Consider the following 72,089-nt stretch of genomic DNA (forward strand, 5'->3'; position numbering starts at 1 on the left):
GGGCTCAGTCGGCCTGTTCCAGTGTTGAGAGGAATTAGGCAAGGATGCCCGCTATCAGGGATGTTGTATTCATTGGCCATTGAACCCCTACTTTGTAAATTAAGGAAATCATTACAAGGGATTTCAGTTGAAAGGCCTATTAAGTTTGTTGCATATGCTGATGATGTTTCAATTTTTATTAAGAATGAGAGAGATGTGTCTGGGGTAATAGAAACACTGACAATGTATGAAAAAGCATCAACAGCTAGAGTGAACTGGGAAAAGTGTGAAGGGTTTTATTGTGGACAAAACAAAAATCCACCAGTGCTCCCAGGTGGTGTTAAGTGGAGTAAAGAAGGGTTTAAATGTTTAGGGGTTTATTTTGGAACTGAAACATTTAAGATGAAAAATTGGGAAGGATTGGTGGTGAAGATGTGTAGCCGGTTGTCTAAGTGGTCATGGGTGCTACCACAGCTATCATATAGGGGAAGAGTTTTGGTGATCAATAATCTAGCAGCTTCGGCACTGTGGCATAAAATGAATGTCTTGGACCCGCCAGATGACATCATTCATGAATTGCAAAGAAGATTAGTGGATTTTTTTTGGACCGGACAACATTGGACTAAAGCTGCCATTCTTTTCTTACCAGTAAATGAAGGTGGACAAGGATTAATAGACATTAAAAGTAGAATTAAAACTTTCAGGCTGCAAGCAGCGCAGAAGTTGCTGTATTCAAACAGGTGTTGGACTGATACCGCTAAAGCCCTGTTACACAAAGTTGATGCTTTTAAATATGATTCACATTTGTTTTTAAGTAACCTAACAGAAATGGACTTAAAAGACACTTCTGCTTTTTATAAAACAGTGCTGAAAACATGGGCTTCAAATTTTCGAGTGAAAAGTAGCTGGTCTGATTCTGAATTCTGGATAAACGAGGAACCTCTTTTTTGTAATCCCTTACTTCAAGCAAAAGTGCTTAATTCAAAAAGTCTTCAGAAAACAATGGCAAGAGCTGGATGCACGAGGATAAAGGACTTAAAACATCACGACGAGTGGAAAAGTCCAGCGGAAATGAGTAATCTGACAGGAATCAAGTCCGTCAGATTTATGAAACACGTAATGGATGGGATTTTATCATCTTTACCTTCGGCTCATCCTCAGAAGTCAAGAGAAGATAATTTGAATGAAGAGGAGGAAGAGAACAAGGAGAATTTTCCTGATCTTATTGTTTCAGCTTTTGTGGAAGAAGAACCACAAGAGGAATCAATCCTCACTTTTAAGACTCCAGAGATGCATGGTTTTAAAGAGGCTTCAAAGAAAAATCTATATTTGACTTGTGTAAAAGTGGCTCACCAATCAGTTCTGAAGGACTGTAGAGAAACAAAGTGGACAGATGTGCTGGGGCCGAACTCTTCCCCTAGAAGATGTTGGAGGTCATTGTATAAATCTCCCATTGAAAAACGAACTGCAGATCTACAATGGAGAATTATACATTGGGCAGTAGCTACGAACAGACACGTGGCACATATTGACCCCACTGTAGAAAAGAAATGTCCCTTTTGTGATTTAGAAGAATCAATTGATCATCTGTTCTTACATTGTTTTAGACTGAGAGGTGTTTTCCAGACTTTAGAAAACTGGATTGAAAAACTAGATGAAGAGTTTAATGATCATGTTTTTATTTATGGACCAAATTATAAGGCTTCTGAAAAGAAAAGAATTGGCATAATTAATTTTTTAATAGCGGAAACCAAAATGGCAATATGGGTAACAAGGAAAAAAATGATAAAAGAAGAAGCTTTAGTGGATCCAGAGAGAATGTTGAGAGCTTTTGTGGCTTCAAGGATCAGAGCAGAGTTTGTTTATTTTAAATTGACAAATAATCTGGTAAGGTTTAAGGAATCATGGGGTTTAAGTGAGGTTTTGTGTTCTGTGGATCATGAGGAAAACCTAATTCTAAATTTTTAAAAAGTGGTAGGTAATTTTTTAAATATGTTGTGTAGAAATATATGCATGCAATTTTATTATTTTGTTCTTTTTGACTGTCTTGATAATTGATGTGAGATGTTTTTTTGTTCAAATGTAAAAAAAAAAAAAAAAAACTTCCTTTTTTTGAAGGAATAAAGAGATTTAAACGTCAACGTCTCTCTCTCTCTCTCTCTCTCTCTCTCTCTCTCTCTCTCTCTCTCTCTCTCTCTCTCTCTCTCACACACATACACTCACAAACATACTGCACACACAATGTTAGAAACAGATTATAAATTATGAATTATTATTACAGATTATGAAAACGATTATACTTTAAAGATTTCTTATCCTACGTTAGTATTACAGCCTTCGAAATGGCTGATAGTTCATAATTTACTCTTAGCCCTCTCTGAGCATCAGAAATTCATGAAAATAATATGTCCCTCATAACCAGTATAACATTGAGTTTTTTTTTTCATATACCATGGGAAGCCTAGTTGCCAGTGCCACCCCTCATTCTCCTCTTGCCCCCCCTTTGCCACCCCAAATATAAAATCCTAGACACGCCACTGGTCCGTGGCGCAAAAAAGGTTGGGGACCGCTGATATAAATAACCTTAAAGCTACAAACAAACCTTTCTGGCTTTGTGTTTGTGTAGTGATTGTTAACTTTCATGTCAAAGACACGTCATAGTTCCAGTAAACCCATCTGTCTTTGCAGTGCAGTGTGTAGTCATGTTTCTTTGTATATGTTAATAAACTGTGATGTCATTGTGACATGACAATCCATTTGTCCTCATAATCCTATTTTTTGTCCTCTAGGACACATGTCCTTGTAAGTCAGCAAAAAATCAGGGTGTCATGTAACTTGTTTTATAAGGTGTAAATAAATAATAGAGTTTGAGTTTTGAAGCCATGATTTTTAAAAGCATTTCCATTTTTATTTGAAAGCTCTAGCATAAAAGGAAGTCATAGACCCCCTAAACCACCTTTTTTTCTGGTTCGAAGAAACTGTCCTTATAAGTCATGCTAACCTGTATGCGTGTGTGCATTAAGTCTCATCCCTTTTATCTTTGTTATGCATTTGTGGCTGATTTTATTTGGCTGTGGCAGTCATACCTGTTTGTGTGTGTGTGGTTGAGTGAGCATGTCTTTTCTACATTGCATTTTTTGCTTTAGTACCAGGCCTTCATTTCGGTGTGGAAATTTTCAGATTTATGCTGGAATTATTGATTTTATTTGTCAATTTCTAAAAAAAAAAATGCTTTCAATTGGAGTCACACCTGTGTGTGTGTTTGCGAGGATGTGTATGTGCAAGTGATCATGTTCGTTCCACATTGCATTTGTGCTCTAGTACCAGGAGTTCATTTTGGTATGGAAATTTTCAGATTTATTCTGGATTTATAGTTTTTTTTTTGACAAATGAAAAATAAAAAAACAATTTTTTTTCGATTTTCCCAGTCATTTCAATGTGGGGTCATATTGACCCCAAAGGTCATGAGTGTGACTTTTTTTTTTTTTTTTTACATACCTTTAGAACAACCGAATCAAGCCCAGTTTTTTGTGTGTGTGTATAGATAGATAATTTAGAAAAAGTCACAAGATTTTATTCCACTGAGATAAAGGGAACCATAATTTTTAACTAAAGAAAAGTCGATTGGGGTCATATAGACCCCAAAGCACAAATGAGGGTTAAAAATAGCTAACGAAATGGGGCAAACCATAGGGGAGTTATCATAATTCATAAATGGTGTTAATAAAAAAAATTGTGAACAACATTGTGTCTTTCTTTTAAATGGCCCTTGGAATTTTAGAAAAGGGATAAATTGTGTTTGTCTTCATAAAATGCTGTGTAGGACACTGTTTTGTAGCTGTATGACGACCAATAGAGAATAGTAGCTACATCATATATTTAGTCGAGGATCCATATGATTACATGCTACTGTCTAATTGGCTAAATTTGGTTAATATCTAAATGTAACTTTATATAAATTCATAACATATTTCACTCAGTCTCCCATAAAAACCTACGGTAAATAGGCCTATAACTGCAGAAGGTCATATACTTGTCATAACATAATTGATCCAACTATGTGTATTTTAAATTTTTCAATTCACAAAAACTCATAGTCTTTTGTAGGCTGAGTGAAGAGAGTGAAACCCAACTGAATATCTACAGACATTTTAATCACTCGTTTAATAACTCGTCCAAGTCTATGGACGAGTTATTAATGTGCACGCGTCGATTTAATTATGTTATTTCGCAGTATATCCCCCTACTGGACGCATCAGGAACAACAGGGGCGTAAAACTGTCAGGGGCGTAAAACTGCCAGGGGCGTATATCTGCCGGCTCCAGGTCTGCAGCCTCCCCATATAGCAAGACGGCGTTCACTTGCAGAACTCAAGCTTCTGTATGGCAAGTAAGTCTGAAGTAATGAGTTTAGGTAAAAGGTAGCAGAGCCAATGGTTGTTCTTCAGACAAGCATCAGTGCCTTGAATTTGATGCGAGTGACAATTGGCAACTAGTGCAATTCTGTGTGGAGAGGAGTGACATTTGTTCTCTTCGGCTCGTTAGATTGTTTATCTTGACTGTTGGCAGTTAGGTCAGGAACTGTTTTTTATGGTAACCCTTATTAGAAATGCTGTAGGTTAGCTATGAAACTATAAGCCTACAAAATGTCAATGCTGTCCTTCTTCCGTAAAGGAACTCCTTTCTCAAGCAAAACTGTGTCCATGGTTACTTCGTAATAACCTTTGCATTGCTCCCACACTACCATACTCGGTGCCCATGTCCGTGCGGATCCACTCGGGACACCCTCCTATGCTCGTAACTGTTTTTATGAAGTAACTGGCTATTGCTTTAGGATTGTAGCTGGTTGTGTACGCCTCCATCCATAGAATAAAACGACTGTAACCATCTATACCGATTAGTGGCAATGCCATTAGTTTATCATAGCTGAACATAAGCCAGAGTACATTTGGGTCAGCGCCAGGGATGATACTTTTTTTTAAATAATAATTATATATATATATATATTAGGGCTGTCAATTAACGGCGTTAACGCAAACCCATTTTAACGGCGTTAATCGTTAACGCGCGATTAACGGTATTTTTGGCCTAGCAAACTTTGTAGTTTTTTTCACATGCTTTTGCAACAGGATGCGGCATGCTATGAAACCCATTAATTTCAATGGCTTGGGCCGCGCAAGGACATTTTGTTGCATCATCGACCAAAGCGCAAGCGGATCTAGCTAGACCGGAAACAAAACAACAGGCACGCCACACACACTTGTTTAGGCTTGGGAGCCGGCCAAATAGTGGGTTAACGTTAAGCTTTGAGTGGATGACGAGCGCGAGACGCCGAAATGGATGCCAATAAGATTCTGAATGGAAAGTTTACTTTTAAAAAGTTGCCAAATGGTTCCATTGACAAGACCAAAGTGATCTGTGTGTTTTGTCGTTGTGAACTGAGCTATCATCATCGCAGCACGTCCAGTCTGAAATACCACTTGATGATGGCCAAACACACACACACAGCTGATGCGAATAACACTCAATATTAAAACTCAATTACAGTATATATTTTGCAATATCGCACCGTAAGTTAGTCTGATTACTTTAATTTGTGACTGATCAAGCCAGTAACATTAGATTAGTGTAGGGTATCTGGACTGTGTTAGTTGGGACTCATTTAAATTCTACAAGTGAAAAGCTTTTAACATTTGACTCGCGTCTAGTAATTCACCAGCAAGCGCCAGAAAGTCTGTTCCTAATGGCGTTCATTGACACCTTTATGGCAGGCAAATGTGTACACCACACACACATACACGGACTCTCTGTGAAACTTCCCCCATGAATGAGGTCAACACTGGCAGAGCTCGGTGTTCTGTTACAAGACTGATGAATTTTACGACCCCAAAAGAATGTGCAGGGAATTGTCTTCTAATTCTTGCTGAGAAGAAGAGATGAACCCTTTTTGATCCTATATATTCTATATATACACTCACCGGCCACTTTATTAGGTACACCTGTCCAACTGCTCGTTAACACTTAATTTCTAAGCAGCCAATCACATGGCGGCAACTCAGTGCATTTAGGCATGTAGACATGGTCAAGACAATCTCCTGCAGTTCAAACCGAGCATCAGTATGGGGAAGAAAGGTGATTTGAGTGACTTTGAACGTGGCATGATTGTTGGTGCCAGAAGGGCTGGTCTGAGTATTTCAGAAACTGCTAATCTACTGGGATTTTCACGCACAACCATCTCTAGGGTTTACAGAGAATGGTCCGAAAAAGAAAAAACATCCAGTGAGCGGCAGTTCTGTGGGCGGAAATGCCTTGTTGATGCCAGAGGTCAGAGGAGAATGGCCAGACTGGTTCGAGCTGATAGAAGGGCAACAGTGACTGAAATAACCACTCGTTACAACCGAGGTATGCAGCAAAGCATTTGTGAAGCCACAACACGCACAACCTTGAGGCGGATGGGCTACAACAGCAGAAGACTCCACCGGGTACCACTCATCTCCACTACAAATAGGAAAAAGAGGCTACAATTTGCAAGAGCTCACCAAAATTGAACAGTTGGAGACTGGAAAAATGTTGCCTGGTCTGATGAGTCTCGATTTCTGTTGAGACATTCAGATGTTAGAGTCAGAATTTGGCGTAAACAGAATGAGAACATGGAACCATCATGCCTTGTTACCACTGTGCAGGCTGGTGGTGGTGGTGTAATGGTGTGGGGGATGTTTTCCTGGCACACTTTAGGCCCCTTAGTGCCAATTGGGCATCGTTTAAATGCCACGGCCTACCTGAGCATTGTTTCTGACCATGTCCATCCCTTTATGGCCACCATGTACCCATCCTCTGATGGCTACTTCCACCATGTCACAAAGCTCTAATCATTTCAAATTGGTTTCTTGAACATGACAATGAGTTCACTGTACTAAAATGGCCTCCACAGTCACCAGATCTCAACCCAATAGAGCATCTTTGGGATGTGGTGGAACGGGAGATTCGCATCATGGATGTGCAGCCAACAAATCTGCGGCAACTGTGTGATGCCATCATGTCAATATGGACCAAACTCCCTGAGGAATGCTTCCAGCACCTTGTTGAATCTATGCCACGAAGAATTGAGGCAGTTCTGAAGGCAAAAGGGGGTCCAACCCGTTACTAGCATGGGGTACCTAATAAAGTGGCCGGTGAGTGTATATAACCATGTGATAAATGTATTGACATGTGTCTAATGTTCCATCTCATGATTTTCCTGTATGTTGTTTGGTCTATGTTTCTTGTAAACTCTAATGGGTTAATGTTCCAGACTTTGCATACTATGGTTAACCAGAATCGTATGTGTGGCATATTTGGTCTCCATAACCTGGTACTTTGAAGATCGGAATGACTGTGTACATGATATGTCGATAACAACAACATATTAGTTTTACAAGAATCTTTCATAGTTTCTTCATCGGCTAACACGATGAAGAGTAAATCCAGACGAGTAAATGAACTTAGCCTGAATTGTTTCTTTGGTAACTTTACGTTCGAGACCTTTAAACCTTCATTTGAAAGTGCGCACTCCGGACCCATCCGCAGACCAAGTGACACTCCCACGGAACCACACACACACGCTCTCGACTCAGCACCGCCAAGAACCATATGCAAGTATTCGTTTATCGAGCTTTCAGAGCATTAAGATTGTGTTTTTCCTTGTTGTCTCTCAAAATTTAACTGTCCAGGTGAATTTTGCCATTCTGTGATCCTTACGGATCTCCCTCTCTCTCTCTCTCTCTCTCTCTCTCTCTCTCTCTCTCTCTCTCACTCTCTCCCCGTTTCATTCACTTTCAGTGTCTTTTGTCGTTTTAGTCTGTTTGTATATACATCTATTCCATGTAACGTAGTTTTCATTTATTAAAATACATATTCATTTATTCATTTGATTGACGGTCTCTTGCTCATATACAAGTCCCTTTAATGTACGATCCAAAGCTATGAGCTTTAAAAGTATAAATTACTTTAACTAGCAGGCTATCTGTGTAAAACAGGAAGAGCATGGCTTCATGGCCAGAGCGATGCGAGTTTCCTTTCCTGCGAGTCTCTAAGATGATTTTTGTGTGAGAATTGATAAAGATCGCATGATCAGTTTAGAGTTCTCAACGGGTCGGGTCGGCCCGACAAACCCGACGGGACCCGCGGGTTCGGGTCGAAAATATTTGCAAATGACTCGGGTCGGGTCGGACCTCGGGCCTCGGGTCGGACCTCAATCTTTTGAATTGTACAGTGAAAAAAAAAAAATTTATTATTCATCGCTGCTGTTCACTGTAAAGAAAGTCTGGCTGCTGCGTGCAACGTGCATCGCGACGCGAGGGCAGACCTGACGCCGCTGCGTGCACGCCTTTAGCCCGGAGAAGAAGATGGAGTTGGTGAAAAGTAAACTTGCCGCAGGTGAAATCACCGGCGCTCAGGGGCGGCGCCAGATAATTTTTAACGCAGGTGCTGAGGGGGTGCTAGATCATTGACAGGGGGAGCTGCACAATTATATATATATATACACACACACTATTATTTAAATGAGCAAAATATATGATGAGATGTGCTCCAGTTCACGTGCAATGCAATCGCGCCCGCGCCTCCTATATCATGATCATTATTGTCTGCAATATTTGCTGCTTCTTTATTATATTCAGGCAATTGGTTGATGAAAAATTTATTAAAATTAAGATACAATTTATACAAAACGAAATTCACTTTAAAGAAAGGCTTTCTACAAAACAAAACTTAATTTAGTGGTCATAATCATGTCTGACCCATCATATCTTCCGATATAGGCTATTGCGCATCTTAGGCTACTCATGCTGTTCAATTTTCATAATCAGCATAGATGTAAAAGAAACAACAACATTATAATATTTTAACAAAAATGAAACTAAATGCGCTTATTTAATGGCAACAACACATATAGTGGGCCTATACAGACTATCTAAATATTGAAATTAACATTAACAATGCTGTAGAAGTGCAGTTTATTAATAGTAAATGTTAACTAATCTAATTAAGTGTTACCGATTTTTTTATACACCGATTCAGAGGTCTCGTGAGTTCAGTGTTGAGTTAAAGTGGTTAAAATGAGTCATTCATTTGAGTATCGGACGTCAAGCCACGGCACACGTTGTGTGATTATCTCGGCAGTTTAGGACATCGCACAAGATTTGCGTCAATACAGAAAACATTTAATCACTGGATAGGTTTTTTCATTTATTGAAATGTGGTTTATGTCAGCTGGATGGGCGGAACGTGGGAGACGTGAGAGTGCGTGCGCGGCCGGGGCTCTCTCTCTACGTCAAGCGCAGCAGTCATTCTATTCTACATCACTCACCGATCAAAAGGGTGGCGTCGGGCCGTGGGCCGGGTTCGGGCAGATAATTCATGTTGATGTGTCGGGTTACATCGGGTCCGGGCTTTAAAAGCCACGGGCCGGGTCGGGTCGGGTTGTAATTTTCAGGCCCGTTGAGAACTCTAGATCAGTTTGCTGGACAAATGGATTATCAGATCACAAATTAATTCCACGGGGCTATCCTTAGAGGTGATATATAAACATAATTGATATATTAATATTTAATTATAATCCATTTTGATTAAGTATTGATATACAATTGAGCTAATTTTAACCTGTCTGTAAAATATAGTCTACATATGCAATTAATTATAATCCTTTGTGGTTAATTGTATAGTTACATATATGAATGCAGATGCAAGGTGTCACGGGACGTGGTGGAGGCAACATGACATCATGGCTTTGCGTAAACATACACGCCACTTTCAATTCAAGTGGCGTGTTATCTATACGCATTTTGAGCTATCCGCGTGTATGTCCACGCCGAAATCTTTTGCGTGTATTTCTACGCCATTAAATGTCCGAGTGATTCCGCGTGTATGTGTACGCCGTTAAATGTCCGAGCGAAACGAAGCAAAATCTATATCTACATCTGTGGAGCGATATTTCTTTTCCTAGGATGGTAGGAGAAGACTCATAAATGGTATTAACCCCAGTGACGGGTAGGTTTAGGGACGGGGTTGGGGTAGGTCATATATTTATATATACATAATACAGTAATATAACGTTAAGTCAAAGGCGTTGATAAACACGCTGAAAAGCGATTATGCGTGTTGATAGCACGCCAAAAATGAAAATACGAATTGGCGTGTCATACATACGCCATTCATGAGATCAGTCTGGGTGGAGGAAACACGAGAAAGACGACGAGGAACAGGAGAACAGGAATTTATTTAAACAAAACTCAGGAGTTGCTACACACGTCAAAATATGAACGAGAACAGACAAGGAATAGGGAGAAACAGAGGGCTTAAATAACACAGGGAGACAAAGGAACATAATTGGGGCACAGGTGACACAGATGAAGATAATTAACTAGACACAGGTGAATTAACTGAGGGATGATGAGGAGTGGGAAAACTGAACAGGACTAAACCAAAATACTAAGAAAAGGGTGAAACAAAGAGTCAAACTTTGTGAGATTTAATAATGTAAAGTTTATCTTGTTCAAACCCGTATTAATAATAATTAATTATTGAATACATATTCCCCAAAACGACCAGAAAGACTCTATTCAGTCTGCCGAAGTTACGTTAGCTAATGTAGAGATGAATTGTCAGTGTTATTCCGCGGCAGCGCACACGACTATATGTAATATGACTATATGTAATATGTATCTATTTTAGATATGAAATAGATACATATTACTTTATATGTTTTAAAGACTAAAAGGCACTATAATCTTTTTCCAAACAAGTTGTGCCGTGGTAAACATTAAAATTTGAGAACATTAACACCATAGCTATGCAACTCTGTGTAATTTATACTTAATGGGTTGTTTATTTTTACACCGCAACAGGACATCCAAAGTTTCTTTAAGAAGAAACCATGTCAGAGACAGATTTCATGCAGAGAACGTTCTTAGAATTAGCTGCTTGTCTAATCAAATTATTGTACTATTGTATTATTGTAGATCTAATACAAATAACTACATTTTCTGTTGTTGGCACACTTTGTAGACAATTATAGTATATTACTGAAACTGCATATTAACGCACCAGTGGGGCTCGACAGCCTTGGTCAAACGGGTCGGTGCGTATGGTTGGGTTGCGGAGAGACTGTGAGATTGTGGTTAGGTCTCAGCAGCAGGAGGGATGTAGAGGTCAGTAAGCTGGACTGAGTTGAGTGGGGGACGGAGGGGGGTGACTCTGGGACGCCAGGGTCACTGTCGAGCCCTCTTGAGGTGTCGTGGGCTAGTTGACGAAACACTGAGGATGGAAGGTGCCCACTTGAAGACCCTAGAGACCCTAACCCTACTTGGCTCAATCCAGACGGTTGTCGGTCTGGTCCACTGGGGAGACCACACTGTAGTTGCAGCCGTCGTGTGTGCTGACGTGCCAAGTACACTGCAGCCGTTAACGCCGGACAGAAGGGGAGTCACACCACCATATGGAAAGAAGCGTAAATGGGTGAAGCATAGTTTACTGTAAAGCTACGTCTTAGGGTTGCTTATCTTGGCGAAAGCCGAGTACAAATCAGCATGAAGTTTTAACATCTACTCTCGTGTAATGGAAATCACAAAAACATAAATTGAATTAGCCTAAGCACTAAGCGTAACAATTGTATTTAAAATATGATTGTAACAGGTTTGTTATTCATTCTCTATATTAAGATAAAACTGCCTGAGAATCAAATCAACAGAGTAAAAGTGAAGGTCTTGGAACTGAGTACCAAATAAAAGTGTTGCTGTAAATGGAACGGGTAAATATACAAATGTAAAACAACAAATAGTTTCTGTTATTATCAGCAATGTGTAATTGTTCTATCAAAACATCTACAATAAAGTCTAAAATGTATTTGAGCGTGTGCTGTCTTCTCTTTTAATTGTATATTTTGTAATAAATGGATAATTTGTGTTAACAAGCAACCACCCCCTTAGTGCCCCTTTTTTTGGTTTAGGCCACTGCCCCTCAAAACGTATGTGCACGGCCCTGTTGTTATCAGGTGGCGTTGACGAAGGAGCTTATTCATCTGGGTTTTTTGGTCAGTAACTAGTCCGACATGGACCCCGGCGATGAAGCTGGTTCTTCATCTGCCAACTCTTCTTCTTCTGCTTTGTCCACCACACAGGATTGTTGACATCCCATCTCATAGTCAAAAGTGCGTGCAGTATAGTTTGCAAGCATTGTTTGCAGTGCGACTTCATCATCTCAGAATAAAAGTTTGAAATAACACTGTTATCATCCACATGCCCCTGTCTTGTCTCACATAAGGGTGGTGCCTTAAGGATCCTGTCTTTTTTGTCCCGTTTAATCCAAACAGATGGTCTATTGGGTCTGCTTCTGGCATTTAAAAATGTCAGACAATTGTGAAGGTGGCAAAGAAAGATGTTGATAGGATTCAAGGGGACCTCCAGGTGGGCCAAAAAAATTCCAATGTAGACAAGACCCTTTACCGATATTACTGTGAGGCGGTCTTTGTCTACATTCACATGCAGCTCCCAGGAGCTGTGGAAGACTTGACGGTAAGTTCATCTATTTAACAAGTTTATACTTGTGACATCTAATATTTGCTCACGTATGCATTGGTAAACTCACTCACTCACACTCACTAACTTCTTTTTAATGACACCTTTTCAATGTTTTCCAGGAGGCGGAGTGGGTGGGACGTGTTAACCACGGCAGCAGGGTGGTGGTCCGTAAACACAGAGGAAAACCTCTGCTGGTATGAAGATCGCCTTGAGCCAGGCTGAGGAAGCTGTACGTTTCAGTGCCACACAAACAGTAGATTGCTTACCACCAGTGTTTTACATTTAATAACTTGTTGGGACATTTTTTCATAGATATTGCAGCCGATAAAGGTGTTTTTTTGTGCCCTGTTCCGCTGATGCAGTCCACAGCGTGTCCCAAGACATGAACCACCTCCATTCAATGTACATACTACACGGATCAATGTGCACGTGTGTGAATGTATACACTCAGTTACATCTTGTCAGTCACAGTCATTTCACGATTAACATTTCCTTTAATATTTTATTTCTACAGGTATATACTAGGGTATATACACAAACTATTTGTACAGCAGATTAGCAACTTGTCCACAGTTATCGTAAACTTTGCATTCCTCACTTATACAGGACTTGTTCGGACGAGGGGACAGCTGTTACTAAAACCAGCATGCGGCGGTCTTTCTCCCAGTTTTCAGATATGTTTCCAGTTTCACTGGAGGGCCAGCCTCCATCAAAGAGGCAACGCATCGATTGTGGGTTCCCGGGAGACCGCTATTACTACAATAAGTGGCGTCTCTCCCAGTATGCCCAAAGAAAAGAATATCTTCACTGTAAGTCTCCAAATCCATCAATACAGCATTGTCACCCATTAACTCGACATTAATTCACAGTGACTTGCATGAGTAAAGTCTTGTCATTGTCTTTCAGGTTACAGTGGCACGGCTGATTGACCAGGAGGGGTGGACGACCAATTTCTGCAAACCTGAGGAGGAGATCGAACAATTATGGACACCATCCTCCAAGCACAGGGTCGAGACCGACCCTTACGTAATACGCTGCGTAACCTGGACAGGCCTTGCACTTAAGGATTTCGGTTCTCCAAAAGGTTTCGGTAAGAAAACCTTTCAGTTTTTTTAAGGCCAGAAAATACAATCATGTAAATTGTACCTTTTAACAGCCATTAACTGCACAAAGAACTAGAATTAAATCCCGAAACGTTTCCGCAAAGTTTATTCAGCAACTCAAAATGTAATGTTTCCTTAATTACAGGAGTGGTTGCAACCTGGAACTTTTGCAAAGGTGACATTGTCTGTGACTATCATGGAAAGGTCATCACAGCTTCAATCAGGACAAAGACAAATGTGTGTTGATGCACAGACATTCCCATGTCACCCTGAAGCAGACACGTTTGGCTGGCGAATGAACCATTCAGGCAAGTCTGCAAATCTCAAATCGTTTAGTTGTAATCAAGTTTAACGGAGTAGACAAGGACGTGGTCTTGTTAAAGGCTCTGGAGGACATCCCAGTGGACACTGAATTAAGGTTTGATTACTGGGTAAATCAGAAATCATTCCGTGGAGAGGCTTGGAGCTCGAAAGGCTGGACGATTAGTCAAACCCTCAGTTAAACTTTAAGTTTAACTAATTAATTTGGATGGAGAAACACTTGTAAATGCTGATGTAGTGGAATTACAGACGCAACAACGTAATGGATGACAAACTGAGTGAAAACTTATCGCTGAAAAATGTCCTGCTCGAGTCAACCTTTGCAATAAAGGTTCGGGTTGAATAACTAGTTCTGTTCTTTCAATGTTTTCTCATCAAGCACGCATTTAAATTGACATCGTTACTGTCATTACAATGTGTACAAGCTTTGCTGAGCTTTAGGAAGCCTCCAGAGCCGAGATTCAGATTAGGGGCGTTTTGTTTCGGACACGTTCTGGAATCGGTAGACCAACCATAACACTGCTGTTTCCAGGATGACCTCGCAAATGACGCTTCAGGTCTCTTCGATATGTGAAACTCATCTCACACTGAAAACATATGAACGGTTTCTCTCCGGTGTGAACTCTTAGGTGGATTTTAAGGGTCCCTTTTTCATTGAAACCTTTTCCACACTGAGGGCAGGTGAAAGGCTTCTCTCCAGTGTGAAGTCTCACGTGAACATCAAGGTTTGATTTGCTTGAGCAAGTCCTTCCACAGTGATCGCACATGAAAGGCTTCTCTCCAATGTGAGTCATTACATGGCTCTTCAGGTGATTGCTGTCTGTGAAACTCTCTTCGCATTGAAGACATTTAAAGCAGTTTTCTCTCGAGTGAGTCCTCATGTGGGAATTAAGGGTTATTTTACGTCTGAAACTCTTTCCACACCGATCACATGTGAAAGGCATTTCTCCAGTGTGAATTCGTTTGTGGTCATTAAGCGTTGCCTGGTGTGCAAAACTCCTTCCACACTGAGGGCAGATGAAAGGTTTCTCACCAGTGTGACTTCTCATGTGGACTTTGAGGCTTCCCTTTCCAGAGAAACCTTTTCCACACTCTTGGCAGGGGTAAGCGCTCTCTCCACTGTGAATCTTCATGTGAGCTTCAAGGTTTTCGTGTTGGCTGAAACTCTTTCCACACTGAAAGCAGATGAAATAACGTTTACTCCCCGTCTTTTCAGCGGTTTCTTGTGAGCGAGTCTTTTCAGTCTGCCAGCAGTCAAGAACGTTTTCCACAGTTATGACATCAAGTGTCTCTTCCTTTCCATCATCAAGTTCTTGAATCTCCTCTTTCAGCGGCATCAGGTCTAAGGTGAAAACAGACAAATACAAGTTTAAGCCCAGTTCAATGGCACAAATACATGCAAACTCAGAGCGAACCACAAGATATTTACGCATACTCCATAATGACCAGGTGAATGCACGTTTTAAACAGTTTATCATACAGATAAGTAGATCACTGTTCTAAACTAAGGTGCTGCTACATTGTATAACGCACACATTTACAGACAGTATCTCGTGGAGATTGCACACACAGAAACATTGTCAATTCTTTTCTAATTTATCAATAAAATTGCTTAAAAATTGAAAGTTCTAGCATATCTTTCTGGTTTTGAAAGAACTACAAGTCATAGTTTCTATAAGTAGAGAGACGCCGCTGACAGGTAGGAGTAATTCTCTCTCACACACACACACACACACACACACGCTCTTTTACTAATGGACTCAAATAAATGTCATTTTACTGTGCAACATTATCTGTATTTTATTTTGAACTAGCAGAGATCTGTTCGAAATATAACGACCCACACACAATAGAATAGATTTAAAAAAAGCTGTTATATAGGAGCAATACCTTTGTGGGCATCACTATGACATGCCGCACAACATGACATCATGACTTTGCGTAAACATACACGCCACTTTCAAGTCAAGTGGCGTGTTATCTACACGCATTTTGAGCTATCCGCGTGTATGTCTACGCCGAAATCTTTTGCGTGTATGTCTACGCCATTAAATGTCCGAGTGATTCCGCGTGTATGTGTACGCCGTTAAATGTCCGAGCGAAACGAAGCAAAATCTATATCTACATCTGTGGAGCGATATTTCTTTTCCTAGGATGGTAGGAGAAGACTCATAAATGGTATTAACCCCAGTGACGGGAAGGTTTAGGGACGGGGTTGGGGTAGGTCATATATTTATATATACATAATACAGTAATATAACGTTAAGTCAAAGGCGTTGATAAACACGCTGAAAAGCGATTATGCGTGTTGATAGCACGCCAAAAATGGAAATACAAATTGGCGTGTCATACATACGCCATTTCATGAGATCAGTCTGTGCCGCAGATGTGCACAAGATTTGACTAAATTTGTTAAAGTGAAAAATGACATTACGTGACATATTGGCAACATTGTCAGAATCTGCACAGTTTAAAAGATTGTAAAATGGCGGAAAGGCCATTTTTCCAATCTCGACAAAATTGTTATCAACGGTTTGATGTCTTGGTCCAAAGATCATCTGAGCCAATTTTCAGAAGCATTGGACAAAATTTAAAGTAGTAATAATGAATACTGTACTGTACAAAATGGCCACTACTATAATGGGAGTCTTATGGAGTCTAAATATAAGATGTTCGATATGATCGGCATGTTGAGAGAGGAATTCCAAAATTCTGAGCTAAAATTTGCACTGCAAAACGCAGCAATGATACTCATCTTTTTAATGCTGATTCATTTTAATTGCCGTAGTCTTTTGCATGTTGTGGGGTAAAAATGTTTAATGCATACTAGTGTTCCAATCAACCACGCTGAAACTATTCTCCTAGTATTGCTTATTTTTTCTATTAATATATGTTCTGAACAGAACTTTTGTGATATTACAAAGTATACTAAAATACTTTAGACGCAAATTTAATCAGGAAAGTGGAGCAGTGTTTCTGTTATCAGTGAGCAAGGAAATTGGAGCGGAGTGATAATTGAATGCTTAAGAGTGCGGAGGGAAAAAATAGTCTGGTTTGAAAGCAACATTCGTGTTTGTCTGGTCATGTGTTATCAACATGTCTGTCCACATGAGGGACCGCTCCATGTCAAATAATGACATTTTAATTAGGACACTTTAAAACTATTCCTCAAAAAAAAAATTTTATATCACTCATTTCTGTAGAGCCATCCATAGCAATCCATTTTAACATGGATTCAGTGGCGTAGACAGGGGAGGGGCCATCATGGGGGCACTGGCCCCTCCTGAAAACTGATTGGCCCCCTTATGTGCGCCCAGCCTTCTACTCGTCTATCACTCAAATATTCAAATGATATCTTTCGGCTTGCTTTTGAATAATTAACGGTTCCGCGATGCTTAACAACCGGACTAAGAATAGCGAGCTTCCGTTTCCCCAAAAAAAAAAAGCACATGGTAAGTTGAGCTCATTTTTTTTATTAGCGAGTTGTTGCAGTGCTAGATTTTGGTACCGTCTTCCAGTTTTAGGACAGACCAGATTCAATGTCATTACAATGCTCTGTGGCTGAATTAATGTAATACATAACACCATCAGGGTTTTCCTGTGTTGTGATTTTTTTCGGCCGATACGCAACTGATATTGCAAACCAGATGCTTAAGCAAATCGTATGATGTTTATCTCACGTTCCACACCTAAAAAGCTGTAAATATCAGAGGTGGAGGTCTTGAGTTCCGTGACTGCATGCGAATTTAAAGATTTCTAATAAATGAAGAAAATTACTTGACTTTGACTTAAGAACGAATACTCTAAATTAAATCAGTGTCGTGCCGAATGACTCGATAATGACTTCATAAGAATTGTAATTAAACTTTAAAAAATCAATAAAAAATTATTGCGACATTAGCTAATATACAAACTGCAAGCCACGGAAGCAGCGGCTCCGGCGCCTCTGATCAGAGTCTACGTGACGCTGTGCAAGCACAACACAATACAGGAGTGGAGGAGAATCTACAAATATTGTTTGTTTGGATTTAAACACTTCGAAATGGACCATATTCATAAAAATAATTTTGGTGTATGCACAATTTGCAACCCGGACATGGTATTTAATGGTCTCTCTTATGGATAATTTCTCATAATATCTAGAAATTATGAAGATATTTGATGTTGAGTTTTCTTGCTGTCTGAAACATAAAATAGATGGTGTCAAATATCTTGTAGTTTTGCAATGTTGTGTGGCACAATCTGGCTAATTTTTTTGAATTTTATGTCAAGCAAAGTGAACACTATGAGTCTCAGAACTAACAGAAGTTAGTGACAAAACGTCAGGACATCCAGAAACATTCTCAAATAAAAAACATGAATAGTAACGTAAATAAAATATTACTAGAATGTATAATAATAGCCTATAAATAAATAAGGTATTCTAAACAGTTTTTTATAAGATACTTATAATTTGCATGTAGTTAAACTAAAGGTACCCTTTTGAAAAAGTAGCTAACAGAAAGGACAAGCTATATGATATTATACAATCATATGCACAAGGCTAATTAGCCTTGGCATATTTAGATTTTGTCTATACATCAATGCAAATTTAATAGGATGTGGATACAATTTACTAATATTGTATTTCATTAATAAAGTTATATTAATTAATTGTGTATTTATTATATGAATAATATACTTCTGCATTTGTATAAATAAGGCTGTTCTATTTATTTATTTTTGCCCAAGCATGTATAAGGTTGTGAGGATTTGTGTAAAGTTTATTACCTAATGTTGAGTTTTATATTTTTTGTGAGTTGTACTCTAATAAATGAAATAATCCAATCTGTGAATAGTTTTTACTTCTGAAAAGTTAATACAAATTGAATTTGACTGTTCTTATTTACAGCATTGAATAAATGCCATTAAAAGAAAATAAGGTATAACTGTTTATTGCTGATTTTAAAGCTTACTGAGTTTTAAATGACTTGGATATCTATAGTTTTACATATAAAAAACATAAGATTGGCCTCTCTGTATTAATTGTGGCTCCCAGTTGAATAAATCCTAGAATCGGCTCTCATATGGATCAAATGACTGAGTTCAGCTTTGAGAATGAAACCAACCTGTTTGTTCCTGAGTTTCTTCTTCTTTCACTCTGAATGTTTCTTCAATCTCCATGTCCTCACTTTTCACTTTAATAAACGCCATCTTTATAATAGTGTCACTGGATCTCAGTCGCTTCACCAGGAGTTTTTTCTGTGTTTGGACAATATGTCATGTTTAAAATGAGTATAATTAACAGAAAGAAAAATAAATTAAAACTAAATCTCTGCATCTCAATCAGCTCTAGTTCAGTAACGGTAGTTCAGTCAGTGCACTGGCAAGAGAGTCAGAGTAAGAGTTAATAGACTTAAACTGTTAAACATTAGCCAAAAAGTAATTTTGAAAAAAAAACTTAAAAACTAGTACTATATGAATTAAAGAGCGCAAATTATATCGCCATAGACAAACATATAATTACAATGATTCTATTGCTTAGACTTTGTTTGTCTGGTATTTATAAAATGTAGATTATAGGCTGCACTTTCATTTAAACATTCGCTGTTGGTTTTTATTACACCTTTGTGTTCGTTAGACGCGGTGATTCGAATCACTGAATCATTTCGCGAGGCATTTAACGTTAATTCAATTGATTTGATTTTCCAAAGGCTGAGTTTCTCCGTCACTACTGCGCTTTGGTCAAACGCTTAACGGTTCGTTTCAAGCATAACAACCTAACATTCAGTGATATATAACTTATTTCATAGCTCTCATATAGCTATAAAACAGTCTGCATGGTTCGTATCGATTTAAACGCTGTAAAACACAAACCTTTTTTCAGCCGAACCACAGCAAATGCAGGAGCGTGGCGCAGCCTTATGACGTCACACCACCAAACCAAAATAAAAGTTTATTCTTAAAAGATCCAAATAGATATAAATGTGAAAAAAAAATGAAAAAAAAAATACAAATAACCAGAACAACACCCCACCCATCCCAGATATCATACAAAAACTAAGAAAAGAAAAGACAAACACTATATATTTTTATTTATTCATTTAATTCATTGTGGAATCAAATCTCAAATGAAGGGACAGTTCAAACAAATGAAAGGACAGGGTTCCACATTTTATAAAATGACTTAACAGAGTCTCTAATGGAGGGTTTAATTTTTTTCTAGGTGTAGAAAGAACATTAAGTCCTTCAACCAAGTAAAATTGGAGGGTGGCATGAGGATTTTCAATATTCGCCTTCTAGCTACCAATGACACAAAAGCAATAATATCTCAAACTGTAATAAAAATATATATAAATGACAATAAACAACAACAAAATCATTCAACTTTAAATAACAGGCTGAGATTTTTTAGACTAAGTGTATTGAAAGTGTTTATTTGTAAATAAATTTGTAAAATTTCCCATTTCTTTACCACATTTTTCAGGGACGTTTCATTTTTTGAACAGCTTGTCCTCATTATTCACATTGGTTCTAACCCTAACCCAGATATAAGAGTCAAGAGTATATTAAGAGATTAATAGATGAGAAATAGATAGGTAGATGTGGTGGTTACAAAAATAGATAAATAATAGTAAATAATTAAAATGTTATATGTGACGAGATAAGAGTATGTATTTCTCAAATGTATTTTACAGTGTGTTTATTTCTTTGACGATTGATGTCCCCATCTCAATTGATCGATTGTTTGATTGCTTTTCCCTTGGGGAGTGTTCGCCTGGTCGGTAGGGGTGGGCACACATTTCGATCGATATTTTTATGTGAGGATCGATCCTTTTCGATACGTCAGTATTTCGATCGATCCTCACATAAAAATATCTATCGAAATGTGTGTGTTTTTTACCAGTAATTTTTATTAAATTAGCACGCAATTCAGTGCGTAAAATAAGCTTCTAAGTGGAAAAATAAGCGAATGTTAGTGAATAATTGTGTAGGATAGAACTACTGGTATTTCTCCTAGTCATCTGGATACAAGACGAAACCACTCAATCACAGAGAGCGTTCACTGCTGGTGCTTCACTGAGTTCACTCACATTGCGTTTGGGAAACAAAGCCCTGAACAATGCTTAGATGACAGAGAAACAATCGGGAGTTATTCCACAATAAACAAACAAAAATTGTACATAAAAGTTCAAAATGTTTTTTTTTAATGAAATTAATATTTTTATTAAACAAGGATCGATGCATTAAATTGATCAAAAGTGACACTCAAGGGTTTAACACTGTTAAAAATATGTATTCTATATAAATGCTGTTCTTTCAATTTTGTTCATCAAATAATTCTGCATAAAATGTATCATAGTTTCCACAAAAATATGAAAAATATGTTTTTACCATTGATAATAAGAAATGTCCCTTGAGCAGCAAATCAGCATATTAAAATGATTTCTGAAGGATTATGAAGACTGGAGTAATGATGCTGAAAATTCAGCTTTGATCACAGGCATAAATTAGTTAAGTATGACATAGAAAACTGATAGCCCATGTTAAATTGTAAAAATATTACTGTTTTGACTGTATTTTTTATCAAATGAATGCAGAAGAGAATAAAAAAAATCTTACACACCCCAAACTTTTCAGTCCTATGTTCATAATAAAAAACCCATTGAATGTCCGCTGCGATATCTTTTCCATTTCCCCCGACACTGACAAAGCTAGTCAGCTTTAAGTGATTCAGTCTTAAAGACAGTTTTGCCCTCATTTAATGGCTTAATAAATGTTACTTCTGTTGCTGTTCACGGTCAGGGACTGTTTTTCCAGCAAAAGGAAGGCTTTTAGTGATTTTACTTCATGACAGTTGCATTGATACATATTTTTTTGGTTGTAAACAGTTGTATAAAAACAATAAGGTAAGTTACTGTAGGGCTGCACAATATATCGAAAAATGATCGCGATAATAGTATATGCGATATCTGCATCGCAGAGAGGTGCGATAAATTACATTTATTTTATGTGCCAAGCATTTGTGTGTTGCATGCATGCATAGGTTGTTTATCCAAATTCGACCAATCAAATGGGGCCTTACTATCTTTATACCCGCCTCCCCAGTAGATGCTATTATGCTATTGGCTAGATCGGGCCCAAAGGGGAACCTATTGGCTCAGAGCAGATAGTGGAAAATAAAAACTAATGGTGGGAGTAGAGACAAGTGAGGAAAAGGACAACAGCGAAAAACCTGTGGCTAAAAAGAATTGTACGTCTGAAATATGGCAATATTTTGGCTTCAATAGAGAAGAAGTGTCACAAGTGCAGGTACTGTGTAAGGGGCCGTTCACATATCGCGTCTAAAAACGCCTGGAAAGCGCCGCCCCGCTATCTCCTCCTTTCCACAAGCGCTTGTGTCTGTCGTTGCTATGCAACCATGAACTGCGCTGAGGGCTTTCCATGATGACGAATAAGTATCTGCAAAGGATTAAATTGATTTCTAGCCCTTGTATTAGCTTTACTTCTAGATATATTTATGGAGATGAGAAATAAAAACCCGCCATGTACAGCTATGATCAGCTGTTCGGGCTAAGCTTTCAAAGTTGTTAGGGAAAGGCCGAAGCTGATCGTTGTTTTTTGTCACATGACCTGCGGTGAGCTTGCGGCTTTCTGAAAAGTTGAGATGTTCTCATCTCGTTGCGGCATCATAGACAGTACAAGAAATGGACACAGCGACCCCATAGACTTCAACGGAGAAAAGTGAAGGCAATTAGAAGCACTCTCTTCCTGATGCTAAACTGAGCTTGACGACGGAGATGTGACGTGAGCAACCTGACTCACAGTTGTAAGTCTTCTAGTAGCGGTGCCAAGAGGAATCTGAATCATTCCCTTCCGAATCTTGCAGAGACTGAGAGCGTGAGTAGGAGCTGTCCATGAGCTCGCAGCAGGAGACACTTTATGACTCTCTATGGGCTTCTCCCTTGAGTTTATCGGACGCTATTCCTCCACGTCCCCCTGATTGCCCGCGGGCTTCTCCTCCTGTCTATACGGTAATTTCTCAGAGAGTTGCATGGTTATGACGCAATCATTAGCATATTTTTACAAAAACGGCTTCTACGGGGCCATAACGTAAGATACAAGGTAATGGAGCCTTTTATACATTGTCGTTTCTTTAGAAATAAACAATGGACAAATGGAGACTTTAAACGCCTCAGATGTAAAGTTATTCGCTGTCAAAGTGACGCCAAAATGAATGGGAGTCAATGGAATGCTAACAGCAGGTGAAGGCTTGCTAGCCAATGGCGGCCCCCGGGGAGGCTTCAGTTTCCGGCTGGTGGATTACCCCCTTCCAGGTCGCCTTACCCCCATAGGCGGACCTGGAAAAAATGTGCTTCTATTTTGAGCGTGCTTGCCGCAAGCCTGCATTTGAAATAACGAATTTGCACGCGCCAAAAACGCGATATGTGAACATAAGTGACGTGTCACTAAGTCGTGCGGAAAAACTGTGGCCACGTCGAGAGGAAACGAATCTCCACAGTCATCTGAAACGCAACCTCAGATATATGAAGACTTCAAAAAGTGTAAGCCCACATCTACCAAAACTGCAAACGAAATGCCAAGTAACTGTCTCACAGACAACCATTAATCAAAGTTTTGCAAGTGTAACTCCTTCTGAAAAAACTGAGATATTCTTCTGCAGATCAGAAGAATATGTTTTAGCCTACCTGTTTATTTTAGTAAAATCATTACATATATAAATGATTTTAAAAAAAAGCTTAATAAAAATAGCATTTCTCTATGTTATATCGCAAGAAATATGGCAATCGCAATACTCAACAACATCGCATATTTTTCCAGTATCGTGCAGCCCTAGTGGGTAGTGTTGTGAATTTGGCCCTTTTCTTTAATTTTTACCTTTTTTACCCCATATATTTGTACTACATATCCCACATTTCCAAGCAAACTACATTACAAAATTTAGTGCACTACATTACCCATACACCCCCTGGTCGAGGTCTATAAGTAGATCTCACTTCCTTCCTTTGTTTCTTTTGCATTGGTGAGGTGTGGGTGTTTGAATGGACACCCAACCATGTCCTTTGAGTCCTTTCCTTAGGATGCATTAATGACTTAAGATCATCTTGTTCATCCTGTCCATCCATTAACATCTGTCCATTGGCATCGTGTGAATCAGTTCCATGTGAATCAATGAACTTCATGTCATGTGAATTACCCAAGACTTAATCATCCTGAACTTAAAATAAAAGAGAGCAAAGGACTGGTATTTGCCCATGTGTTTTAATCAGACACGCCATCAAGTTTCTGCAACTCCAACGAACTTTTGGATATATTTAACATCTGATATCCAACAGGTAGTGCTGTATTGTGAATAAGTCGCGGCTGACTCGGCTTCGGGACATGCATGCCTAACAACGCCCTTCAGCCGTGACTTATTCACGATACAGCACTAGCCACAAGTTCCTTATTGCTTACGTAAAGTACCACTTGTCCTTTTTTTTCCTTTTCTGAAGATGGCAACATTACTCTTTATTTACAAATAATTCTGGCAATATTTAACCATTTCTGCTGGGGTATCCAAAACTGTAGGCCTATACATTTTAATATTAATATCTGTTATTTTTGTGTGTGTGTGTGTGTTATTGCTGATCTTATCCATGCTAGGCTGCATGGATGCGCAGGGAGTTCTCGCCCAGAACGGAACCATACCGCCAATCCAAACTATGCTAATTGTCAATCGTATTTGACGATAGTGGGCCTGACAGAAATGAAGACGTGAAATGAACGTTTGCAATCCAACAGTTATGGGGTACCATTGACTTCCTTAGTATTTTGTTTTCCTACTATGGAAGACAGCGGTGCCCCAAAACTGTTTGGTTACAAACATTAATCAAAATATCCTAAAATACATTTTTGGGTGAACTAACCGTTTAAGTTATGTTCAGTTATGTTTGGTAAAAACAAACCTTAATGGTAGTCCTGTGGTGTGAAAGCTCATCTGTACTTGTGTCATGTTCAGACGACTACAAGGAAAAGTCGAGACACAGAGGATACAAATTCAGCTGTTTGTCAAAAACATCTGAATATGTCTAATGAGAGGGGCAAATGCCAATCATACTAAAATACTAAAATCACATCCACACAAACCCATCTCAATTTAATGAGCTACATTCCAATATGAGGAGACTTAAATAACTTGTATCAACTTGTAAATTTACTCAAAATCAAATCAATGTAAAATTACCCTGTGATGCATTTTTCGAAAACACAGGACAAAGGCATACCTTAGTAGATGAGACCATTGGACACAGCCAATGTTGTTTTCGTCAACGATGACGATAACGAAATGATTTCGTTGACGCACTTTTTTTTTATGACGATAACGCGACGATGACTAGCTAAAAATGGCTCTAAGGTGACTAAAACATGACGAGACGTTTTCGAGTTTTCGTTGACAAGACGAGACGGAACGAAAATGACTATAAGTCTGACGTTCGCAATGCATGTCATTTCTGCCTATTTTGCGTGAAATCTGTCTGTTTTGAGCTAAAAAAAAGTATCAGCAATGCTGCCGCTTCCTATCATTGTTTTGGGTACCGATGCCGCGCGCACCAGATTCCACACAACAACACACCTGCGGCTGCGGCTAGTCACTCACCACACATCTTCAAAGGACCATGGCGGCGAAGCCAATAAATGGGCTTGGTGGTCGGAAACGACGAGGTGATTTATGGACATACTTTCAGTTTCAGTATAATCCAGCGGTTCTCAAAGTGTGGGGCGCGCCCCACTGGCGTGACAGGTCTCCTCCACAACGGGAGGAAATTTTCCGTTTTATGCCTTTTTATCTTTATTCGTTCATGGCGAGTCCGCATCCTCAAATTCATCTTTGCAGCGACACCGAAAACACCAGTTTATTAATAAACAATTAAATGTCTCCTTGCTATTTTTTTACACATTCATAATCGTTCTTTGTGGCAAGCTTTATGCGTGCGGTCGTGCGCTTGAGTGCGGCTATAACGCTCAATATCCCGTATAGCCTATTTAAGTAGGCTAATTAAATTAATATGAAGGGGCGATTTGTCCACTAATGGCTTAAATGAACAACTACTAGTCGACTAGAATAAAAACTTTAGTCAGAGGCAGTTCTTATTCCACATATTCTCGAACCAGCAGGCCATTCTGTGTTGAGCGCGCGAGCCTGAGCTGAATGAGCGAGCCGAGGGATATTCAGAAATGCACTCTCCGCTCACATGCTCTGATCGGAACAAAGGAATATTAAAGTAATTAATCATTAGTTTATATCTTATATACACTGCCCATACACTACCCATCATTTTAATCCCATATCAAACACAGTATGTTATGTCTATTTTATCTATTTTAAAAAATATATATATCACGTTTTTAAGTAGGCGAAAGGCAGATAGCTGTGTGTATTCTTCTTCCCTTTGCCACATCATATCTCTGTGAGATGGGCTTTTCAGCTGTTTCACTTTCACTGAAAACAAAGTACAGATCTCAGCTGAACATTGAGCTTGACTTTTGAGAAATTGTGCAATTCAAAACAGGCTCATTGCAGCCACTAATGCAGGGATAAATAGACCTGTCTTGCCAAATGGATTTCTATTCTTTTCTCTTTTTAACAGATTGCAAAGTGGCACTTTTATTTCTTTTCTATTTTTGAACTTGATACCAATTTTGACACAGCCGCATTTTATTTTCTCTATTTTTTAAAGACTTTTTTTTTTTTTTACTAAAATTGACTAAAACTTGACTAAAACCTTTTTTTGTTTTCGTCGACTAAAACTTGACTAAAACTATTACGTTTTTAAGTGACTAAAATGTGACTAAAACTAAAAAGCATTTTCGTCCAAAAGACTAAGACTAAAACTAAAAGGGCTGCCAAAAACAACACTGGACACAGCCTGGATCTGAAGTGAAATAATAAAGCGTACATTAATTGCAATGTGATTAAACATGCATTTAAAATATATTTGTAAAAATGAACAAATTTCAAGCATTATTGAAAACACAGCAGACAGAACCAAAAAAAAATAGGTTACGTGCATGCCAAATTAAATAAAGGTAGGTGTAACAATTATAAGAAAAAACCTACTATAAACCTCCTCAAACATATGTTAAAGATACACTGACTTTTTAAAGCTTTTAAATGCATCTTAACTTTGTGTGTATGTGTCCGCTTATAAGGCTTAGATAAGCAAAAGAGACCATCGTTATTCATGGCTTTGTCATGACGGGTATGAAAGCGAGGGATAGATACAAGTTTCGTCCATATTCCCAAATGCACGTTATTGTGGGAAAAGTACCGAAGCATAGATAAAAATAATACAAAGTCCGTACATTTTTGCCACAAACTCAACTCTGTTGAACAGAATAGTACCAGAGGGTTAAAGGGATAGGGATCTTTATGTTGTCCCACACCTATATTTCTTTTTCTTTCTTCTTTGGAAAATAAAAATTACATGGAGACCTTTTGAAGACTTTTCCATGTCACTCAAAAATATGATTTTGGGGATTTCCTAAGATAACACAATGGGTCACTCATTTCAGAGAAATTATGAAAACTTAAAACCATTAACATTTACTGAACAGCTCACATATTTATCTTTCTCGTATCTTTTCTAAAAAAAAAAATCTTGTTTGCTCAGCATTTTGCTGCTTTTAATCATTACTTGAAGACACTGTTTGTACTCTGCTTGCTCACTTTTAGGAAAACAGTGAATGACAAAGATAAATTTACATTGCTTTTTTGTATGTTGTGGGAAGTGGTCTATAATCTCTTAAGTTCATGCACCTGCGTAGCGTACTGAAATGCAATACTTAAGCTACTGGAGTTGTAGGTTCTCACGGAGTGGGGGAAGAAATATAAAATTAGACTGGAGACCATATTTTAGATAGAAAAAGCCGGCACTTTACTACAAGACAAACAATACACAGAACAGTTATTCAGGTGAAGGAGAATCTTACAAATGACAAAAGGTAAGTAATTAAAGTAAGGTCATCTTTCCTATTTCTTTTTAGTAATAATTAGAAATTAGTTTAGAAATAAGTTAGTGTAGTGTAGTGGATCAACTTGAGTTTGATAGTCTATTATGAGTATGTGCCTATTAATAAAAGGTCATTAATTTATTATACTTATTTAGGATTTGCTCATTTAATTGTTAACTCTTTTTTCACAGGTAAGAGAACAATGTCATCAAACAAGCAAAATAATAAAAAAAATAATACATTAGCCTATATCATGACTGTCAGGTTTGTGAAGGTAACTGAAGACGAGGAAACATAATTTCAATGCAGCTAGTTTAATAACAAACTCAGGATACAGGGAAATGCAGGAACTCAGGAAAAACACAACCATACATAGACAACGATCAACCAACACTGAGGGAAAACACAGGGCTTAAATGAACAGGGCCTAATGGGAAGATTAACTGAAAACAGGTGAAGGGAATAGCTAATTAGACAGAGCGGGAAAACTAACAGGACTGAACCAAAATCACAAAAGACGGGGGAAACAAGATCTCAAAACTGAACTAAAAACAGGACTAAACCAAAATCACAAAGACAGGGGAACCAAGATCACAAAACAGAACTCAAACACATTGAAACCGTGACAATGACATTGAACACAAAATAAAAACAAAACAGAATAGAAATGTGGCTCAATGAATCAAGTCAACAAAACCACTGTTTTTCAGTCAAATAATTTTCCTTTAACCAATTCATTACTTATTTTTTCTCAGTAATTGAAAGAATAAAAAGACATTGTCAACATACTGGACGATGAATCGGTAGGGCTGCATGGCCAAGTACCACCGAGTAATCCTGCTGTTAGTGTCCTTCATCCTTTTCAACCACTGTAGAGCCTTATGGTCAGTTTCCACAATAAACTCTCTCCCCAGCAGATAATATATTTCAGGGAATCCAGAGCCCATTTCACAGCCAAGCACTCTTTTTCGATGGTAGAATACCGGACCTCTCGCGGGAAAAGTTTATGGCTAATACAAGCCACCAATTGTCATCCGTCACCTGTCCCTTGCAGTAGCACCGCTCCAATGCCTCGTTCGGAAGCATCTGTTTGCACAATAAAGGGTTCATTAAAATCAGGATTATGCAACACAGGGTCCTCACCCAGGGCAGTCTGGATGTCTTGGAAAGCCATCTTTGCTCCCTCTGACCACTGAAGTTGACTGGGGCATCTGGAACCCACCATATCCGTCAAGGCTGCTGCTCTGCCAGAGAAATTAGGAATGAATCGGTTATAAAAACCTGCCATACCCAGGAACGACCTCAATTCTTTCCGTGTTTGAGGTAGAGGACACTGTTGAATCACTTGAATCTTTTTTACCTGGGGTCTGACCACCCCTTTACCAATGACCAGAGGTGGGTAGAGTATCCAAAAACTGCACTCAAGTAAAAGTACAAGTACTTATAGAAATATTTACTCAAAGTAAAAGTAAAAGTAATAATCTTAAAAGTTACTTGAGTAAGAGTAAAAAAGTATCCAATGAAAAAACTACTCAAGTAGTTAGTTACTAGTTACTTTGGATCACATAGGCCTATATATATATATATATATAACATGACATTATTTAGATATTTTTTTATTTTAATGACTAAAATTATCATAATTAGATGAGCTATCTTTGCAACAAAAACAGAAGAGACAAACATTATTTCTGTATATCTGTATATTATATCTATAGCCCGAAAACCATTGCCTGTCCTTTGGTTTGTATAATAGTATAATAACTTATACAACTACATTTGGATTATTAGACAATGTCGGAATAAAGTGACTCTATGGAGTTTTGCATTCATATGTAAAGGGGTGGGAACCATTGACACAGATTAGAAAGTGTTAAAACTCTGCACATGTGCCCGCAGTCATGTCATGCCAAACACAACCAACGATCAAATGCACGGATCTTCTTCTGTCTGTTCTCCAAAATGTATTTAAATGTAGGCTATATTTGTGAAAGCATCTTTAAACTGGTTAACTGTGTCTAATAAGGCAGGCAAAGGCATTCGTTTTCAAGTCGAGTTCGCACGTCACTGCGCAATACACACATTGTGTGTGTACACACATTCATAAACTGGACGATAGCTTATTTAATGTATAAATTCATGTATATGTCCAAGAAAAGGGTAATGTCATACTTTGTAGTAGTGCTATATGGCGTAATAATCTGTTTGGTTGTAAAATGTATTACCTGAATGAAATGAAATCGAATGTATCGTCGTGTGGAATAATTCATTCACAGACAGCTTACGAAGTAACATACGAAGATGTTCAACTAATAAAGATCTTCATCGCTGGCAAAAAAATATGATGCATTTGCAGATTTACTTTCTAGACTGTATGTAGACTACCGCCACTTCTTACCGCCACTTCATACGTTCTTGATGTAATCTTGATGTTGATGTAATCTTCCTGTTACGACTCCGAGATGATTCAGTGCGTGCAGGAAACTGAACAGATCATTCAAACTGATTCGCGAACCGATTTAGACAGATCTGCCCAACTTGTTTGATGAAGTCTTTGAACAGAATCGACTCAAAAGAGTGATTCATTTGTGAATTGAGCATCGCTCATGCCCAGAAAAAAGAGAGAGCGCGCGCTTAGAATAAACTACGCTTTTAACAACATATTGCATTAAAATAAAGTAACGAGAGGAACGTCGCCCAACGTAACGAAGTAAAAGTACCGTTTTTTCATTAGAAATGTACTCGAGTTAAAGTAAAAGTACCCACAATTAAATCTACTCTTAAAAGTAAAAAATTTCCAAAAAAATACTCAAGTAAATGTAACGAAGTAAATGTACTTCGTTACTACCCACCTCTGCCAATGACATAGCCCAGATATTCAATTTCAGTCCGTGCTATAGCACATTTGAGTGGATTGATGGTAAGACCAGCTTGCTGTAGAGTGAGAGGAATTTGCCTATCCTTTGGCGAGGTCGATGGTGGTCAGATACTGGCTTCGACCTAAACTGTCAATAAGGTCGCTTATACGGGGTGTTGGATAGGAATCAAACTTGGAAACAGAGTCCAAGTATCGGAAATCAATGCAGAACCGTAAGGTTCCATCCTTTTTGGGGACTAAAACCACTGGGTGGCACCACTCACTCTTAGACGGTTCGACGATTCCCAACGTCAGCATCAAATCAATCTCTTCCCTCAAAGAGACTTGTAATCGCTCAGGTAATCGATAACTCATTCTTTTGACAACAGCATCATTTTTCAACACAATCTCATGTTCGATCAATGTCGTGGCTCCTGGATACTCCGAAAAAAGTTCAGAGTGACAAATGGCTCTTACTTGGGATTGGCGATCCTTGGGCAAATGCTCCAGATCAACACATTCCGTGACCGGTTGAGACAAATATTGCTCCTCTAGTTCCTCCTCCTCCCTCACCTGTTGAATCATCAAGACTTGTGACTCCTTTTCAGGACGAGGAATCCACTCTTTCAGCAAATTAACGTGCAAGATTTTACTAGGCTGTCCCAAGCCAGGTGTGGAAATTTCATAGGTGGTTCGTCCCAGCTTCCGTTGGATCTCAAATGGACCTTGCCATTTTGCCAATAATTTGCTTTCCTGACTTGGTAACATCGCCAACACTTGCTGGCCAGGGTTAAAGCTTCGTTCACAGGCAGACCGATCATACCATGACTTCTGAAATCTCTGTGCCTCAGCCAGGTGACTTTGAGCCAGTTTTGCCATCGTTCCCAACTGTTCCCTCATCTGCAGCACATAAGAGATCACGTTTACCGAATCCTCGTTACCTTGTGTTCCTTCCCACAGCTCCCCGAAGCAGGGTTAAAGGGCCTCTCACCTCACATCCATATAATAGCTCAAAGGGAGAGAACCCCGTCGAGGCCTGGGGAACTTCTCTGTATGCGAACAAGAGACATGGCAACCACTGGTCCCAATCTTTGCCGGACTCACTGACGAACTTGCGAAGCATTTGGTTCAGTGTTTGATTGAAACGTTCTGTGAGGCCATCGGTTTGCAGATGATAAGGAGTGGAACGTAAACTCTCGATACCCAAAAGCTGATATACCTGCTTTAAGAGAGTTGACATAAAGTTAGTGCCCTGATCAGTAAGGATCTGACAGGGGAATCCAACTCGGGAAAAGAGTTGTATTAAGCATGTTGCTACATACTTGGCTTTAACCCTCTGGGGACCAAGAACGCGCCCGCGCGTTTTGCTGTTTTTTTTTTTCACATAGCAGCAACATAGACTTAAAATACTCCGTCATTTATGGTCATATAAATAAAATCAATACATGATTATAAACTATAGAGGGTCTTCTTTTTTTGTGTACACTCACATTAACATCAAAACCTTGTGTTTTTTTTAAATAAATAAAATAAACAGGGTGCTCTTTCAGCTCACTCTGTCTCCGCAAAAATCTTTCTCAAACATGTCTGGAAAATGAACGGAAACTCCGCTAATACTTATCACACAAACATGAAATATACGTCTAAAGAACGCTTTAAATTTCTACTTTTAAATAAAACAATTCACATTTAAAACAAATATTCTCCTGCAATGTAATCTGTCTGAAACTAAAGAGAAGTACAGTTTCTCCTGTCTCAGCTCATTATCGTTAATTTGTCCACACCCACTCGCAGAGCGTGCTATTCATAAGATAATGTGTGAGGCCATTTGCAAAATAGATAAACGCCCCCAGGCAAATGCTGTAAACACACAATATTTTTTAGTCGGATTAAGATTCGTCTTGCGCGGCTATGAGGAATAATCCTGGGACATTTACCACAGAAGTGCTGGTTTATTTTCACTTCGAGGAGGAGCAACAGATTCAGCTGAGAAGTGTAAGTGTTTTGTGCTTTGTTCTAATCGCGATATAGAATAACGTTAGTGTCTGTAAACGGAAAAATAGCATAGCCTACTGTTTAAATGTGAATCATGTTTCTGTGTGTGTGTGTGTGTGTGTGTGTGTGTGTGTGTGTGTGTGTGTGTGAATGAATGAATGAACGCACAGATACGCACTGTTACAGACGAAATAAAAGAACATTTCTTTGACTAGTTTTGGATAAAGTTTTTCAAATCAAATAAGCATCAAATAAGCTTCAAATAAGCTTCAAAATAAAGACATCAAATAAGCTTATGTTTTGTCAAAAAAAAACTAATCAACTAAGATGTTTGTTCCAATGCAAGCTATATCAAAATAATGAATCCTCAACTTTGAAATATGTATGATCAAACTAAGACATTTATGGAAAAAGACTATTTTCTTTTCAAGATTTTTCCAACTCTAACTTTGAACTGAAATAAAACCATGTCTATATGGTGAAGGGTGTGTGATAGAAGTGTCCAGACGTATGCACCCTGTATTTTAAAGAAGAACATTTAATTATTTGCGATACATTATTCATTCACAAAGAATTCAGGGACATTATTCATTTCCCTAAAGGTTGGAGTTTTCCTCATTTGTGACCCGATCTGGCGAAATGAGTCGGAAGTCGCAACGTTCTATTTTAAGATATGAGCCGATTATGTGGAAAAACAATGAAATAATAGTTTTTTTTTTTTTGTGCTAATTTCAAAGAACAGACATTCAAAAATAATCTCCCAAAGTTTCGTAGTCCAGATAATTGAGTAAAGGTATTTAAATTACTATTAAAGTTTACAAAGTTTTACTAAATTCGCTGGAAATGAACATTGCTTTTCTCAACTCCTCTCGTCACCTCTGAGCATTTCCCGGGTATCCCCTGAAACGTCACTATCTCTGCTCTTTAAATGGTGTTACACGTTGTATAGAACCAATCAAAAAGCTTAGAAATGTACACAAATGCTGATCATTTGTCGATGGGAAGCCGTTTCGACTGACCGGCACGCGATTTGTCCAGCCATCCTCCTGTCAGACTCGCAGTGAGCGCTCTGTGTAATAAACAAGCTAGCAGATCTCCTCAGAAAGATTAAATATTATTAATTTGAGAAATGTCGCTGTCAAAAGCGAGCAAAGTTGCCAAAGCGTCATCAAGCCCCCTGGCATTGCACACTGAGTCCGCATTTTTTTTCGTATGCGTTTTTTCGTATTGATTCAGTGGCTCCGAATTGTCAAAACACCATTCAAACTGCTTGCTACGGATGCGAAAAACTTACGATTGTTTTTATATAACGGATGAAAGTTTCGTAGTGTGCAAGCGTGATTGACATAACGTGATTGACAAATGTGAATGAGTGTAGCTATTTATCTGCAAGGAGAATCCATTAATGTGTTTGATTAACCCAATATTTAACTGTTGGTATCTCCGTTATGAATTTGTTACGCTGTTGTTGTCAACTAGCCTACACTAAGATATGATTGCATAGACTAGCATTATTTGATCTGTTTCCTTGTCTCTGTCTCTCTCTGTCTCTCTCTCTCTCTCTCTCTCTCTCTCTCTCTCTCTCTCTCTCTCTCTCTCTCTCTCTCACACACACACACACACACACACACACACACACACCCTCTCTCTCAAGCAATGTAGCACCTCTGTTCAATCTTTCTGATTTTAGTACATTTTTGTAAAAGGTAGGCCAAGGCCTACTGTTAAATTATTTATTCAAATAAAAACTTTAAAATAATTTGAGCTTCAGCCTGGTTTAGTAGCATTTATATATTAATGTCTTTGGTCAAATTAAGCTGTAAAATAAATAGTTTATCCCTTTAAATGTAATGGATTTTCAAAGATATCAACAAAAAACGGGCAAAAAACTTTAAAAGCGATTTTCTCAGGTTTTCAATTTGAAAAAGAGGGCAGACGACCATAATTCAAATGTGTATATCTTTACAACCATTCAAGGTATGACTTTGACTAGGATATCAATTGAAAGCTTAAGGTCTCCTCTTTCCATTAATACCAAAATCTCAATTTTTAAATTTGGATCACTGTGACTCATTTTGCTGGATCAGGTCACATTTTTTAAATTAAGGCATTAAGATTTTTTATTCCTCTTTTTAGTTAACTTTAGCATGGGTGTTTTCACTTATTCTAAGCAGTTTGTGTGTGTGTATATATATAATTAAAAAGCCATTTTAACCAGAAACCAGTCCTTTGTTGTGTATCTTTGGATTATGTTGTGTTGTAAATAAATCCAAACAATCTAAAAGCCATTCTTTTTTAAATCTCCTCATTCTTTGTGCAAGGCTCCTCGTAATGGGGCCTGATATTACCTAATAGGGCCATTATGGGAGGATCTTTGTCTTTCTCAGGTGTGAAATGCCATACATATTAATGAGAGATCACGCCTCCTCGCATAAAGCTTTCTCACACTAAACACGTCATACACATTCTAAAAGACTTTATTGACTTATCTGAATGAGTAGTCAGGATGATTCTCACATAGTTTTGGAGCAAATATTCTAGGCTATGTGTTACAATTTTCAAAAGTCTTGTGAAGAAATAATCAATATGTGTTTTGTGGCCTTATTTCAGAAACTTTTTTTTTTTTTTTCAATAACCATGCATAAATAATATTCTCTCAAAAATACAAAAATGTACATACATGTTGCTCAAATATTATGGTAGCCCCGTTTGTGCTATATAGAGTGAATTTACACCGTTGCCATTAACATGTTTATAAATAACTGAAAAAAGCACAAATATCAGTGCATGTCAAAACATCCCAAGGGCCTCAAAAAACCCTTGGTCCCCAGAGGGTTAATGGACTTCATCGGGAACACCTCAGGATATCTAGTTGCATAATCAGTGATGACAAGCATAAATCTCTTTCCAGCTAGACTCCTTTCTACAGGACCTACAATATCCATCCCCAGTCTCTCAAAGGGTGTACCTACAACAGGTAGAGGTAGTAATGGAGCTCTGGAAGGACTTCTCATGGAGACTTTCTGACACTCAGGACAACTTTTACAGTATCGAGTCACATCCCTCCTTAATCCTGGCCAATAGAAGTGTCTCTTGATGCGGGCCAAGGTCTTGTGTTTCCCTAGGTGGCCAGCCCAGGGAATCGAATGACCCAACTGGAGGATTACCTCTCGTACACCTTGTGGCACGACAAGCTGGTTTGTTGACTCGAACTGACGATACAGAATACCTTTTGAAAACAAATACCTTTCGGCAGAGTCAGTGTCATCCGCATTGGCTGTAGCTTCCTGTTCCCCCTTCTTGAGGTACAGAGCTAGACTGACGTCCTCCTGCTGTAACTGGACCATGTTAGTAGGCACCTGGAAACTTTGAAACAAGTCACACGAGGGGTTAGTCGGTGTCTTGGAAACATTATATGCAAGTTTGTCTCGTGTTTTTCACCACGGGACTTCCGTGACTTTGAAGGTTCCACTTCAATATCCACATCAAAGAAAGGCAAAGTACTGAGTGTTTGTGTCGGTTCCTTTTCCTGTTTCTTTTTGGCCCTGGTTACCACAACATTACAAAGCTGTTTTGACTGCAGTAAATTCAAAAGTATGGGTAGGTCATGCCCCAGAATCACAGGATACGGCAAATTATCTGCAACAAATTATCTGCAACTCCACGTCCATGAGATAAGTCTGTCCCTGTACTATGATATAAAGACCCGCGGTAGGTAACAGTTTCTCATCACCATGGACACACATTATATCAATCTCTGGTCAGTAAAATTAATCAAGGCAGGTGAAACAAACCGTCGATGTACCAACGTCTGGTCGCTGCCAGTATCAACCAGAGCATGAAGTTCCTTACCGTTCACTTCCACAGTGGTCATCTTTACGGACAATCCGGACTTCCCCGGAGCTGCATTACTTCTGGGCACATAACAGACTTGAGAGAGCTTAACAACGTTCTTAGGGCAAACAGGCTTGGTATGACCCTCTTAACCACACAGGTAACAAATAGGCACTTTCTTAGGTGATTTGAGAAACACCGCTTCAGCTTTTCCTGCTACAGGAGGCTTACCAGAGTGGTAATGCTGGGGCGGATGAAAGACATGGTGCTTTCCAGAATCTCTCCCACCCCGCCAACTCCATGGCTGGTTCCTTCCTCGTGCAGCAACGAACACATTCGCCAGGGATGCAGCCTCAGCAGCAGTATCAGGTCCCCGCTCCCAGATCCATACCTGAAGCTCAGGAGAGAGCATTCGCAGATACTGCTCCAGAATAATTAGTTCTCCAATTCCCTCAATAGTTTTACCTTTAGGGCGAATCCACTTCCCATACAGCTCCTTCAACCTGGCGTACTATTCATTGGGACTCTCCGATGATTCAACCTCCAGAGAACGAAATCTTTGTCGATAAGTTTCTGAATTAATATCGTACTTTCTCAGAATAGTGTCGTGGCAGATTCTCGGTCTTCGGTCCCAATTTTCAAAGTCTGGTTCAATTCTCAGAAGAAATCTTTCAGAGTCGAGGTTTCAGGTCTCAGAAGAAAATAACTTTATTGAGCAGTTCAACAAAGTGAGATGCTGGCCAGGCATCTGACTTCACAAGGGCCAGCGCTCAGGTCTTATACCTTTTTCTTATCGTTAGGTGTCCAATTAGCGCTCATACAGTTATCTTTTTCTACTTGCTCCTCCTTGGCCTGTCGCCAAACTAACTTCAAACGATCAAACTAACTGTCACCATCAAAGCCAATACATTTCAAACTTATCTGTCACACGCCCCTTTTTCTTGACCAAACTAACTTCAAACGATCAAACTTACTGTCACCATCATTTTGACAGAAAGTTTAACCGCAAGGGGCAGAACTAGATCAAAGGTCACCATCCATCATTTTGACAGAAAGTTTGACCGCATCAATGCCTTTTTCTTATTGGTGGCAAGACCTTAGCGCATGCGCTTTTAAAAAAAATGATTTCATACATGGTTTTTGGGTACTTTTCCACTCTCTTGTCCATGTCCTCGTGTGCCCTGTGACCTAGTTTTTCTGCTTGGCATTACAGCATTCAGACTCATGTATAAGACATGTATGAGACAAATGAAATTCCCCAACAATAGCCGACATAACATTCTCATAATCCAGCGAATCATCAATGTCCATAAGCACATATGCCGCTCAGGCCTTACCGGTCAGTAGGGGAATCAGGCGGAACACCCAGTCAGCCTTAGGCCAGCCACATGCTGCAGCAATCCTCTCAAAGGTTATCAGAAAATGTTCTATGTCATCAGAGTCACTTAACTTTTCTAATCTGGGTTCTTTGATCCAGGACTGACCTCTGTCTTGGTCCACGTGTTGAAGTATTCTTTCCCTCCTTTCCGGAAACGGTCGATCAAGATCAGGGTCACCATCCTGCCCTTCCTCTGGACTTGGATTCATAGAACGTGGATCAGGGGTAGGTGGAGTATGAGTACGAGCTTGTAGCTCCATCTGAAGTAAGCCAAATCTGTTTTGGGAGCGACCGAGGTTCTTCCGCGCTGATGGCTTACACCCAAGTAGAATCGGGGCAGATCTTCTGTCGGATAACATCTCCAAGATGTTAAATACCGTTTGACTAGTAACCAAAAATCCAAATCACAGTCTCTACTGCACCAATTTAATTGATATTAATACTAGTGTAGAACATTGCATAGAAACTGTGTCTATTCCTCGTTTACTGAGATCAAATAATAAATCTACCGCGGGATCAAGAAAAAATCTAATTGTTATTAAAAAAATCTCGCTATTAGTGAACAAAAACAATTTCTAAAGCTAGGTCTTCTAAACATTAGATCGCTCACACCTAAGGCGGTTATTGTAAATGAAATGATCACAGATAATAATTTCGATGTTCTGTGCCTTACTGAAACCTGGCTTAAACCAAATGATTATTTCGGTCTAAATGAGTCTACTCCGCCAGGATACTCTTATAAGCATGAGCCCCGTCTGATCGGTCGTGGCGGCGGTGTTGCAACAATCTACAGAGATATCCTTAATGTTACTCAGAAAACTCGTCATAGGTTTAATTCGTTTGAAGTACTTGTGCTAAATGTTACGCTCTTAGATGTAAGAAAAAAATCCCTATTATCTCTAGCATTGGCTACCGTATATAGACCTCCAGGGCCTTACACCGATTTCCTAAAAGAGTTTGCAGACTTTCTATCAGATCTATTGGTCAACGTCGACAAAGCATTAATTGTTGGAGATTTTAACATACACGTAGACAATTCAAATGATGCGTTAGGGGCTGCGTTCACAGATTTATTAAGCTCCTTCGGGGTCAAGCAAAACGTCACCGGACCAACTTATCGTCTTAATCATACACTCGATTTAATTATATCATATGGAACCGATCCAACCGATATAGATATCATTCCACAAAGTGATGATGTCACGGACCAATACATGGTAACTTGCATATTACGTACTGCTGTAATATGTCATGCTGCGCCATGTTATCGACCAGGTAGAACAATTCTTCTATCCACCATAGATCATTTCTCAAATAGCTTATCTGATCTGACTCAGCTGCTGCCTGAACCCAAACAAACAGATGAACTAGACGAATTAACTAGCACTATGAGCTCCATTCTCTCTAGAACAGGGGTTTTCAAACTTTTTGTGTGTGTGGACCACTATTTGTAATCAAGAATTTTCGCGGACCACCTCATAATACACATAATAAAATATGTCTACACACAGTCCTACCTGAATTAATCCGCACCTCTAAATAGGCTTACTAGCACTAAAACTATAACTGGTCATCACATCAGTACAACAGCTTGTTAAAAGAACGTTTACTGCACACAACAGCTGCCACATATTTAATTTATTTATTTACTCAAGCGCCAGAGGGCATAATCGGGTTCATTTCAGGGATGCAAACATGTATGGTCAAAAAAGAGAGAGGTAATCGAAGCCCTCGCCCCGCGGCAAATATCCAGATACTTACATTGCCGCCAACCCCTGCCACCCCTATAGGCACATATAGTAAAATGAAATTCAAATAAAGTTTTGTCAAAAAAGGTTTTATAAAAAGATAAACCTCACATATTTCAGCCTTTAAATAATTTTTCACAAAAAAGGTTTTATAAAAAGATAAACCTCACATATTTCAGCCTTTAAATAATTTTTCACAAGAAGGGTTTTATAAAAAGATAAACCTCACATATTTCAGCCTTTAAATCATTTTTATAAAAAGAATGAGTCAAAAAAAGATAAATTACTTGCCATTTACATTGATGCACATTAGCAATCTTTTATTATTAAAAGTAAAATTCGGTCCGATTTCCCGTGCTGTCTGTCTTTGCTATGCAACCGTGCACTGCGCTCTCCACAGCGACAAAGAAGTTTTAGTAGCTAATAGATTTACACCATCGAAAAACGCTTGCTGTAGCTCTGCTACAAGATTTATTTACGGAGAAGAGAAAAACACCCGTAGTGTTTGGGTGCAGCCGGTGCACCCCCATTGTTCATGTTGACTGAGCTTTCAATGTTTACGGAAAGGATGAAGCTGATTGGTTTGTTCTTGTCACATGAACGGCGGTGCGTTTGCAGCATTATGAAAAGTTGAGGTGTTTTCATCTCGCTGCGCCTGGAAAAAGTGAGCGCGTCGCTTCAATTATGAGCGCGCTTGCCGTGCGCCTACATGAAATAACGAACTTGAGAGCGCAAACGACACGATATGTAGCCCTTGACGAGCTACCTCCAATCAGGCCACGAGCTACTGGTAGCTCGTGTGCGACGTGTTGGAGACCCCAGTAAAAGATACAGCAAGAAACACTATGGTTCACACTTGCGCGCATACTGCTGTTTTGCAGTGTTCTGATTTGCTTATTTCTTATTTACTTGTTTGGTGGAGGCAATCCAGAATTATTGTTGGTGAAATTATAATCAGACAAATATTTAATATAATGTCAAAATATTTGCCTCTGCCTCTTTTCTCTTCAGAGAACCTGTTGCTATCCACCGAAATAGGCCACTAGCCTATTTTAGTAATCACACAATAACTTGACAATTTAATTTAAATTTTATATAAATATAGGCCTACATATTCTTTTTACTTTTTTTAATGGGAATTTCCTGGTAAAATGAAGGTAAAAAAAATATTATTTTGTATTTTATTTTGCCTTTCCACGGACCACCTGCAGTACCCTCACGGACCACTAGTGGTCCGCGGACCACAGTTTGGGAACCACTGCTCTAGAACATTGGATATTGTTGGACCCATTAGATTAAAAAAGGTCAGAGAAAAAAGTATAGCACCATGGTACAATAATACTACATATGTTTTAAAGAGAGAAACCTGTAATTTAGAGCATAAATGAAAAAAAAAAAATTTAGAGGTCTTTAGAATCGCGTGGAAAGACAGTATGTCACGTTAAAAAAAGGCCCTTAAAACGGCCAGGGCTGAGCACCTCAGCAAACTAATAGAAAACAACCGAAATAATCCAAGGTTTTTATTTAATACGATGGCTAGACTAAAAAATAAACAGACGTCGTCTGAACAAAATACCTCGTTACAGTTTAGTAGTAATGATTTCATGAACTTCTTCACCGAGAAAATTGAATGCATCAGAATCACAATCGTAAACGCTCAATCTTTGCTCGCGCCTTATAATTCAGCCGCAATTATCACCCCGCAAGAACAATTACAATGCTTTACAACCATAGAACAAAAAGAGTTAAATAAACTTATCACTTCATCTAAAACAACAACATGTTTATTAGATCCTATACCAACTAAACTATTGAAAGAAGTTTTACCTATAGTGGAAGAGCCTCTTCTCAATATTATTAACTCATCTTTATCTTTAGGTCATGTTCCAAGAACGTTCAAGCTGGCAGTTATAAAACCTCTTATTAAGAAACCACAATTAGATCCAAATAACCTAGCAAATTACAGACCCATCTCAAATCTTCCATTCATGTCAAAAATATTAGAAAAAGTTGTGTCCGCTCAACTCGGCTCTTTCTTGCAAGAAAACGACATCTATGAAAAGTTTCAGTCTGGATTCAGGCCACATCATAGCACTGAAACTGCGCTTGTTAGAATCACAAATGATTTACTTTTAGCTTCGGACCAAGGCTGTATCTCAGTACTAGTTTTACTTGATCTTAGTGCTGCGTTCGATACTATAGATCACTCAATACTCTTAGATCGACTACAAAATTACACTGGTGTTCAAGGTCAAGCATTAAGCTGGTTCAGGTCATACTTATCTGACCGCTACCATTTCGTCTACTTAAATGGAGAAAAATCGATCATAACTTCGGCAAACTATGGAGTGCCGCAGGGATCTGTGTTAGGCCCTTTATTATTCTCAATATATATGCTGCCACTTGGTAATATTCTAAGGAAACATGGAATTAGTTTCCATTGTTATGGCGATGACACTCAAATATATATTTCATCACGGCCAGATGAATACGCTAAATTATCCAAATTGACCGATTGTGTTAAAGATATAAAAGATTGGATGACGCGTAATTTTCTTTTATTAAATCCAGACAAGACAGAGGTAATACTTATCGGTTCTAAAAACCGTCTTTAAAGGGATTCTATGCAGTTTTTTTAGCTTAACTGAACAGCTTCAGAGTTATTGAAATGGTTATATGACTTCTTTCGGGTTGAATGGTGGCCGTCCCACTCCCCCCTGGTGCCTGTGAGCGGAAAAATCCCACTTGCAACTTTGGTGCGGCGGGCCGCGTCAGGAAGTATCGCGTGATATCAGCTCTCGCGATGTAACATATTCCTTTACGGCACTGCACACATACACACCCCCATCCAGGAACAATGTAGAGAGGGATGGAGTTTGTCACACTATCGTCATGGCTGAGCCGGCATATAAGATGCAGAAAGCTAGGAAAGCATTGTCGGAGGAACAGAGAAAGAGGAAACGGCAGACTGAACGAGCGAGGAGTCAGACACGACACGAGCATAGGCGTAATTTGCGGGTGTGAAATGTCCCCATTGAAACATCTCGCGGCACGGATAACATCTCCAGTTAACTCTAGTAGAGCATTCATTTCGTTCGTTTGTTAAATAAGAGGCGATCTGAAATGTGTTGTTTTTGAAATGAAGTGACCAATGTGCTTGCTGCTCATAGACTGTTGCCGCTGCGATCAGTGGCGTGGATACAGTGTTCTGTTGTGACGCGCATAGTCTTCACACGGACGCGCGCCTCAATCCGTTGCAGGAACTGAGAGACTCTCTATATTTGTTACGGTGAAATCACAAAACCTAATGCACAAAAAACTTGTCCATGCTTGATATACAATCACTAATAAACAATCGGTTTTGATGAGGAAAATAAACTATACTACTAGTACGGATTAGAACCCAGAACCTCTGACACACTTGGCAAAAGTTCTGCCACTGGACCATTAAAGTTTATGGGGATAATTGTCGGATCTACCTCGACTCTATAAGATTTCTTCTGAGAATTGAACCAGACTTTGAAAATTGGGACCGAAGACCGAGAATCTGCCACGACACTATTCTGAGAAAGTACGATATTAATTCAGAAACTTATCGACAAAGATTTCATTCTCTGGAGGTTGAATCATCGGAGAGTCCCAATGAATAGTACGCCAGGTTGAAGGAGCTGTATGGGAAGTGGATTCACCCTAAAGGTAAAACTATTGAGGGAATTGGAGAACTAGGGGTGTGACGGTTATTATATAACCGTGAGACCGACGGTTATAGTTGAACACCGTCATTAGAACTCTATAACCGCCAAAACCGTGCTATTAAAATATTTTTTACAAACATTTTTTATCATAGAGAATGTTTAAATACTAATATCAGCTTAAGAGGGAAACGGAGGCTGCTACTGCTGGAGATGATTCGGGAGAGGTCTGTGCACCTTTGCCGATCAGAGCGCGCGCTGACACGGAGTAAAGCCTTGTTTATACTCGACGCGTCCGCACGATCGCGAAGGTGCCCGCGGCAAAAATGACGCGTTCGGTGGGCAAGACCGGCAAGACCCCATTTGGCTTGGCTGTGTGTTTATATCTATGGGCTGTGTGCACGGCTTTTTTTTGTAACAGCGCGCGCGGCGCCGCGTCCGAATCATAGACTTCAAGCCGAATCTGCCCGAGCATGCACGTCTCACCGCACCGGCACGCAGTTTGCGCGTCTAAATTGCAAAGTCCATTCCAAAGTTTTTTCGTTAAGGTTTTGTTACTGTGTGTGACTTATTAAAAAAAAAGCACGTTCATTGCAACGTTTGTTTGTTTTGTTAGTTAAGGATTTGTTTACTGTGTGATACATTTAATGGAAAGCACATTCACTTCTAGTTGTCTTGCTGTTCATGTTAAATAAACGTAGAGCCAGTAGCTAATCAGTGTCTGCTTGTTTATTCAAACTAAGTTGTCCTATAACAGACGAACAGTTATTCAACAGTTATTAGCTGGTTGTCCTGCATCTTCAATAAACAAGCTACAGTTAGTCCAAAATGCAGCCGCTAGAGTTCTTACTAGATCAAGAAAATATGATCATATAACACTGATTCTATCATCACTTCGTTGGTTACCTATAAAGTTCCGTATTAATTACAAGGTATTGCTTTTGACTTATAAAGCTCTAAATGGTTTAGCTCCAGTCTATTTAACGGATCTTCTATCGCTCTATAATCCATCGCGCTCTTTAAGATCACTAAATTCGAGGCTTCTGGTCATTCCTAGGATATCCAGATCCACCAAAGGAGGGAGAGCATTTTCACATTTAGCTCCGAAGCTCTGGAATAGCCTTCCTGATATTGTTCGTTGCCCAGACTCGTTCTCAGAGTTTAAAACTAGACTAAAGACGCATCTATTTAGCCAGGCATTCATATACATTTTTTATCTTACAGTTACTGTAAATTCGGCCTCTACTTCATAAAGGCCAGAGGAGAACTGGCCCCGACTGAGCCTGGGTTCTCCCAAGGTTTTTTTTTTCTCCATTGGGTCATCTGATGGAGTTTTAGGACACCATCGGGTCACTTGATGGACTTTTTCGGTTCCTTGCCACTGTTGCCTTTGGCTTGCTCAGTTGGGGATATTCAAATTAAATGACCCATCATACCACTGATCAGCTCTACCAAACTTGGATGTCTTTTTCCAGTAATAAACAAACACTGTTAAGTTGTTTTGATTGATACTGTGAAGCAGCTTTGATACAATCTGTATTGTGAAAAGCGCTATATAAATATATTTGACTTGACTTGAAGAGGCTGCAGCGCCCCCAGTGTTGGCTGAAGAGGCTGCAGCGCCCCCAGTGTTGGCCGAAGAGGCTGCATCGCCGCCTCATTCAAGGAAACAGAGAAGGATGAAGGCTTCCTGCTTACCACAGGGTTTGCTGCCTGACCCACCCTGGCCTTCTGCCAAGTATTCAGATCCGCCTGGTCCACCTTGGCCCTCAGCCTGGAATCCTGAACCGCTGGAGCCTGCCTGGTCCGTCCCCCCGGCACCGCCCTGTCCCTCTGCCAGGACTCCAGACCTGCCGGAGCCCAACTGGAGCGTCCCTCCGGCACCGCCCTGGCTCTCTGCTGGGACTCCTGATCCGCTGGAGCCTGCCTGGTCTGTCCCGCCATGGCCCTCTGATGGGACTCCTGATCCGCTGGAGCCTGCCTGGTCTGTCCCGCCATGGCCCTCTGTTGGGACTCCTGATCCGCTGGAGCCTGCCTAGTCTGTCCCGTCATGGCCCTCTGCTGGGACTTCAGACCCGCCTGAGCCTCCCTGGCTCAACCCTCCCGTCCCTCCCTGGTCCCTTATAGAGACTTCCTGGACTGTCATGCTGGCTCTGTCTTGGCTTCCCTCCCTTTTTATTAATTAACCACTTGTAATCTTATGTTCACTGTTGTTGTTTTTTATAAATATAGGATTTGTATTAAATCTATATTGAGCTGAATCGGGAATCGAAATCGAATCGAGAGCTTGCGAATCAATCAAATTGAAACATCTGAATAGATACCCAGCTCTACCACCCACTGAAAGCTTTTTGGGACTGCATATAAATCTCATCAGTACTTCTTTGATGATTACCAAAGCTGTGTTGTTCTGTTTTCACAAAGCCTTAATGGAAAGACGCGGATGTCTGTGCCCTGAACCTTTAAATGGCTTCAGAATCCAACTCAAATATTGCGATGGTTCCATGAAGTCAAGGAGGTTCCTACCTACACAGTCATTGCAGGTGTTTACTACTGTACTCTCAGATCTAAAGATTAACAAGCATGTTATTTCTCAAGTTGTTCTCAAAATTCCAAGAGAATGGGAAAGTGTGCCCAAACTTTTGACTGATACTGTACGTGAACCTCTATATATTGGCTAAATTTGTGTATGTTTTTCCAGTTACCTGTGTTTTTTGTTTTTGTTTTTTTAAACAGAACCTTATGGATTACTCTGGCAATGACGATTCAGCCAGTGAAATATTCTGGTTGAGCATGCCAAGTGTAGGCACAAGGCTATCAAGCACTATGACTGGAACCCTTGAAGAACATAACTTGACTACACCTTGCACGTTATTTGTTCAGTGGTTGGAAGGAGAGGAGGTGGAAGTAAGTCATTCAATATGTTGTTTCCGTAAGTTGAAAAAGCAATCCTATTATGGTTGTGTGCAGTGCTAATACAGTCAGTTATGTATTACTGTTGCTCTACAAAACAGTCTTTCCTTAAAAGATAATAATGGACCTTTATGATTTTGAAGTCGCAGCTTACCTCCACTTGATGCAAGCTCTGTTATTTGAAGATTACTGAAATAATTCACAGTCTGAAATACAGGAAATCCATTTGAACGCCCCCAATCCTGAACCCAATATGGATGAATGGTCAGAGGAGGACCTCATTGAGCAAATAGACTCATCAGTAAACACCAAGTAAGCCGGCTCCCCTACTCATTTAATTATCTTCTAGTGATTCCTTACAACCTAACAATCTTCTCACAAATGTTATATCTCAGTAAAGTTGATTCACTTCTAAATATTTATAATACTTGCTCCCCTTCAGGCAACATGCCATAGAAATACTCACAGAGCTCACCAATAAAATTAATTTGGAGGATCGATACACGTCAAATATGGTTAATGCATGCAGAGATGACATTTATGGCTCTGCACGACGTGCATTCACTAGACGCCTGTTTGAGCCATATAAACCACTGGGAGTTGTGTTTATGGATCTTGGCGATAACCCAGAAGGGGCAGTGGATGAAGGTGGGCCAACAAGGGAATTTTGTTGTCTCCTAATGAAGGAAATACAGAGCAGGAGCCTTTTCGAAGGGCCAGATAATTCAAAGTTACTGGCCCTGGATAGCCATGGTAAGCATTTAGTTATGTTCACATTTATTCAAGGGTCCAACCCATGTTGGAAATACGTCAACAATGAAATTTTAACAAAGGTGAATAATTCTATTTGAAACTTTTTTTCCAGCCATCTCAAAAGGGGATTATAAATTGATTGGAAAAATTATCAGTATCTGCCTGATCCATGGTGGTGTAGCGATTGTACGCACGTATAAGTATAATTAATTATTATTCATAACGGATTATGATCAATAATTAATAATTGAATTATTTTCAGAATTTACTGTAGCAAAATCAATAGTATGATCAGTTTATCAGTTCATCCAATGAACGGAAAACATAAACAATTATTAATTCTAGGAAATATAATATCTTCTTGGCCAAGAAAGACTAATTCCCAGCTAACAGCTAAATTAAGAAATAAATCAAGGGTCAAAGCATAGGTAACTTAGATCGAAGTTCAAGACAATAAATCGGTAAGCACATATCACAAGTAATGCTTCTCTTTTCAAATACAAACAATACTTTATTGATTATAAGCCTATGGCTAACACACAAAACAAATATCTAACACAAACACACGCACACGCATTCATACAAGTTGAAGAAAGACAGAGAGTGAGGAAGAATGAGTTTTAGGAGTTAGATGGTGAGATCCCAAGTTTCTATATGCACTTAAAAGACATGACCTGAACGAACCATCAATAATTAATTTCACCCTTTTATCGTTTCTTAGGCGGGTAATTCAATTTGATATTAAAATGCACCTGCGGTTTCAAGTCTGGAGGTACTTGCTTGTCCTTGCTTTGCTTTTGAGGATTCCCTTTTGTCGGTGTGAAGGCGTTCCCCGGTCCGTTGCTTGGCTGATCTTCTCGTGTGCCTGGATAGACTTTGGACAGCCAGTCACGTGGTGTGTTGGCGCGGATGAATGAAAGTCTTTGAAGTTGAAAGCTAGTTTTGCAGTTGAAACGTTAAAACGAAACTTTGCAGCAACACTTAACTTAGAACCGAGACTTTTAACGGAAAAGAAAGAAACTAAGAAAAGAAAGAAAAGTGAGACGAGATGGCTTCAATTAAATCTGTTTTAACCCATATCTTGATTTGGGTCATTTGTCTCTGCGTCTACATGGTTACTATAACCATCGTCGGGCATCACAAGAGAGAGTCACCAGAGAGCAAGAGCGCATCACAAGAGCCTCACCAGAGCGAGATTCTGTGTTCGGGTCTAAGATTTTAAACTCAAAATGTTTGTCCCGCCTCCAGGAGGAATTTGGAATTCGGACAATAAGATACTATATGGTTATTTGAAAAGGGGGTCTATTCTATCCCCCCCCCCCCCCTTCTCTCATCGCGAATCATGTGCTCTCTGTGGTCTGCTTACTCATCAGCTTGAACATAGGATTCAGTTTAGACATAATTTCCATTTTAAGAACATAAACATTTTTACACAGATTTCAATCAAGCCATCTTTTGAATTAAACACATACGAGCATAATGATAGGAAACACGACCCTTTCATTCCAGTATCTCTAATATTTAAAACAATTACATGACTTAGATGTGATCTAAGCAGAATAGACACATACAGGGGTTGTAAACACAATATATAATTGTTATGTTACATGATTTTGATTCTGGGTCAGTCAAGAATTGTTCTGGGATGAGTTTTATTGGTATTGGAGAATTGGAGGAAAGTCCTTATGTGTGTGTGTGTGTGGGTATCCTTATGGTCAGCATTTGTGCATCCGTGGTGTGTACCACGTGAGGGTTTAGTTTCGCAAATGGCTGTCTTCAAGACAAAGGGTATTTTGTATGCAAGTCCACTTTTTCAGCCTTAAGGAGGTGTAATAATTGATGAGGGGAAAACTAGCTCGGGACGCTGAATGGTTCAGTCTGTTTAGTCGCAGGGGTCAGGTGACTCCTTGTTAGGGCCTCTTGTTTCACCATTTCTGAACAGATCTGTTCTTGCCAAATTATAAAACATTGACAACGTCCTTCCTTTAGTTAAGCAACAAAAGGTCTCCTTACTTCATAGCCTGGGGATAATTTGGAATATGCCCCCCCTTGTGTTTGATTATGTACGAACGCTTCACTCGTGTGGGTTGCATTCCCGTTGTTGCTACAGTGGCGTAGCACCCCACTTCTTTGCCCCACGACTGTTCAGTCTTGTTGTGGGTGAGGCTACAGAAGATGTGGACCTGACAGAAATAGTTGATGAGGGGTTCAGGAGCCAGCTGCAGAAGGCACTTGTTTTTGTTAATGCTGATGCCAAGTTGATATGTTACTAAGAACTCGTAATTTTTAGATCCAAGATGCCATAACCATTGAGGAGACCAGGGAGGCTTTAGAAGAGGCTTCAAACAGCCTTTCTCTCCTTGAGTCATTAAACATTCAGTGTCGGACTCTTCAAGACAGGGAGACAGTCGTCCAGTGTGCAGCCAAGTTTTACCTGGAGGGACGACTTAAAGGGGACATATCATGCTAAATCCATTTTTTTAGCCCTTAAATGCATTTAGTTCTATAGTTTAGAAGTACAGAAAAGTTTAAATTATTCTCTTCAGGTGCTTCGTTGATATCTTTATATTCTGTTTTGGTCATATTTTTCAACCTGTTCCGATTTTTCTGTTCTCTATGACGTTTTTTGAACTATTACGTCACAGTATTTGCAGCGGAACTGCCAAATAAGGACATCGACTTCCGGCCCACCACTTCGAGCAATCCGCCATTTTTATTTCTCGCTGCAATTTTGTAGTCCAAGCTAAAGGATGCAGAACTTACGAGAGGGTAAGTTAAAATGTTCGGTTGTTGGATGTAGTAACCCACACGCTTCATTACACCGTCTAATGTAGATGAACTGCCGTGCTTGTGTTGTGACAGGGCGCATGTTTAACTGAAAGAACGAGCAGAGAGAGAGACCCGGTCGCTCTCTCCGGAGCCAGGCGAAAGTGTAAACAAGACTTCACCGTCTCCAAACTAGGCGCTGTCTTGCTCTCTCTCCCTCGCACATATTAATCAAAATAAGTCGACACGGTGGTAAAAGGTCGGAATACCAAAGTTTCATGTGTAAATACAGTAACACACCATTGCGATACATCCATATGAAGACGTTGTTCTGCAGGTTCGTCGTCTTCATTTTCATCTCGCTCCGGCTCCGACTCTGGCTAGAACATGTAAGGCTGGCTGGACAAGTCTTCCGTTGTTGACATTTTGTTAATAACGTGTGAATAAAACGTTTCTGTGCACTCAAAAAAATGCTGGGTTGTTTCTGTAAACAAATTGTTGGGTTGATTGTGCTGGGTCAAAATGCTGGGTTGTTTGGGGCACTGTAAACACATTATTGGGTTGCTCATGCTGGGTAAAATGAGTTGTAAGGGGGTAATTCACAAATAAACAGCTGGTTGGGTTATTTTGACCCAGCAACCGGTTTATTCTTTGCGGAACTTTCTGGATTCTTCACTTCTGACTCGAGGAGGACTTCACTCGGAGGTCGGAGCAGGCAGTGTTTTATGGTAAGTTAATATGTTTACCAATATTTTTAACATTAATAATTTCACTGTTCAGCATACAGTCTTTGATATGGAAGTGCGAGGGGTAGGCTATAACGTATTTAATCTGTAAAACATTAGTAACAGCTAGCCGGTTAGATTTTTTGACAAAATGCCACATTGTAAACCAGCTATTGTCACGGTGGGTAAATCCTATGTCTCATTCATGTCTCGTGTTTCTGTTGTTACATGTGTGTGTGTGTGCTGATTAGAGGGGCGTGGCTGCTCATCAGAGCTCATTCAGTAATCACTCATCACCAGCTGCAGTCTATCATCCCGGTCTATTTAATCTCACCCATTTCTCATCTCCATTGTCAGATCGTTGTTTGTGATGTCCGGTGTTTGATCCCTCTACGTTCCAGTATCCTTCGTTGTTCCTGTCTGTTCCCTGTGGATGTTCTGGATTAGTCTTGTTGATCGTCACCTCACTTCACCTGCACTGTATCCATCTGACCATCGAGTCCCTGCGCCACTTACCTGCCTGTCTGTGGATCGTGTACTGAGTTTCTACCTTGCCTGTCTGTGGACTGTGTTCTGAGTTTTCCAATAAATATTGTTACTTGCAATTGCTTTCGTAGTTCTTACGTTACAGAACGATCTGACCAGAAATGGAAGCAGCGAGTGACAATCCTGAGACGTTGGAGGATTTCGTCAATAACAGCAGACGGCGGATGGAGAATCAAGAGAGAAATATCAACGACACCGCTCGTGCTGTTCAGGCGTTAGTGGCGCAGGTGTCCGGGCTCACCCAGCAAGTCCAACAGCTGCGTATTCCCGCTGCGCCGGTCCCACCGCCGATTCCCCAAATACCACCAGTGGACCCCTCCCAGTCGGAACCACGATTACCAGCCCCAGAGACATACTCAGGTGAACCCAATTTTTGTCGAGCTTTCCTAACTAGATGCTCCATGCATTTCTCTCTCCAGCCCAGAACCTTCCGGGAGGAAAGAACTAAAGTGGCTTTCGTGCTAACGCTGCTGACTGGGAGAGCGGCACTATGGGGAACGGCGGTGTGGGAAAACCAGGAAGACTGCTGCACCTCGTTCCAAGCGCTCTCCGACGAAATGAAACGGGTCTTCGACCGTGCCTTGGGAGGCAGAGAAGCGGCCAGATTGCTGGCCGAGTTACGTCAAGGACATCGATCCGTGTCGGACTACTCGATCGAGTTTCGGACCCTGGCGGCGGAGAGCCAATGGAACGAGGAGGCGCAGTGGGATATGTTCCTGCATGGGTTGGCTGACCGCGTCCAAAAGGAGATTTATGCCATGGACTTACCACCGAAACTCAACGATTTAATCGCGCTAGCACTGAGAGTGGACGCCAGACTGTCTCGTGTGGAGCGAAGAGGACCCAACTACCGTTCTTCGGCGGAATCGGAGGGTCACCGTGCTGGAGGTGGGGACGCGGTCAGCCCCGTCTACGATCCCGAGCCCATGCAGGTAGGTCGAGCCCGGCTTTCCCGGGAGGAGAGGGAAAGGCGGAGATCCCAGGGCCTTTGCTTGTACTGTGGAGGAGCGGGACACTTTGCCTACAACTGCCCGTTAAAAGGGCCCAGCCCGGTAGTAAGTATGAGGCTACTATCGGGTGGGATCTCCGCCGAGAAGACCTCATCGACATCGACTCTCCTTCCGGTTAGACTCCGATGGTCCAATCACCGTCACGATTGTCATGCACTTCTGGACTCGGGCGCCGAGGGTAACTTCATGGATCACAACTTTGCACTCAAGCACCAAGTTCCCCTCAAACCACTCACCCATCAGATTGCAGTGCACGCCCTCAACGGTCAGAAACTCCCCACCATATCTCTGGTTACTGAAGATATCATCCTCACCACATCAGGCAATCACTCAGAAACCATCTCATTCTACATCCTGGACACTCAGCTTGCACCCATAGTTCTTGGTCACCCATGGCTCACTCGTCACAATCCCAAAATAGACTGGCAACTCAAATCCGTAGCAGCTTGGAGCAGCTTTTGTCATAAGTCCTGTCTTGTCTCTGCTTGTCCGTCTGTTTCTGTTCATGTGTTACAGGAGGAGACAGTGGATTTATCTAACGTGCCCACGGAGTATCGGGATCTGAAGGAGGTGTTCAGTAAGTCTCGGGCTGATTCTCTCCCTCCACATCGTCCCTATGACTGTGCTATAGAATTATTGCCAGGTACGTCTCCGCCTAAGGGCAAATTATATTCACTCTCTGTCCCAGAGAGAGAGGTCATGGAGAAATACATTTCTGATTCTCTAGCAACAGGGTTCATCCGCCCTTCCTCTTCTCCTGCGGGGGCGGGGTTCTTTTTTGTGGGGAAGAAGGATGGATCGTTGCGACCTTGTATTGATTACCGGGGGCTGAACAACATCACGGTAAAGAATACATATCCTTTGCCATTGATGTCTTCAGCTTTCGAGAGGTTGCAAGGAGCATCCGTCTTCACGAAATTGGATTTAAGAAATGCTTATCATTTGGTCCGCATTAGGGAGGGGGATGAATGGAAGACCGCATTTAACACCCCTAGGGGGCACTTTGAATATTTGGTCATGCCTTTCGGCTTGTCCAATAGCCCAGCGGTCTTCCAAGCACTTGTCAATGACGTGTTGCGAGACATGATCGATCAATTCATATATGTCTACCTGGATGATATATTGATTTTTTCATCGTCTCTCCAGGAACACGTGCAACACGTACGACAGGTGCTTCAGAGGTTGTTAGAGAATGGGCTTTTTGTCAAGGCGGAGAAATGCGTGTTTCATGCACAGTCTGTTCCTTTCTTAGGTCACATCATCTCGGTTGAGGGAATGCGCATGGATCCTGACAAGGTTAAGGCTGTGGTAAATTGGCCAAGTCCTGATTCCCGTAAGGCCCTACTGAGGTTTCTGGGGTTCGCCAATTTTTACCGGCGTTTTATTCGCAATTTCAGCCGACTAGCCGCGCCTCTGACTGCCTTGACCTCCCCCAGAACGACGTTCAGGTGGTCAGACGCAGCAGAAGCTGCGTTTGCCAAACTGAAGAGCTGCTTCGTTTCAGCTCCCATCCTGATAACCCCTGATCCATCACGTCAGTTCGTGGTGGAGGTCGATGCGTCAGAGGTGGGGGTAGGTGCAGTGTTATCCCAGCACTCTCCTTCAGACGACAAGATGCACCCTTGCGCGTTTTTTTCCCATCGTTTGTCCCCTGCCGAAAGCAATTATGACATTGGCAACAGAGAGTTGTTGGCAGTCAAGTTAGCATTGGAAGAGTGGCGCCACTGGTTAGAAGGGTCGGGGGTACCTTTTATCGTCTGGACCGATCACAAGAATTTGGAATACATTCGTACGGCTAAAAGACTCAATTCCAGGCAGGCTCGGTGGGCTCTTTTTTTCGGACGTTTTGACTTTACTCTCTCGTACCGCCCGGGTTCCAAAAACATCAAACCCGATTCTTTATCGCGCATTTTTGACCGTTCCGATCGCCCGTCTACTCCCGAGTGCATTTTACCTGAGAATCTATTCATCTCTACACTCACATGGGAGGTCGAATCGAAGGTCAAGAAGGCCTTAGAAGGGGTAACGCCTCCGACTCGTTGCCCACCGAACCGGTTGTTTGTGCCGGAGAGTTTACGGTCCAGCGTTATTCAGTGGGGTCACTGTTCCAATGTGGCTTGTCACCCAGGAGTCAATCGTACTATGTTTTTAGTCAAGCAACGATTCTGGTGGCCTCTCATGGCTTGTGATGTTCGCAGTTTTGTATTGGCTTGCTCAGTTTGTGCCACAGGTAAAACTTCCAATCGATCTCCGGACGGGTTACTCCAACCGCTGCCGGTGCCTTCGAGACCCTGGTCCCATATCGCACTAGATTTTATTACCGCCCTCCCACCCTCCCAGGGTCACACGGTAGTTTTGACCGTGGTGGACCGGTTCTCGAAGGCGGCCCATTTCATTCCCTTGCCCAAATTACCCTCAGCCAAGGAGACAGCGGTCATTGTCGTTGACCACGTCTTTCGGATTCATGGCCTCCCGACAGACGTGGTTTCTGACAGAGGACCCCAATTTGTATCCAAATTTTGGAGAGAGTTTTGTAAACTTCTGGGGGCGACTGTGAGTCTGTCCTCTGGGTTCCATCCCCAGAGCAATGGTCAAACTGAGCGAGCCAACCAGGATTTGGAACGAACGTTGCGATGTTTAGTGTCCAAGAATCCTTCCTCGTGGAGTCAGCAACTTTCTATGGTGGAGTACGCCCACAATACGTTGCCAGTGTCATCCACGGGCCTATCACCATTTGAGTGTAGTGAAGGTTACCAGCCACCAATTTTTCCTAGTCTGGAATCCGAAGTCGCGGTCCCCTCCGCCCACGCCTTCGTCCAGAGGTGTCATCGCACTTGGACGAGAGCCCGTGAGACTCTACTCCAAGTGGGGGCGCGCACCAAGGCCAAAGCCGATCGCCACCGGCGGAAGCCTCCCGTATACGTCGTCGGTTCTAAAGTGTGGCTTTCTACCAAGGATATTCCTCTCCGTTCCGTTTCGAATAAACTTGCACCTAAATTCATTGGCCCGTTTGCTGTCACCAAGATCATTAGCCCGGTGACAGTCCGCCTGAATCTTTCTCCAGTGTACAGGAGAATCCATCCCGTCTTTCATGTTTCCAAAATTAAGCCCGTCTTTTATGCTCGCATTAATCCGCCAGTCCCGGTTCCCCCCCCGCCGCGCCTCGTAGATGGGGAATCCACATATTCGGTTAATCGTATTCTGGACTCGAGACGGAGGGGACGCGGATTACAGTACTTGGTGGACTGGGAAGGTTACGGTCCGGAGGAGAGAAGTTGGGTGCCAGCTAGAGACATTCTGGATCACTCCCTTATCGATGATTACAATCGACAGGTAAGCGAGTCTGGGAACGCCAGGAGGCGTTCCTAGGGAAGGGGGTACTGTCACGGTGGGTAAATCCTATGTCTCATTCATGTCTCGTGTTTCTGTTGTTACATGTGTGTGTGTGCTGATTAGAGGGGCGTGGCTGCTCATCAGAGCTCATTCAGTAATCACTCATCACCAGCTGCAGTCTATCATCCCGGTCTATTTAATCTCACCCATTTCTCATCTCCATTGTCAGATCGTTGTTTGTGATGTCCGGTGTTTGATCCCTCTACGTTCCAGTATCCTTCGTTGTTCCTGTCTGTTCCCTGTGGATGTTCTGGATTAGTCTTGTTGATCGTCACCTCACTTCACCTGCACTGTATCCATCTGACCATCGAGTCCCTGCGCCACTTACCTGCCTGTCTGTGGATCGTGTACTGAGTTTCTACCTTGCCTGTCTGTGGACTGTGTTCTGAGTTTTCCAATAAATATTGTTACTTGCAATTGCTTTCGTAGTTCTTACGTTACAGCTATATCAGCAGCCTTAATGAAATATGTAGTTTAAATTGTAATTTCAATATCACGTAAATATCGTATTTATTGTGGACGTTTAGTAATTGAAAGTGAGGAAAGCGTTTTGAATGAACCCGTGCACGCGCAGTAGCCTATGTTTATGTCCATAGGGGTCGTACGTAAAAACTGCGGGAAAAAAGTCTAGTCTGTGTGGAAACTAAAGTCTGCTGGCACATTTAAGAAATTCTCGTCAGAAGAAGCGACGGGGGTAAGTTCCAGCACAGTCTGCGTGTTTCTTCTGTAATGTCTATGTCGGAAACAGGATCGTTTTTACCCAAAAAAATCAAATAATAACTGTATGACGTCTGACGTGCAATCTTTACAAACGGCGACTGAGGCAATGAGAAATAAATCAATTTCATATTAAGCATGTTCTCGCCCTGAAACCATTATAAGTTGTTAGGACCTGAGGTAGGCCTACTAAGAATAATTTAGTACTACTAAGACAGTGGTCATGGACATGGCCGTAGCCAGCTATGAGGTCACCGAGGTCCGGACCTCGGTCATTTTTTTTACATTCAAAAATAAAATGTCAAGCTCTCTGAATGATTAATTAGCAGTGTTTAAACCACCTCATATGAGTGTTTGCAATTCATGTTGCTGCGAGAAGCTGGCGCAGTGAACTGAACGGGGCTTGAGAGCGCGTTGTGAACGCGGGTGCAGCCTCCGTGTTGCCAGATCCACCTAATAGAAAGGTGGCAGTAGTCACCTGTTTTTCTGATTTAATGTGACACTTTAGGAAGTTATTAATGTGGAAAGGTTTAGTGATATATTAACCTTATTTCCAAAACACAAGCTTTGAACTTATTTCGGATTATTATTATTATTTTGTTTTGCTTGTTTTTCGTAGCAATATCTGGCAACATTTAACTGTCGGCATTAATACATTTAAAAAAAAAGAAGCTTATAGACAAACTGTAATTGCATAAAGCTACCACATTCGGTAAGACAAACGCAATGACAATCGATTATCTGTAAGAAATGTATAACACTATCAAAAACAATAGCATAAAACAGATCTGTATGTTAGCCTACAGAATGAAATTTGCCAAATAACTTACTGGCCAGCTGGAAGACGGCTCATGCTGTTTAGTTAACCTTTCACAAAGCCATCATAAAAACATTAATTAAAGCAGTGTTTCTCAACTAGCAATCTATTCAGTCAGCATATTTGTGTTTGATCTGTGTGAATTTCGTCCGAATTTGACGAGTGATTAAAAGATGGCTAATTCGTAACAGTTCGTACGACCTCACTCGTACGAATTAGTACGATTTTTGCTAAAACGTACATATTTGACGAGTTGCCCAATTCGTATGAATTCGTACGAATGACCCTGACCCCGCCCCTAAACCTACCCATCACGTGGGTTTAGACAAATCGTACAAATTCGTACGAATGAGGTCGTACGAATTCGTACGAATTAGCCATCTTTTAATCACTCGTCAAATTCGGACGAATTGGTCGTGAGATTGCGTTGCACTTGCTAGACCTACTTTTTCTTTGCACAAAACTCTCCAGAAAGTGCCATTTTGGTTTATTTTTCACAAAAAAAATCCCGGGGGGGCAAACCCTCGGACCCCCCTAGTGAGAGACTACCCCACACATAATTAAATCCAAATTTAACCCCTGTATATATATATATATATACAGGGCTTGACATTAACACCCGCCAACCCGCCAAATGCGGGTGCATTTCACCCGTGGCGGGTAACACAGTCACTCTCACTAGCCACTTTGGCGTGTTGAAGATTTGTAGTCTTGTCAAAGGACATCTGACATAACAAACGAATTGCAATTTGACACTATGCCACTACCACTCCCATGAGTACCACCTGCACATAGTTTAGTGTTTGCTCATTGGTCCATTCGTGAATCCTCTTGAACGACAACACTGCAAACAAGAAGACACGCGGAGATTAAACTCGCGGACTGTGCGACGAACTGGGCTGTTTTAGTCTGCCCTTAATTATCAACTTAATGTGATGATATAGCGATCTTTTTTTAATAGCAGGAGAATCCAGACCACCGGCGTGTCTCACGCTCTCCTGCAGTGCCGCTGCGCGAGGGTGCGCGCGCCAAACGAACGATCATCACACGCGACTGGTCGCATACACACACACATCAACACAGCGTTCAGTCAGTTCGTGAGTGTGCATGGCCGGTATTAAAGCAAAAATCATCTTCATGATTAAGGGCCACGGTGTAGGCCTAACTACTAGCAGGGCTGCCCTTATGTCACGTCATATCACAACTATCTTTCCAGAGTTAATTCTATGTTTTAATAAAATTAATCATGCCATGAAAGAAAGCAGGAGATGCGCTTGTGGGAATAATCTGGAAAATAAAGACCTGTAGGCCTATACTTGTTTCAGGTGGACATATCTCCAGTTACTCAGAGCTTCATGATGATAATTATTAAGTCAGAGCTCTGAGGAAAAGCTGATGCAAAACAAACAATCCAAAGTCCTATATAGTCCTATATAGCCTATATAAAGTTGTAATCCTGGTGCCTTAATTGTGGATTTTTTCTTTAAAATTATTATTTATTCTTTGCTCGTTGTTTCTAATGCAGATAATTGTTCTACTCTGTATTGCAGTATTTACTGCTGTAAAACAAAAAACAAACAAACAATGCAGCACTTTTATTATATACAATAAGAAGCTATTTTATGTGTGTATCTTAGACAACATGTTATCAAAAAAGGAGCTTAACAACCTTATCAGAGCTAATGATAATATTAGTTCATTTTAGCACGTTTTCAGCCCCATTGTCAATTTTAATCATATAAAACGTACAACAACAAAACTGTGGCTAGTAAAAATGCTGCGTGGCTAGTCATTTTGGAAAACCACTAGCCACATTGGCTAGTGAGCAAAAAAGTTAATGTCAAGCGCTGTATATATATATATATATATATATATGCCAAATTCCATTAAAAAAAAGGGTCACAGCTTAATGTCCATTGGGAAATGTGGGTCCAATGGCCAAACCATTATTATAGCAAAATTCTTTACACAACACCCCGGACCTCACTAATTTTCAAACCCTGGTTACGGCCTTGGTCATGGATCAAGTGTGCGCGATGTTTGAGGCCAATAAATAGTTTTTGCTATTGTCACAACAGCGCCATTTTAAACACCAGGGCAGAAAAGTCAGAAATGCTACTTTAGAAATATGAATTGTTATATACAGCATACTATTTAAATGATAATGCAACTTTATGTATTATGCTCATATTGTTTAGCTGCTGGCTTTGAAGGTCCTGCAAACTCTGCTTCCCCCATCCATCTAACGTTACAGGAGAGGAGGAAAGGGCTTCAGACCCACCACAGAGGCTCAGAGGTCCTTGACATGCAACCTGTAAGTTTGATATGCTTGATAACTATGAAATTAATGTAGGTTTAGAATATTTAAAGGTGCAATCTCTGTTTGCAACATAAAATTGCTTTTTTTTTTAAATAGATTTTTGTTAATTTTTAAAGCTGCAGTCCATAACTTTTTTTGTGTTCAAAATTTACAAAATGTTTATAATGAGCGAGTACATCATGAATCCATTTTCCAAATCGTGTTTTTGTCTTATCCTGAATCCCAGACTATTTTAGACTGCTAATTGTCTATTTCAGTGTTTCTCAACCTCTCCTGCAGGGACCCCCTGACAGGCCATGTTTCTGTTTTAACCCTGAAATGGCACACCTGATTCAATTAATTAAAGGCTTAATGAGTAATTAGAGTAGGAATAGTTAAATTAATCAATTAGTCAACTACTCATTAAGCCTTTAATGACTTGAATCAGGTGTGCCATTTCAGGGTTAAAACAGAAACATGGCCTGTCAGGGGGTCCCTGCAGGAGAGGTTGAGAAACACTGGTCTATTTAGATGTGTAAATATACATTTTGTTTGTTTTTCACATTTGGCCATATTTGGTAATGTTTGCAATAAAAAAATATATAAATACTTTCACAAAAAACTTGCATGTCAGTTATATTGCAACACTCTAAGTGATTGTGTGTAATCAACAGTTGGGGACCAACATGGATGAATATTTACAAAATGACTGGAGCATCAGGGATGCGTCGAGGGGGACACGTCAGACCGTTGCCATTGTTCCAGGCCACGTCATCGAGACCGAGTCTTTGCTGGAGGCTGGTGATCTTTGTTTCAAAGTTTTATTTAGTTTTTCATGTTAAATACACGAAGCAGTGTATCAAATTAATGGAAAAGAATCGTCCTCTGTCAAATGTGAGGAAAACCCTGTGATATTTAGTCGCATTGTAAATGTTTGTAGCTATTCTTAATAAATCAACACATCTTAATAAATGAAATCATAATCGTATAAGAGTTCAAATTAGTTTCTTATTGACTTTTAAAGGTGCATTGTGTAATACTGTATTTAGGAGGATCTGTTAACAGAAATGCAATATCATATACATAACTATGTTTTGAGTGGTGTATAAAGACCTTACTTAATGAACCGTTATGTTTTTTTTTACCTTAGAATGAGTAGACATTGTATAATTGTAATAATTGTTTACAAAAAAATTAAATAAATGATTGAAATCACATATACAGTGGCCTCTCTGGTTTATTGTATAACAGAGACAATCATTATTTTACATTGGTACGGTAATATAAAAAATATTTGTTACTAATTTTAATAAGGTAATGATACACGAAATAACCCAGCACATGTGTAAGACTTAACCCAGCAAGATGGTCAATTTCACCCACTGGTTGGGTCAAATGAATGACCCAACAATATGGGTTAAATGGAAAAACCCAGCACTTGGGTCAAACCAACCCAGCGCGTGTTCTGTCCTATAGTGACCCAGCGGCGTGGTTAAGGTTGGGTTATTTTTTAACCCTGCATTTTTTAGAGTGTGCCGCTAGATAATCGTATCTCTGCTATCAAACTACAAAAATGGCCGAACGGGGTGGAGTTGAACCGAGTGTCACCGCTACAACCTGGAGAGGGGGCGGGGTATGAAGTGTCTCAATTGTATTTAAAGAGACCGCACCAAAACGAGTTGCTCTCAGACGCACATCAGAAAAGGGGTATAAAAGGGGCCTGTGGAGCTATAATAATGAGGAATTCAGACCCAAGTGTAACCCAGGTTACCAGCAGACAGAGACAAAATAAACTTCAAATTGAACAACAGAGTTAAAGTATGAAAGCGGCTGACAGAACAAATATAAGACTGCAAACAAATTATTTAATTATATAGAAATATAAAAAAATATAAAATATTGAATGTTATAAATATGTCCAATAGCGTCATCTTCCTTTGCAAAGCCTCCAATGAGATCGCATTTTGAGTGACGTCATTGAACCGTCCGCTATCGCGGCACTTTTAGAGATCAGCGCTTTCTAGATCTTTCCTTTTCTCCGTGAACCTCTGACGCGAGCGGATGTTTGTTCTGCTCCGGGAGATTTGAAGCTCCAAATTGAGTTGAGAACTGACGTAAGAGTTGTTTAAATGTCTCTAAATCATTTATATGACGATGATGTAGAAATAAGTAGCAGTTAAAATGAGTGAGGTGATGTGATTGTTCACATTATGTGTTGACCGCATGTTAATGACGCATTATTAGCGCTAGCTTAAAGCTAATATGATGTGTGTCGTGTGTATGTATCTCTAACCAGAGCCATAGAGAGAAAGAGTTGCGACACGCTTTGATGTTGCCGCGACGGCTGTCACGTGGTTCATGTAAGCCCCAATAGTTCCAAAACGTACGCGGGCTGTCATGTTTTTCTATGGACAGACAGCAGCGATTGCATTATTAAACGGTAAATATAAAATAAAACACACACCCAAGTACTTTTTCAGCTGTTATTGCATTTTGTTAATGTCAGTTTTGCATTTGGAGAGGCAGGGTGACAACTTAGATAAGTTTTAGGCTATATTTTTGGAGGGAAAAGCTTAGTGTTCATGTTCGCATGGGTAGTAGCTGGCTTTAGCGGCTCTAACTTAACTTTTCCATGTCATTCATCTGATGATGGACGTCTCATGATATTTATTTTAGCACAACTGGGCTGTATTAGGCTATTGATTTCCGTGATCTTGCTTATAAATTCCGATTCAGCCATTAGCCTACCTTCGTGATCACGCAAAGAGGTCTGCAGTCCGTTCAGAACTCCAACCAACATAAAATATAAATAATTACGCACGCTGTGCATGTACAAATGAATGATTTAGGAGGGAAATAGACTGCTCCCATAACGTAGAAAGCAACGATATATACAGCAATGTTCGGTAAATATTAAACCGAAAAATATTCTTCATAAAATTAAACCGGAGAGATAGTTAATGAGTGAATTAACTATGTTCCTAAATACATATAAGCACATGCATAACCCTAACCCAATTTTGGAGACACACCAAGATTCCTGACTTGATTTTTAGTTGTTAGACCCCTAGCGTCAAGGTATGCATTCACCTTGAGAACTTCATCTTTGCGTTTGGAAACAAAGATGAAGTTCTCAAGGTGAACGCATACCTTGACGCTAGGGGTCTAACAACTAAAAATCAAGTCAGGAATCTTGGTGTGTCTCTAGAGTCAGATCTTAGTTTCAGTAGTCATGTCAAAGCAATTACTAAATCAGCATACTATCATCTGAAAAATATTGCAAGAATTAGATGCTTTGTTTCCAATCAAGACTTAGAGAAACTTGTGCATGCTTTTATCACCAGCAGGGTGGATTATTGTAATGGACTCCTCACTGGCCTTCCTAAAAAGACCATAAGACAGTTGCAGCTCATACAGAACGCTGCTGCCAGGATCCTGAGCAGAACCAGAAAATATGAACATATCACACCGGTCCTCAGGTCTCTACACTGGCTCCCAGTTACATTTAGGATTGACTTTAAAGTATTATTACTGGTATATAAATCTTTTAATGGGCTAGGACCTCAATATATTGCAGATATGCTCACTGAATATAAACCTAACAGATCACTCAGATCATTAGGATCACATCAGCTAGAAATACCAAGGGTTCACTCTAAGCATGGAGAGTCTGCTTTTAGCTATTATGCCAGCCGCAGCTGGAACCAGCTTCCAGAAGAGATCAGATGTGCTCCTACAGTAGTCACATTCAAATCCAGACTCAAAACACATCTGTTTAGCTATGCATTTACTGAATGAGCACTGTGCCACTGTTCGTCCGACTGTTTTTACTGTACTTTATTTTTTATTCTATCTAAACTGTTTTAATTATTCTTATTTGTTTTGATTATTTAAATTTCTTCTATGTAAAGCACTTTGAATTACCATTGTGTATGAAATGTGCTATATAAATAAACTTGCCTTGCCTTGCCTAACCCATTTAAATAAATGAATTGTGTGTGTGTGTGTGTGTGTGTGTGTATGTATATATTATATTACATATAGGCTAACGTATATATATATATATATATATATAAAATATTATTAAAAATATTATATATTATATACATCAGTTACGTAAGTTAGCTAACGTTAGTGAAGTGTTGGTCACGTAAGCTATAGCTGCAATTAACCTATTATCTTCCAATAAACATTTACTAAAACTGGCTACATAAAATATAACTACAGACTAGATTCACGAGAGGTCGGCTAATGTGTGTAAAAGTAAAAAAAATACAGTAATTTCATTAATTTACCAGCGAGCGTACTTCGGAAGCACTGAAAATGAATGGGGTTCAATGCTGGAACTATCAGTGTTTGGAACTATTGGCCGCTCCACGACACGCGTTACTTCCACATTCCAAAGTTCCTATGGCGGTCTATGGGAGTGTCGTAACTCTTTCTCTCTATGGCTCTGTCTCTAACGAAGGATTCAGAGAGAAGATGTGTATGCTTGAGTGACATTTTGAGAACGTGTATCATCTGGAACTTCCCTGTTATTCCGATGTGCATGTAAACGAGTTCCTTGGTGAGTTAATATAGTTTCAATGATTCTCATTTCAGTATGGTTCAACAAGGATCATTAGAGATCATATTAAGTGTGTTACATCAAATTATTGCTTATTTGGTGCAGTATTAATGGCAAATACAGTGTAAATTGAAAATCGTAAATTGGCCATTTCAGTGGAATTAATGCCATGAAGTGCAAAGTGTGTGTTAAATAAGATGTTTACAAGCAAGTATGCAAAGAAAAATGTTTATTTATTGCACAAAGACAATTTATTGCACAGAGTTCTATGAATGGACAGTATTTGCTGTGTTTTATTAGAAGTGGTGTATAAACTGAATTGATTTGTATATAATGTCAAATGCTAATTGATATTTTGGCCGTGTATTTTCAAGGCCAGGTTTTTGTTCTTCTGATTTTGTTTCCATGTGGGTACTGTGATGTCAGCTGATGAGTGTGATCCGTTCCGCCTGTGAATCGAACGAAGTGTGAATCATTCCTGGATTGTGGACTGTCTCAGCTCTTCCTGTGTGCTTTACAGTGGGGTTGGACTGGCGAGCCGCCCATTTACCGAATCCTTTGATTTCCCTGTTGAAAGAGAAACTGAAACTGAACTTGCGCATCTTCGAACGGTAGGATTAGAATCATACATCGATTCATTCTGTTCTACCCAGGACAGAATTGGACGACTGAATTAAGTACCTCAGGAACTTTTGGGACTGAGTTTATGAATTGATCTGTTCAGTGAGAAACATCGGACTTTTGGACAATTCTGGGAATTTTACGTTCAGAGTGAATGTAATTTTGTTTTTTTTGTTTAACTTTTCTATTTTTTCCCTTACATCGGTGTGAGGTTACATGGGTAAATGTTCAACTAGTGGATTAATTATCTTTACAATCTAAAACCAAGGTATCACCATAAAGAAAATAAGTCAATTAGAAGGTTTAAAACTAAAAAGAAATATCCACTTACCTCAATTACGAGAAACAGCCATAAATCCTTGAAAGGAAGTGAAGGGAAAATCAACAACGTTGAGAAACAAAACTTCTGTATTAATTATTTCATATTGTTTCAATATAAATTTCAAACTTGTTCTTACCTTATCTTGTTTGTCTGACTGTTCACTGCTGCTGCATTATCTCTCTCCCTGGACGAACCTTAATCTTTTGAGCCCACTGGTCTGTTAGTAAAGTTTGACGCAAAGTAGTTATCACGTGTCACGGGTTACACAAGCATTGCAGTTCCGCTTTGATTTATGTATGATTTATATGTAAAAAGGAATGATTTAAAAGCATGATATGTACCCTTTAATGCAGCAATGGAACAGTTGAGTGAAACATTTCATATTAATGAGCATTGCATCCATTGTGCTGTCTTGAATGTAGGAGTTTTTAGATGAAGGAAGGTGAACTTAAATTGTGATATTTTAAAACAATTATCTCATTGTTATACACTGTAGGTTTATCGATGGTCTGGGATGTTTAGGGTTGCATGCCGCATTGAAGGCAAATCCTAAACATCTTAGGTATCTGTTCCTGGCCAAAGAGGACCCGCTAACTTCTAAGGACCTCATTGATGTCTTCAGCCCACACTTTGCAGAGGAGGGAAGCAACCGCAGGCACAATGAAATTAGAACCTACGCCTGGTTCCGTGATTTCTTGCTAGATGTGGAAGGTATGATGTCAATAGTAAGCAAAGCTATATAGCAAATATCTAGTTTTAGGGATTTTTATTTCAGATATTTACATAATTTCCCACAGGTGGAGAAATGCAAGTGGATCAACGTAAAAACCTTACTCTGCAAGAGGTCTTGTCCTTTGCCTCTGGGCTGGAGGAGTTGCCCCCACTGGGATTCGAGAACCAGCCAATCCTTGACTTTATACAGACAGGCCGCAAATTCCCTAAAGCTAACACATGTGACGTAGTCCTCCGCCTACCGATACATAGGAGCTACGAGGAGTTCTGCAACCACGTGTGGAGTGGGATTTTACAGGCTACAGAGTTTGGGATGACATAAACCATGTCACATTGTTTGTTGTTTTTACAGTTTTGACATTTGTTTTATCATATTGTTTATCACACCTCTTCTCCCCACTCTTTCTATCCTTCTCTCCCTACCCCTCAGCTACCCCACTCTCTCTCTCTTTAACCTACTGAACAGGGTCTTACTTAGGTGGTACCTCATGCCCAGGACACGGCTCAAAACAATGGGCGACAGGGCCTTTCAAGTCGCTGCTCCCTGCCTGTGGAACGCTCTCCCAGACCACCTCAGGGCCCCGCAAACAGTAGACACATTCAAAAAAGGACTAAAAACCCATCTTTTTACACAGGCTTATTTTAATAGCTAACGCTTGTTTTTAGTCCCGCCTTTTAACATGTGTTTTTATTGTATACTGTGTTGTTTATTTTTTAAATTATGTTTTACTGTAGCACTTTGAGATTTGGTGTCAAATGTAAAGTACTTTACAAATAAAATGTATTATTATTATTATTATTATCATCCATAGCACAGCCAGTTACTCAAAGCCCTCCGCTCTTGTTCTATTTTATATACAGTTGTTTTTCACTTGTATGCTGCAGGACTGAGCTCCACAGAGAAATGTTGTTTCTGTTGCTTGTTAGGAGTCCTCTGTCTACTAATGCAAACAAGACAAAAATATTGCAGCAAATGTTTGAAGAGTCACAAAATAAAACAACTAAATTGTGTTGTACAACAAAACATCCCTTATGTAAAGTTTATAACTACTTTTGTGCGTGCGTGCGTGTAATATTTGAGAGCGAAAAACTCTACTGTACTGTGTCCCAGTGGAGTTTTGCTGCATCTAATGAGGAAAATCTGGTACTGCGTCCAAACAAAATCTTACTGAAAGCTTGTTTTTTGAGATATCAACCTCAAATTTGGAACTTATTATTCAACTTATTATTCTTATTATGCAACTTAATATTCTTATTAACTTATTTAGATTTATGGCATTTTCTAGCACTTTTTGAGTTCAACATGTTTTATAAAATATATGATTTATATACAATATTGCTCATAAATAATTCTCATAAACTTAAACCTATATAATTTAGAATGGGTAATTAGTTTGCTTCTGTTCATCTTAACTCAGAACTTCAAAATGTAGTTTTGTGGATTCATATTTTGTGAAACTCAAATCTTATTTGGCCTTATACCTAGAGCATAATTGGACTGATTACTGGCAACAATGTCTACCATTTTTACCATTGTATCAATTCTACCGCAAACCAGAAATTATAAAATAATAAAACAATTAGACCAAGTGGATAACAAAAAATAATCTTTCAGTGGATAAAAATGTAAAACTCAATTAGAATGTTAACACTATGAAGCTTTGTATTTGACACATCTCCTGCTCCATCATCTGTGACGGCCTCTGCCGTGCCGACCTGATCACTCACTGTGTGTGGAAGAAACTGATGTCAGTTCATCATTGACCCTCATGCACTGCTCCATCTCTGGTTACTGGGTCACATTGACCCTAATTGGATTCAATACAATTCCTAAAAAATCACATTGTATAAAACTTTTTTTTTAAACATAAAATGAAATAATTAAATTTTAATATCAATACTTTTCACACAATTCAAAAAATAAATATCTGAATTTATGATTTAAAAAAATGTTTGATAACACTTTAGAATATGGTTCCTTTGTTAATGAATAACTACACAAGAACCAATGAGTAACACAATATTAAAAATCTAGTAACTATTATTAACTAACAAGAAACTCTGATTAACGAACTAGTAAGTAATAGCACACAGATGAAAGTGGTTCTTGTTCTTGGTTCTTGTGTAGTTATTCATTAACGAAGGAACCGTATTCTAAAGTGTTACCAAATGTTTTTAACCACTTTTTTAAGACTGCACCTCTATGACACCCGTGGGACCAGGGGCGCGGCTAGAAATGTTGGGCCCTATGAAAGAATATGAGGTTGGACCCCCTACCGCACCCATTCCATTAATAAAATCTATCTCTGGGGGCCCCAAAAGTGTGTGGGCCCTTAGAATCATCCTAACTTCCCCACTTGCCATTCTGCATTTATAACAATAATATCTTAGGCTAAACCTAAAGTAATCTTGACCAACTACATATAATTTAAATGCTTTCAGACTCTATTATTCATATTTGAAGACTAATTATCAAAATAAATGACGGCAATAGATAAATACCAATAGATTTTTCATTTGTGATGTGGAGGCAAACTATAACACACACTTTGCGTACATTTTTATATGTGTTTTAGAGATTGAATTGAAATCAAATATTAACATTACTGCCCTAACTATTTCTGAATAGGATGTCTACTTCATAAATATTTGAAATAGTATGCAAATACAAGGTTCAGATCACTAAAAACATATATGGAAATTGAAGAGTCATCGGTGGAGTCTGAATGTCATCTAGTGGAAGAGTTTGGTACTGCGCACAAATAATATTTTTTCCTAAAGCTCATTTATTCAGTCATCAACCTAAAATCTGGCCCAGAACTTGTCCAGATATTTAGCATTGATTTTCTTGAAATTTTAGAGTTGAAAATGTTTTGTAAATATATATAAAATACAACAATATGTTTTTTATATATAAAAATGTTCATAAACTTAAACTTCTTAAAATAACTTTTTTAAACGTTACTTTTACAGCTTTGTTTTACTTCATTAATAATCTGAGAAGTGTACCCTTTAAGTACCCTGTTAGTTCGCAGTGCATTAAGTAATGTTAACAAATATAACATGATTTTAATAATTACAAGTAAACGTTGAAATTAACATTAGCAAATATCAATAAATGCTATAGAAGTGCAGTTCATTATTAGTTCATCTGAATTAATGTAGTTAAATAATGTATGAAACCTAATTGTAAAGTGTTACCGAAATTACAACTGGAAAATTTGCGAGATGCGTCTCGAATGAAGGGATTAAGGAACTGTCCGAGGTGCTGAAATAAAAAAAACTGTGAAGGTGAAACCGAGAGTTTTGTGTATGAAAACATGAAACTGCTGGACTATAATAACTCACCAATTCTAATCCTATCCTCTGTCAAATTTGACATCGATAATTCCATGCTGTTTTGCTTGGGTTTAATGATAATACAAAAGTCCTAAACCACATATAGGGACAAAAGCATGACAGACTCGATCAATAAGTGAGCACACGCTTTCGACGTGCGATTTCGAGAACACTATAGGGAACGAGCACGTACTTTTCGCCCGTTTGGACACTTCACACACGTTTGCACTGCCTGTTTGCACAAGCATGCTGGTTCAGGCAGTCCAAGCGGTCAAACACTGCCATGAACGAGGGGTTTTCCATGGTGATATCCACACAGGGAACTTCCTGGTGTCTCGCTGCAGTCTGGAGCTCAAGCTAATCGACTTCCGCTGTGCTCGTCTCATCAATACTCAAGGCTTTAACAGCAGCGTGTATCAAGGTGAGTTGGCATGTGTTGTTACCGTAACCACGTTTGGTATCTTACGGATCACATAATATTGTCTTGTTGATTACAAAATGGCTCAACAGTAAAACTGTCTGTCTCTTTTACAGGATGAAGCTCGCACACCCCGCCTAAGGTCATAGGGCACGACATATTCCACGCCGGCCCTGCAAATGTCTGGGCACTAGGACTTTTGCTCTTTGAAATCATGCACGGATATTTGCCCTTTGAAAGCTTTGAAGCAATACTGCGTAAATGCATCGACGTGGATCCGACCATATCCACAGGTGAAAACGCAACACCGACACAAATAGTTCCACTAGAAATCTGGCCAATAGAAATGTTTACGGTTTACAGAAACTTTTTCACATTTAAACATGAAATGAGTGTGTGTTTGTCTCTAAGACTAACCTGCGCTCTCTCTGAACACTTTGCCATGACCTGATTTTCGAGTGCTTAAACCGTAATCCAGATCGCTGGCTGACGCTTGAGAAGCTGGAAGAGAACCAGTGGATGAAAATCCTGGACCGTAAGACGGAAGGGGCTCCAGTGCCTCAGTAAATCGAGAGGTAGGGAGCTGCATTGCATCCGCTGCTAGAAGAGCATGATGGATGACGCAATCAGAGGAAATCTCCACATATCACAGCAATAAAGCAGCAAAGACAACAAGACAGGGAGATGCACCTATTCAACTGGTGCATCTTCCCCAAGAGTACGTGACCCCCCGTGTGCTGCCAAGAGACATTCATGCCGTAAATAACTCTGGAGCAGTGGGCAAAATGACAGCTTGACACTGATTATGCTTTAACATGCACATCTGACCATGCATGTTGCCAGAAATTGTTTAAGACCGCAAAGCAGCGTTTGCATTTACATATTCTTAACCCTACGAGCATGGCCGTCAGTAAGTGGCTTTCTTCACGCCTTGATGTCACGCACATTCTCTTCAAAAACCAATAAGAAAGTCAAGACACATTTATTTATATATCGCTTTTTACAATACAGATTGTTTCAAAGCAGCTTTACAGAGATAACAGGAGATTAATGCAACAAAGTGTGTTTCTAGAAGAAAATAGCATCATAGTCCTGCTTAAGTAAGTTCAGTGATGTTTCATTTTTCTTGTAAAAAAGTTATTCATTTAGTTCATATACAGTGGGGCCAAAAAGTATTTAGTCAGCCACTGATTGTGCAAGTTCTCCTACTTAGAATGATGAGAGAGGTCTGTAATTTTCATCATAGGTACACTTCAACTATGAGAGACAAAATGAGGGAAAAAAAATCCAGGAAATCACATTGTAGGATTTTTAAAGAATTTATTTGTAAATTATGGTGGAAAATAAGTATTTGGTCACCCACAAACCAGCAAGATTTCTGGCTCTCACAGACCTGTAACTTCTTCTTTAAGAAGCTTTTGTCTTCCACTCGTTACCTGTATTAATGGCACCTGTTTGAACCCGTTATTTGTATAAAAGACACCTGTCCACAGCCTCAAACAGTCACACTCCAAACTCAACCATGGCCAAGACCAAAGAGCTGTCGAAGGACACCAGGAAGAAAATTGTAGACCTGCACCAGGCTGGGAAGAGTGAATCTACAATAGGCAAGCAGCTTGGTGTGAAAAAATCAACTGTGGGAGCAATTGTAAGAAAATGGAAGACATACAAGACCATTGATAATCTCCCTCGATCTGGGGCTCCACGCAAGATCTCATCCCGTGGAGTCAAAATGATCATGAGAACGGTGAGCAAAAATCCCAGAACTACACGGAGGGACCTGATGAATGACCTGCAGAGAGCTGGGACCAAAGTAACAAAGTCTACCATAAGTAACACACTACGCCGAGAGGGACTCAAATCCTGCAGTGCCAGGCGTGTCCCCCTGCTTAAGCCAGTACATGTCCAGGCCCGTCTGAAGTTTGCTAGAGAGCATATGGATGATCCAGAAGAGGATTGGGAGAATATCATGTGGTCAGATGAAACCAAAATAGAACTTTTTGGTAAAAACTCAACTCGTCGTGTTTGGAGGAAGAAGAATGCAGAGTTGCATCCCAAGAACACCATACCTACTGTGAAGCATGGGGGAGGAAACCTCATGCTTTGGGGCTGTTTTTCTGCAAAGGGGACAGGAAAACTGATCCGTGTTAAGGGAAGAATGAACGGGGCCATGTATCGTGAGATTTTAAGCCAAAACCTCCTTCCATCAGTGAGAGCCTTAAAGATGAAACGTGGCTGGGTCTTCCAGCATGACAATGATCCCAAACACACTGCCCGGGCAACGAAGGAGTGGCTTCGTAAAAAGCATTTCAAGGTCCTAGAGTGGCCTAGCCAGTCTCCAGACCTCAACCCCATAGGAAATTTGTGGAGGGAGTTGAAAGTCCGTGTTGCCCAGCGACAGCCCCGAAACATCACTGCTCTAGAGGAGATCTGCATGGAGGAATGGGCCAAAATACCAGCTACAGTGTGTGCAAACCTGGTGAAGACTTACAGGAAACGTTTGACCTCTGTCATTGCCAACAAAGGTTATGTTACAAAGTATTTAGTTGAACTTTTGTTATTGACCAAATACTTTCCACCATAATTTACAAATAAATCCTTTAAAAATCCTACAATGTGATTTCCTGGATTTTTTTTTTCATTTTGTCTCTCATAGTTGAAGTGTACCTATGATGAAAATTACAGACCTCTCTCAT

The 72,089-nt window shown here is 40.0% G+C and overlaps 1 protein-coding gene across 1 annotated transcript; it reads right to left on the reverse strand.

The window, feature by feature from the left end:
• Positions 1 to 14,316: 14,316 nt before the first annotated feature.
• Positions 14,317 to 19,206, reverse strand: LOC130073230 (gastrula zinc finger protein XlCGF8.2DB-like). The gene is made up of 2 exons (XM_056238699.1): positions 19,065 to 19,206; positions 14,317 to 15,298 (listed from the first exon to the last, which is right to left on the reverse strand). The coding sequence occupies exons 1-2, from the start codon at positions 19,147 to 19,149 to the stop codon at positions 14,418 to 14,420; spliced, it is 966 nt and encodes a 321-aa protein (XP_056094674.1). The 5' UTR covers positions 19,150 to 19,206; the 3' UTR covers positions 14,317 to 14,417.
• Between the last annotated feature and the right edge of the window lie 52,883 nt (positions 19,207 to 72,089).

The sequence above is a fragment of the Rhinichthys klamathensis genome, unplaced genomic scaffold (assembly GCF_029890125.1).
Source record: "Rhinichthys klamathensis goyatoka isolate OS25496 unplaced genomic scaffold, OSU_Roscu_1.1 h1tg000530l_1, whole genome shotgun sequence".
NCBI classification, from domain to species: Eukaryota; Metazoa; Chordata; class Actinopteri; order Cypriniformes; family Leuciscidae; genus Rhinichthys; species Rhinichthys klamathensis.

What these genes read in the sequence shown, in the direction of transcription:
- LOC130073230 (XM_056238699.1), bottom strand. Translation starts at nt 19,149, where the DNA reads ATGGCGTTTATTAAAGTGAAAAGTGAGGACATGGAGATTGAAGAAACA. An exon ending in AGAAACTCAGGAACAAACAG is followed by an intron (nt 15,299 to 19,064) that starts GTTGGTTTCATT and finishes TTTTCACCTTAG; the next exon opens with ACCTGATGCCGCTGAAAGAG.